This window comes from Triturus cristatus, chromosome 7 (genome assembly GCF_964204655.1).
Source record: "Triturus cristatus chromosome 7, aTriCri1.1, whole genome shotgun sequence".
Classification (NCBI taxonomy): domain Eukaryota; kingdom Metazoa; phylum Chordata; class Amphibia; order Caudata; family Salamandridae; genus Triturus; species Triturus cristatus.
In genome coordinates, this window is record NC_140590.1 from 610,782,538 (window position 1) to 610,854,626 (window position 72,089).

Genomic DNA, 72,089 nt, shown 5'->3' on the forward strand with positions numbered 1-72,089 from the left:
GTCTAAAGGTCCTACGGAAAAATGCATGGGGAAAACGTGTTTTGGGACCCCCCTTTTTTCTCAGCCCCCGCTTGACGAATCCCCCCGAGACTTTCAGGGTAGGGGCGGAGCGTAGCGCCCCATTAGTTTTGAAAGTTTCGCGAGGATTCGTCAACCGGCGCCAAAGTTATTCCAAATAGAATGTTGCGGATTTCCTATGGAAACACGGTCCTAACTATAACTATCTACTGGCGACCGCCAGTAGATAATATATATCTATTCATACACACATACATTGTTGCTGTAATGGCATGCGTTTTAATGGCTAGTGCTTGGTAAAAATGTGCATGCTAAAGACATGCGTAGTATAGGCATATTCACTGTAATGGATACATGGTAAAGGTATTGCGTGGTCATGACTGTTTTGCAAATGCTGTTTTCCTCTCTGGCCACATAGACAGCATGCCCATCAATACCAGTAAATAGATTGGTTTAGTTACCATGCTTATTGAAGCTACAATACTCAGAGCAATTGTCTCTTAAGGCACAGACAGAATTTCTCTACAAACCATGAGAGGCGCTCTTTTCTTCCTTATTTTATCACTCTGTGAACACTTCACACAATTCTGAACAATCTGTTCAACCTGCACATTCATACCTGGCCACCAATAATCACTCCTTACATTTTCCTTGGTTTTGCTGATACCAAAATGACCCATATTTGCCATATCAATCAACAGTTATTTCAAACTTTTCAGGAAGCAGCAGTCTCATATTTCTCATCACCAATCCATTGCTTACCTATAGTTCATCACACACCTTCAAATATGCTTTCTCAGACTCACCAGACTCCTTCCACACATCCCCATTAAGAAGCTTGTCACAAACCTTCCTGAAAGTATCATCCTTTTTCAATTCTTCTACCCATTCAGATTTTCTAATGCAAGCTTCTGTGATTTTGCAAACTTTGATATCTTCATGCACCCACCAATCCTCCATAAAATTTGTTGCAATCTCCGTTGATCAATCTTGAGAGACAGTCAGCTGTTTTATTGGAGACTCCAGGCACATATTTCACATTGAATTGCCAATCCTGCAAGGATACAATCCACTTACAAGCCCTTCTAGACACTGAATACAATCCACTTTTCTCACAAATCTCATTCAAAAATTTTTATCAGAAAACTCATCAAACATTTGGTCTAACAAAAAAGTCATACATTTTCTTACAGCCCAACAAACAGCAAGAGCTTCTTTTTCAACGGTAGAGTATTTCAACTCTGCCCTTCTCAGTGCTCTTAATGCAAAGGTTATAGTTACTTCCCCTTTGGGGGCATGGGCAAGATTGTAGACTTGTTTTAACAAGCCCCATCCTGGGTTCGCAAAACTATCCTGTGACATCTCACTTTTCTCAGGCCTAAAGATGCCTGGCCGGGGACCTGTGCCTATACCCATGGTGGGGCCTATGGCAATCCCAGACTGGCAAAATCCTGTCTCGCTTTGGAACCATGGCACCTGGTGGCTGGGAATGTGGAGATTGCCGGGGGTCTGAGCTGCCTGACACAATGGCTCTTGGTGCCGCTGCCCGTTGCCTGTTCACTCCCGGCTTAGTGAGGCAACTTGCAATAGCTAGAGCCTGGACCTCTGAGAATTGCAGGGAGGCTGGGCTGCATTCCACTGTCGACCTGTACCACCCTAGGTGAGTGGGTGTCTCCCTTCTGGTCCCCACTGCGGCCAGCAGAGCTTGATGTGGGAGCCCGACTTGAACATGGAGCGGCCACACTGTACTGAGGGGACTCCCCTGCTGCTCTTGAACACTGCTCACCTCCTCCCAGACATGTACTTCGGCCTATAGTGGGCCATTTTCTATAGAGTCTCTGCCTTTGTGAACTGCACTCAACGATCCGTCAGGCAGTGGGAAACTTGGCGGGTGTCACGCTTCCCTGGCGCCTGCTTGTGAGAGGTTCCACCAGCCGTTGTTCCGCGCCGGCTGCCAATTCACTGTGTGCCCCGCTCCTGCCACTTATCTTGCTCTTCACACTTGTTTCGTCCCACCGCAGCCCACTCAACACAGGGTTACCGATTGTGAGGAGACTGTGGGACTGCATTCAGGTTGATAATGGTGGAACGGGGGCCAGTTCTTCTAGGCCTCGCCTATCTGACACCTGGCACTGCAGAGAGCTCTGCCGTGTGCTGCTGGCAGACACTGTGGATCTGAGGGCCTCACTATTGGAACCCACTGTCAGTATAGATGTACTTAATAGATGGGCAATGCTGGACTGATGTAACCTTTGATGGGCCGCAGACTGGGATGGTCTACCTGGCCCCATAGGACTACAGTGGCCCAGTCTTTGCTGCACTGCTGCACTGTTGCAGTCCCTCACGGGCCCCACCCTTTCAGAGGAAGTTGTTGGACATTTCTTCCTGGTATGCTCCTCACTGACACTTGACTGTGTTCCGATGGTCTTGAAGGTGTGACCTTGGGAGCTCTGAGGGATCCTCTTCGGACATATTGCTACTCCACCCAGTGGCATACTTTGCCAATATAGCCTCACCTCCCCCTACTGCCATTATACATTAGGCCCTGTGCTGAACAAAATGTGGCTATCCTGCCAACGCTACCCCATGTCTGCTGTGGGGAGTGAAATTTCACCACCTGGAGCTTATGCAACCAGCTGTGCAGGCTGGGTGTAGAGGTGGCTGGAGGGCCCAAGATAACTGTACAGACTCTTTGAAGCACATGTCACAGGTACAACCCAACCGAGTCATTATGGTGAAGGCTAAGGCTGCCAGAAACCCAACCCAGGGCCCTAGCCAGAACGCAACTCTTCCTGCTCCACCTGTAGCACCTTGAGCCACTTGGAGGCCACTCAACACTGTCACTCTGCACAATTCTTTAAAGTGCTACACACAATATTGGACACGAAAACCACACTGTAAGCCAAGAATGAGGTTGTATCCTTGGATGTGAATCTCGTTAGACCACTGAAAGCAAACAGACTGGGTGGATGATGCTGAGTCCATCCTGACTGCTATGCAACCCATGATACAGGATCTCCAGGTCAAACTGAAAGACATGAAGGAGGAATCGCAGGGCAGAAAATGCGGAAGCTTGAGGTGCAGCAACATCAGCTTCTTGGAATTCACAGAACAGTTGGAGGGCCTGGGCATTGAAGTCTTTCTTGGGAACTGACTGATGTTGACAGTATTAGAAAATAACAACAAAGCAACCAACAGCCGACCTAGGTCAAGCACTTAAATTCCATTAATCATATGCGTCAAAGTGAGTGCATCATCTCCCAGTATCTGCTGTTGAGAGATACTAATTTAACATAAAAGTCCACAAGAGAAAAGGAAGGTGCACTCTGTCAAAAGTCGTAAATGACCAACACTTGTGCTTCAGAAAAGATTTTTTCTTCTTTTTATTTCAAGATGCTTGATAAAATACAGGCACACAGCCAACGTGTTTTGTTCCCTAGTGCCTTGGGAACTTCGTCAGGGCTGTAATGATTATAAAAACACACATCAATACACATATATAATACAATTATATGTCACAAGACAAAATACGAAATAAAATATAAATGAAAAATAAACAAATACATAGAACCAAAAGATCACAAACAGTTAAACAAAGTCATCAATTAGAACGGTTAGCCCAAAATCAATACAAACAACATAATATAGACTGAACATTTAACAGCAAGGACAAAATCTTATTACGGTCAGAATATATATACCATATTTCACATATAAAAACAAACACAAGTCCATTCCTTTATCTAAAAGAGTGTAACATAGGGTCACAATTCAAGAAATCTCAAAGTGGGAAAAGTATATAAGAAAAGGTAGAAGGAAAAAATAAAAAAGAAATGAAGAGAAAAATATAAATAAATAATTGTTTCAAATTCAATAACGACAACGCAAGGATGCCAACACACCAAAGTTGTCTACAAAACTGAATGAGAAGAACACCAAAGTGAATAAAGACCGAAAAAGATGAGATAGTCCACAGTATATAAAGAAAAAGAGAGTTGAGAATAAGGTCAGTCATTTCATCTTGTTAAGAGTCTTCTCAGACCAACAAAAAGTAAGATTTTATTAGTCTGAATCATAGAAGTAATTATAAGAACACCGCTAAATGTAATAATAAATGTGCATAACCTCTCAAACCCAGAGATTAAAGTCAAAAAGGGGGAGCTCACCTATACAGTTGCAAATAGTAACCGCAGAAAAAACAACAGGATATATAGTAAAAATCCTTACTTCAGAAAAAATCTTGGGGTACAAAACGGACCCACAATCAAGACCTGTAGGCAGAAGACAAAGAGAATATGTTTCTCCTGAGTATACCATCCCGAAGTCAATCCTATCGAGAGAATGTATTAACATTCAATAGTTCGCGTTATCTAAGAACAAAAACGAATTCTAGCACTCGATCTCACCTTAATAGGTATAGAAAACACATCCAGTGTATAAACACCTTGATGATTTAATAGTCACGGGCGTATGGGAACAATCCCCGATAGATATATGTCAATGAAGAAAAGAGGCAACATTTTGAGCACCCTAAACGCACATATACATAGATGCGCATAAGAAACGTGCAATTTAATGCCTCTAAAAGCAATATATTCAATACCCCGCATAGTAGCAATAGAAACCAACTAGGTATTTGGATTGATCTCGGTCATGTAAACATGAACAAGCAGAAAAAACTCCAGCGAAAGGGACAGATGCCGTCCGCTCGCAGAAAGAAAGATAACTACCATCCTCTAACAATCTATATCATAAAGCATATCACTAAACATGGTCATTGTTGTCTATGCGTCGATGAAAATAAACAAAGGCATCAATAACTGCCAACATTTCAAAAGCGCGTTAGGCAATTGCATGTACCCAGTGATCCCGTATACGTTAGCATTATCAACTAAACAACAGGCAGTCACCATTAAATTGTATCCAAGATAGCCGAACATATTAAGGTACCCACCGGCAATGTTGGAAAAGAAAGCTCTATTGACTTCGCAATAATAAATACAGGCTAGATGTTCATTGACCCACATGATTAAGGGAAAGAGATTATATATATGCATACTCTTTCATCACGCGGCAACAGACAACATAAAAGTAAATTCCTGCTGTTAAGAACTTATACTAGCCATTGGTAGCGCCCTCAAAAATCTACCCGACATCACTTACCAATATTAGATTTTGTCCTTGCTGTTAAATGTTCAGTCTATATTGTGTTGTTTGTATTGATTTTGGGCTAACCGTTCTAATTGATGACTTTGTTTAACTGTTTGTGATCTTTTGGTTCTATGTATTTGTTTATTTTTCATTTATATTTTATTTCGTATTTTGTCTTGTGACATATAATTGTATTATATATGTGTATTGATGTGTGTTTCTATAATCATTACAGCCCTGACGAAGTTCCCAAGGCATTAGGGAACGAAACGCGTTGGCTGTGTGCCTGTGTTTTATCAAGCATCTTCAAATAAAAAGAAGAAAAAATCTTTTCTGAAGCACAAGTGTTGGTCATTTACGACTTATGACAGAGTGCACCTTCCTTTTCTCTTGTGGAGTATTAGAAAATAGAGTTCCTAAATTTTTTTCTGTGGAACGATCACAGCACATACCTGGCAGACCACCACCTCCAGGAGCTCAACCGCAAACAGTCCACGCCAGCCACCTTAACTGGCAAGACTGCGACCGGGATTTACATCTATTCCAGATGAAGGGCCCTTGGTGTTTTGAGAATGGTGTGATCACAGCCTACCCTGATTTTATGTCAGTAGTAAAATGTATTTGTAATCCCTACGTGCGGGTCAAACAACACCTCCAGGAGCGGCAATTCAAATATGCACTTTTGTTCCCAGTGAAGCTTAAACTGACTGACAGTGAGACCTTCCACTTCTTCTCACCTCCTAAGGATGCATGGACTTTGCTCCATGCTAAAGGACTGGCAAACAACCCAGCGGATAACCAGACAGCTGGTGAATGGCTGGTTTCCTGACCAAGGTACAGAAGGTGCTGGGGTGTAAGGAATCGCCCTACCCACGATTAAGTGGCCAATGAGCAGGCATGAGCACAAACTCCTTTGAAGTTCTTAGGTCAGACTGTACATTGGATTCTAGCTCAGACACTGGAGACTATGGCTCCTCAACAGTTGACACAACAAGCAGCCTAGACCTTACAACACAGCTGGAGGATAATCTACTTGAAACAGCTGATGTCACTCATACTCATATTCCTAATGCTGTGTCATGTTGGATGGTGCACAATGAGAGCTGCCAGACACTCCTGGGGACAAGGACCACATGCACTGACATCCGTGAGGACTGGACCATCGGAGACCACGAGCTGCTAGTGTACCATGCCCCACAACGGTTCCAAACCGTATATGATTCACACTATGTTGGGCCTTTCTTTTGTTCTTGGTTATTTGTTGAGCGTTTTTGGCTCAGGACAAGAGTTCAACCTAGCCTGGGAGGGCAGGGGTTACCACTGTTCTTCTATTTTAGTATAGTTTTCCTGAAGTCTAACAGGTGTATTGGGGGTTATAGCCCATTTTTGTATGGGACAATGGTTGTACTTGGGATGCAAGGGCTAATTCAGAACATACCTTATCTATAAAGTCAATGGGCACACCTATGAACAACCTCACCCCACGATACAACTTGATGACATGGAGCGTGAGGGGCAAAGCCACCCCTGAAATATTCAAAGGAGGATATGCCTTCCTTAAACACCGCATTATGCATATTCCTCTGCTGCAGGAGACACACAACACTAATGAAGGTACACAAGGTGCAAGCGAAATGGGTGGGGGAGTATATGGCACCTCCTCATCAGCCTATATGCACAGAGTCCCAATATGGATTGCCCCAGGGGTCCCATATGTGGCAGATACACACAGTGTTGATACAGATGGATGCGATGTAATAGTAGAGGGTCACCTCGATGGAACACCGATCACACTTGTGGGCATCTATGTGCCCAACACTAACCAAATCTCCTATCTTGACAATCTCACACCTGTACTCTTTCAGGACCTGCATACCCATGGGGCGGTGACCTTAATTGCGTTCCTGATGTTACCCACGACTGCTCTGTTCCCCCGCTGCACAATGTCCCATGCCTTCGGGCGACTCAATACTTCCGTGACTGGATGACACATAGATCACTCTATGATGTGTGGTGCTTAGGTCACCCAAAGGACAGCAAGTTGTCGTTCTACTCCTCTGTACATGACATACATACTGGGTTAAATCTCTTTCTATGTGCGGATTGCTTGTGCATGCAGATCTTCTGAACAGAGTATATAGATTGCACTGTCAGATGGCTGTCTGCTGCAACTGGCCCTGAACCGGGGGAGACCCTGGCGATTGCAGGCTGAAACACTTCCAGACTCCCATTTCAGAGAAGCCTTATTAATGAGTATCACCCAGTACTTTGATCTTAACAAGACACCACGCCCTCCAGGGTACTGGAGTGGGATGCACACAAGGTGGTTACTGTAAGGCCACTACTTAGGGGGTCCAACGATTCCTGAACAGTAAATTGGTGACCATTGAGGAGGAAATACGCTTCCTTGAGATGGCAGTGGCTGACCATACAGCAGAAGATGAGTGGCTCCAACAGCTGCAAAAGCAGCATAGAGAGTCAGAGATGAGCTTAGGATGACAAGACAATAAAAGGAGGCTAGCCAGGATGTCAGGTTAGCTGCCAGACTCGCTCCACGAGGTTCTGATTGTGGTAATTGCCAAGCTGAGCCATGACCCTTTAGATGTTCATTCTTACCACACATTATCCCTCATAAATCTGGAATATAAGATACTGTGGAAAGTGCTGGCTATACAATTGCTCACTATAATTAGTACTTTGGTTCATGAGGATCAGTCAGGGTTTATACCTGGATGCAATACCTCAATGTTCATCAGCTGCTGCACATTATGCAAGCTACTTCAACTGGGTCCCATTGGGAGACCATGGTGTCACTTGATCTAAAGAAGGCATTCAACATCTTGGGATGGGACTCTCTATTAGCGTATTAGCGACACTTGAGACATGGCCTTTGGACCGAAAACCTCAGCTAGATTTGTACCCTGTATAAGCATCTGACGGCCTGAGTCTGGACAGGCCAGCTGATCTCAAAAAGGTTTGTGATACAGAAAGGGACCAAAAATGCCCCTTGCCCAACTGATTTTTGCCATGCCCATGGAACCCTTAGCTTGAAAATTTAGCCTTCATGAACAACAATAGGGGATTCTGGCGCTTCCACCAACCGTCCCTGAGATCGAGCATACCGTATGGAGAATTCTTACGGTTAAGAAGAATATGCAGTGAAAAAACTGAATGGAAAAAACACAGTGCCGGGACAATCAAAAGATTCAAAGCAAGGAAATACAATGAAAAAATTGTTAATCGATGTTGGATCAAAGCTAATGGAAGCCCGAGAAATGAGTGTCTGAAACCTAAAGAGACAGAACAAAAATTAGAAATGGAACCAATCAGGTTAATCATGGATTTCTCTTTGGAATCAAAGGTAGTATCAAACATCATAAAAAAGAATTGGAAAATCTTACAGCTGGATGGCACAGTGGGCGAAAGAATGGGACCAAATCCAACAATAACATATCGAAGAGCGACCAATTTGAAAGATCGGCTAGTACATAGTCATCTAAATACAAAACAACTTAAGGAAACTTGGCTTAAAACCAAAGGTTTCATCAAATGCCACAACTGTAAGGTGTGTCAAATTGCGCAACCAACCACGGAAACCACAATGGCTAATGAGAAAGTATGGCAAATAAGGGATTTGATATCTTGCAAAAGCCAGTACACCATATACATTATTGAGTGCCCATGCAAATTAAAATACGTGGGCAGCACCATATGCGAACTGAAAAAAAGAATCTTAGAGCATGTTCGTGCAACTGGAAATCCTTGAAATTTTATGGAATAGAAACTATCCCGATACTCACACGCGGTGGCAACAGAGAGAAAATGCTACGCCAACGGGAATCTCGTCACATTTTGAACTTCAGAAGCTTGACACCACACGGTTTAAACCAGTCGGAAGAATTATATATACACATTTGATTTAAAATAACTAAATAAATAACCTGTATAGGCAGCGATCAACAATATGGAAGGCTGAAATCCCATTTAAATATGGGGAGAGACACTCCACTGGAGGAGTTCAAATGTTAACAATGACATTAAATAATTCCCACTGAAGGGCTTTTTTAACCCGATACTTTCGCCTAGAAACAATGTGATGTGTTTAAGAATGTTGATTACTACGCTGCTTATGCATCAATCTCCAACTCGAGAAAAATAACTTGTAGATATAATTCACTAGGTTTGAAATTTTGGTTTAAATTATAACTCGATGTACGGCCTGATCGGTTAATTTGATTGTGTTTGATGAATCATCATTGCCTACCTATGACTGTCTCGTAACTGCTTGAGCATGATAAAATGTCTTAAATTTAATGGACTACATCTCCCATCAGTCAGTGGAGTAAGTCTTGTTATGAACAGGAAATGAGGTACTACCATTTCCCTTTGTTGAAAGTTTTTTTTCAGTAAAGTTTTGTTGAGAGAAGTTTAAATATCAGTCACCAGGAGTTAAACTAATGACCGTGAGCAAGGTATCGTGAGGATACCGAAACGCGTTGGTTGGGACCTGTGTGCTTTTCTTTATTGCTGACTTTGGAAATGATTTGTGAATAAATCTTGCAACATTCACGAACTGGAGTGCGACCCTAATTTTCTTTCGAGGAAGAAATGGTTGGCATATATTAGCGGTTTGTGACTCGAACCGCGAGGATCACGCACCTTTTTGCAGCGCCACATTAACCGGATCCAAAGAGCCGTTTTGGAGAAGCATGTATATATATATATATATATATATATATATATATATATATATATTATCTACTGGCGGTCGCCAGTAGATAGTTATAGTTAGGACCATGTTTCCATAGGAAATCCGCAACATTCTATTTGGAATAACTTTGGCGCCGGTCGACGAATCCTCGCGAAATGTTCAAAACGAATGGGGTGCTACGCTCCGCTCCTACCCTGAAAGTCTCGGGGGGATTCGTCAAGCGGGGGCTGAGAAAAAAGGGGGGTCCCAAAACGCATTTTCCCCATGCATTTTTCCATAGGACCTTTAGACACAGCTACAGCCCGAACGGCTGAACAGAGTTACTAGAAATTTGGCAGAGAGGTAGTCTACAGGTCAAGGAAGTGCCTTTTGTAGGTCTGGTGTAAATCTGTTCAGTAGTTCCTGAGAAAATATCATTTAAATCAATATATATATCTGTGGCAGCGCTCCGTGCGCTTACCGTGCGCTTACGGTAAGCTTACCGTACGCGTACAGTGCCGTGCGCGAGCGCAATTCTGATTGGCTGTTAGATCTTAGTAAACATTCGAATCGGTCGAAACCAGGAAGTGTCGGCCGCGATTTTCTATCTCGCACTCTGAGGGGGGGAGGAAAAACAAAGTTGGATAACATGAAAAGGGGCAGGCTAGACAGCTCCTAACCACCTAGCCTTGGTTAGGGTGTCCCAAAAGAACCCCCAAGGCCAAAAATTCAATTTTTATTTTTTTCGAAAAAACGCCGAATGCGCTTACCGTACGCGTACGGTCAAAAAAAAAAAAAAAAAAAAATATCCACTTTTTCCCTCCCCCGTGTGCAAAAGGTGCCCGTAAGGCACCCTTAGTGCATGGCTGATGTAGTAGTTAATTGAACATTTAATAGATAACCTTTCACAACGAAGCGCATAATATGTCCTCCGTGTGCGGACGGTGCGCGAAGCACATCGTGCATACATGGCCCATCCAGCACGGCAATCCGCAATCCTCTGCTGATGACATATGTGTCTTTATGAAAAAAAAATATTTTTAATATATGTATAGCTAAAATTTAATGGAAGAAGACATGGGCAAATAAGTGTCTAAATACAGTATTAGCATCAGCAGAGGATTGCGGTCGCGTGAGTTATAGTTGCCTGCACTAACTATAACGGGGGAATTTCAATGGTTTTTCACGAGTGAAATGTCCAGCTAACTATAACATGTGTGAAACCTATGGTTTTTTCAGTGAATTTGCAAGGTTTTTTAAATGCTAATTCCTAACTATAACGTGTGTGAAACCTATGGTTTTTTCAGTGAATATATATATATATAGAAGAGCGTCTTCTATCTAGAAACTTTCTCCTCCAAAATGGAAGTCGCTTCGTTACGGGAGGACCCCACAGAAGCGGGTCCTATTAAATTCTGGCAATTCCTTCTAGGTCCTTAGAAGGAAAAACAAAGCCATGTGCGGTTCTTTAAATCCTTTTATTCAGCCACTTTGCCAAATGCGTTTCGAGTGCAACGCACTCTTGTTCACTGATATATATATATATATATTATCTACTGGCGGTCGCCAGTAGATAGTTATAGTTAGGACCGTGTTTCCATAGGAAATCTGAAAATTCTATTTTGAATAACTTTGGCACCGGTTGACGAATCCTCGCGGAATTTTCAAAACTAATGGGGCGCTCCGCTCAGCTCCTACCCTGAAAGTCTCGGGGTGATTCGTCAAGCGGGGGCCGAGGAAAAAGGGGGGTCCCAAAACGCGTTTTCCCAATGCATTTTCCCATAGGACCTTTAGTTGAAGGTACAGCCTGAAGGGCTGAACAGAATTACTTGAAATTTGGCAGAGAGGTAGTCCTCAGGTCAGGCATGTGCCTTTTGCATGTATGGAGTCAATCTGTTCAGTATTTCCTGAGAAAATTGCAGTTAAAATACATAAATATCTATAGCCGCGCACTGTGCATGTCAGTCAACGTTCGAATCGGTCGAAATCAGGAAGTGCCGGCCGCCATTTTGTTTGTTTTGTGTGCGAGAGTGAAAAAGAAAGGTGGCGAACGTGAAAAGGGGGCAGGGTAGAGAGTTCCTGACCCCCTAGCCTTTGTCAGAGGGTCCCTAAAGGACCCAGAAGGGTGAAAAAACATTTTTATTTTTTTTAAATCGCGGGGTGCCTTAAAAAAAAACCAAAAAAACCCATAAATAACTTAGCATTTAAAAAACCGTACAAATTCACTTAAAAAACCGTAGGTTTCACACACGTTATAGTTAGGAATTAGCATTTCAAAAACCTTGCAAATTCACTTAAAAAACCATAGGTTTTACACATGTTATGGTTAGCTGGACATTTCACTCGTAAAAAAAAAATGAAATTCCCCCGTTATAGTTAGTTCAGATAACTATAACTCGCGCGACCGCCACTCTATCACAAGGATGATGTCATCAGTGATGTCATGAGTGATGCCACTGACCATGTCATGAGTGATGTAATATGTGACATCATGAGTAGTGGATTGCGGGCGCGCGAGTTATAGTTATCTGAACTAACTATAACGGGGGAATTTCATTGGTTTTTTACGAGTGAAATGTCCAGCTAACTATAACATGTGTGAAACCTATGGTTTTTAAGTGAATATATATATATATATATATATATATATATATATATATATATATATATATATATATATATATATATATATATATATATTACCTACTGCCAGTCGCCAGTAGGTAGTTACAGCTAGGACCTATTTTCCATAGAAAATCCGCAACATTCTATTTGGAATAACGTTGGCGCCGATTGACGAATCTTCACGAAATTTTCCAAACTTTTGGCCAGCTCTGGTCCGCTCCTATGCTGAAAATGTCATGATGATTCGTCAAGCGGGGGCCGAGAAAAAGGGTGGTCTCAAAACACGTTATCCCCATGCATTTTCCCATAGGACCTGTTGAAGCAGCTACAGCCTGAACTGCTGAACGGAATTACACCAAATTTGGCAAAGAGGTAGTCCTCAGTTCAGACTCGTGCCTTTTGCTTAAATGGTGTAAATCCGTTCAGTGGTTCCTGAGAAAATTAGAGTTAAAAAGATAGATATATCTGGGCGGAGCCTAACCACACATCTCATCGTGAGATCTGATTGGCTGTCAGTACTTCATCCAAGAAGTGTTGGCAGCCATCTTGGGACCAATATACATGATAGCACCTCATTAAAAAGCATTGCAGTTAATAGAAGGTTTTAAGGCTTTAGTGACATTATAAATCATTTGTTGATGGTACCATACTCATTTTAGGAATTGTGGTGTGTTCTAAGGTGATTTTACCATGTGAAAAAGCCTTCTGCTGTGATATCATGAATCATGTTTGAGAGAAAACTATTTTTTCATGCTTTTACCACAGAGGTTTGGAAGGTGATCTGTAAGCTAAACTGAGAGCATATTTTCTGTAAATTCACATTATCTTTCTCAGTCATGTGAGAATGAAGTCTGACATTCTCAGTAAAACATGTACATCCAACAAGGGCAGAGACTGTCAGTTGATTCCTTTGTGTTCTACTGCAGCTTCCCAGAGTGTTCTAAAGAACAACTAGAGCGCTAACAGTCCTACTTATGACAAACGTATTGCACACCAGAAGCCATCTTGATTGGAATAAAGTGGTAACTCTTAAAACATTTAATTTAAAAAGGAACAACATGAGGGGGTTCATTTTGCCATAGAAAGTATGATTAGTGCTGCAGAAAGAAAAATTAGGGCACATTTTGATTGACTTCTCAAATCCTCTTCTATTTCATTAAAAAATTCTGACATACAGACTGAAACATGCACTTTCAATACCAGCAGCAGACTTCCCTGGTGAGCAGTAGATTTACTACAGTGATCTAATGAGCAACTAGAGTGCTAACATTCTGAATTTATGGCAAATGTGTGACACATCTGAATGCCTTCTTAATGGAATCAAAGTAAAAAACTGAAAGTATTTCCTACTGAGGAGACTGTAGTAAATGAGGAAATTAGGATACTTCATAACAAATAAGTCTCCCAAAATGGCCACCAGAGACAAAAGAGCCCAAATGTAGCACAAATATCATCCAGATGTAGCCCAAGTATAGCCCAATGACAGAATGTCCCAGAGTGTTCTAACGAACAACTAGAGCGCTAACAGTCTTACTTATGACAAAAGTATGGCACGCCTGAAGCCATCTTAATTGGAATAAAGTGGTAACACTTAAAACATTTAATTTACAAAGGAACACAATGAGGGTGTTCGTTTTGCCATAGAAATTATTGTTAGTGCTGCAGAAAGAAAAATTAGGGCACATTTTGACTTCTCAGTTCCTCTTCTATTTCATGAACAATTCTGACATGCAGACTGAAACATGCACTTTGAAAAGCAGCAGCAGACTTCCCTGGTGAGCAGTAGCTTTACTACAGTGATCTAATGAGCAACTAGAGTGCTAACATTCAGAGTTTATGGCAAATGTGTGACATATCTGAATACCTTCTTGATGGAACCAAAGTAAAAAACTGAAAGTATTTCCTACTGAGGAGACTGCAGTAAATGAGGAAATTAGGAAACTTCATAACAAATAAATCTCCCAAGATGGCCACCAGAGACAAAAAAGCCCAAATGTAGCCCAAATATCACCCAGATGTAGCCCAAGTATAGCCCAATGACAGAATGTCCTAGAGTGTTCTTAAGAACAACTAGAGCGCTTACTGTCTTACTTATGACAAATGTATGGCACACCTGAAGCCATCTTGATTGGAATAAACTGGTAACACTTAAAACATTTAATTTAAAAAGGAACACAATGAGGGGGTTCATTTTGCCATGGAAATTATGATTAGTGCTGAAGAAAGAAAAATTAGGGCACATTTTGAGTGACTTATCAAATCCTCTTTTATTTCATTAAAAAATTCTGATATGCAGACTGAAACATGCACTTTTAATACCAGCAGCAGACTTCCGTGGTGAGCAGTAGCTTTACTACAGTGATCTAATGAGCAACTAGAGTGCTAACATTCAGAATTTATGGCAATGTGTGACATATCTGAATACCTTCTTGATGGAATCAAAGTAAAAAACTGAAAGCATTTCCTATTGAGGAGACTGCAGTAAATGAGGAAATTAGGAAACTTCATAACAAATAAATCTCCCAAGATGGCCACCAGAGACAAAAGAGCCCAAATGCAGCACAAATATCATCCAGATGTAGCCCACATGTAGCCCAATGACAGAAGTGTGCAAAACACTTATTTTGTTGTGTATTTGCAGTTTTATATAGTGCAGACTTGCCAGGTATTGGAGTGCTTTACATGAGCATTGGTTACATCACACAAGATCAAATTCATTTTGGTTGTAGACATGGGGAGATTAAGTGATTTGACCAGAATCACAGAATGTTGAGCTGAAGCAGAAACTCCAACCTGGTTCCCCAGTTGCAAAGTCTGCAGCTCTGGAAGTAACACCACATCCTCTCCCCTAAGTGCAACATTTAATCAAGTGGTCAACTGGATAAAAAAACATAACGATTACAAATAATTTAAAAGTTCTTTGTCGCTATTTGAAAACTCAGAAAATATGTCCTCATTTTAGTTTTTTAGAGCACTAACCATAATTTTGATACAAATAAGACCCTCTCATATATGTAATTTCTAAAGGAAATGCTCTAGGTATTACAGTTGTGATTACATCAAAATGACGTCAGGCGTTCCACACTTTTGTAATAAATATAGAATGTTAGCAATCTAGTTGTTCATTGGGATACTGTTGAGAGGCAGAGGCCAGGGGCACGGACTCTGAAAATTGAAGGCAGGTAGGAGAGTGCAGAGGCAACAATTTGACCACACTGGGCAGGCAGGAAGGGCAGTGGCAGCACAACAGACTATGGAGGGCAGTGGAAAGGGGGGCAGGGGCAACAAATCAACAATACAGGACTGGCAAGAGAGGCTGTGGCAATATAATAGACCATTGTGGGCAGAAGGAAGAGGCAGTGGTAGTACAACCATACATGCCAACAGGCCCGTTTCAGCCAGGAAACGTCCAATGTTTTTAAGCTCAAATGGGCTTTATCTGATCCGTCTCCTGTCTACAATCTCCTCTTTTTCAATGTAAGTCAAAGGGGAAAATCAAAACCCCAGCTTTTTTTCAAAATCTCCCTCTTACCAAGTTCAAAATGTTCGCAAGTATTGTACATTGGATCATGGTAGGCAGGAGGAATTGGGGTAGGGACATGGACTCGGATAACAGAGGACAGGAGGGACATGGAGAGGTGCACCAAACTGACCCTACAGGGCAGGCATCAGGGTTTGCAGCAGCACAATACACCACACAGGGCATGCGGGACGGGAGTTCAGCACATTAATCCATAGAAAGCAATAGGGAGGAGACAGGACCATGCACTTGAACAACAGAGAACAGAGGGGAAAGAGGCAATGGTAGCTAGCTGACCATAATGGAGAGACAGGAGAGAAAGCTGCAGCATAACAGACCATAAATGGCAGGAGGGATAGATCAGGGGCATTACAATGGAACAGACAAGCCAAGAGGGAGGGAATAGGGGTCTGCATATGGAAACAGAGGGCTGGGGGGAAGGGGGCAGGGCAGGAGCAGCAAGATGACCATGGAGGTCAGGCAGGATGGGCACTAGAAACAAGACACACCATGGAGAGCAACAGTGAGACTATGATGGCATACACACAGACCATGGAGGGAAGGTGGGAGGGGGTCAGGAGCAGCTAGCTGACCACACAGGGAAGGTGGGAGGGGCCATGGCAGCACAGAAGACCATGCATGGCAAGCAGGAGGGTTAGTGGCAACACAATGGCTATAATGGGCAAGAAGGAGGGTGTAGGGGCATGCACAAAGGACCATGGAGGATAGAGGGGAGGGTAAGGACCTGGGCACAGACAAGAGTGTTCAGGGGAAGGGGCCTCACAACAGACCGCGCGGGACAGCCAGGAGGAGCAGTTGCAGCACAACAGACCAGGGAGGGCAGAAGGGTGTGGCAGTAAAATGGACCATGGAGGACAGGAGGAAGGGGGAAGGGGCATGGCATGTGGACAGGCAGGGTGGAGGTGGCGGGGACAGGTTACAGGCATCTGACAATGCTAGGCAGGTGGGAAGGGAGTGGCAGCTCAACAGAACACTCAGAGTAGAAACAGGTCCATGGAACATGGCGGGCAAAAAGGATGGAGCAGGGGCATGCACAAAGTCATCGGAGGGCAGGGGGAGGGAGAATAGTGGCAGCAAGCTAAGCACAGAGGCTAAGCAGGAGGTCAATGATGGGCCATAGAATTGGGCAATGGAGGGCAGGAGGAGTGGACTGGTACATCATGCTAAATGGAGGGCAGTGGCAGCACATCAGACCATGCATGGCAGGAGGGAGGAGGCTAGTCCATGGATTCAGACAACAGAGGATAGGGAGGAGGTGGATGGGGCAGCAAGCTAACTGTTCAGAGAAGGTGGGTATTAGAAACTTTATTTTTTTTTAAATGTGTGTCTGTGTGAACTACTTAAAATATGAACAAGCATGCAGCATAATCTCACTTTTATTCAGGAAGAAGAGGACGTTTGTGACTGTGACTCCGGGCTCACTTGGCAGAAACACCCCCTGATCCTCCACCCCCATCGCAAAATGTAATGCCCGTGAAAAGGGTAGGTGGACGCAGTGTTATATAGAACATAGTCCTGAGAGCACGATTGAAAATGAAAACTAGATATAGTTTATGGTATAAACTATGCACCAAAAAGTGTGATATAAGATGAACCGGGCATGAAATATAATATGCAATACATTGTTTGGAATGACAGATTCATTGGAGAGCGCGAGATAGCACAGGCACTAGCACATGCTATGCGATATGCGCCTTGGAGTGTAATATGCACAGGGCAGTGTTGTGTAACCTAACTAGTCTCTAAAGTTGTAATATAAAACATGTGCTGGGAAGTGTAACGTTGCATATGCACTGTGACAAAGATATGGATCCCAAATTGTAATATGTATGGCATAGCGCTGTGCGTTATAACATAGGCATCGAGGAAGGCACGTTAGATGGGGCAATATAACCCATGCGAAGGCAAGTGTGGTATGACATATTCACGGGGTGCTATTACAGTGTACATGGGCTAGAGAGTGTCATAGCATATGCACTAGCTGGTGGAATACAACACAGAGGTGTGTGGCACTCGGCGGGCACTGGTAGGTGAAACACAGCATTGGGCTCAGCCAGGAGCATGCTGTGACTCTCAAGTGAGGTTCGTCTCCTTTCCAGAGAGTAAAATAAAAAGTATTACACATCCGGCGGTGGATGTGTGTTTTATTAACCGTGAGGAGGGTTTCTTGCATAGTTTGGTAACATTTTTGTTGAATCCCCTTTGAATGGCTTGGTGTGCGTGTGTATTAAATGTGCCCGTCAATAGCTACCCATGTTTGTATAAATAAACAACAAGGGTGTCTACTTGGAGAGTACCCACCGGCGGGGGCGACGGGATTAGGCATGGTAGGGCTTCAGACACTTCAGAGCTTCACTAGCGGTGTAAATACATTCCACGTGGATTCATTGTAAGCATAGTCACCTTTTAATGAATATCACGCAAATCGTCATGGTGATAGGTACATACGGTTTGTCCAGCATGTCCTAGGTGTTTCTATAAATATATATTTTTTAAAAATAATAAAAAACAAAGGCTGGCCCCGGGGGATGGGGACCCCGGGGCCATAAGTGGCCTGAGGAGGGGTTAACGCAGCCCCCCTCCTAAAGAATAAAAAAAAAAAAGCCATGACCCGGGGGTTGGGGTCACCGGGGCCGATTAAGGCCTTGGGAGGGGGGCCACGCGGCTCCCTTCCAAATTTATTTTTTTCAACAAAACAAATTAGGGTGCAGGCCCTGGGGGATGGGGTCCCCAGGGCCAATAAATTAGAAAAAGAAGGAGGCCACACAGCCCTCCTTCTTAAAAAAATAAAATAAAAAAAAGACCGGCATCGCACCGGAGGTCACGCCCCCTCCTTGCAGCACTCTGCAAACGCGCCCCCTGGCCAGTTGTGAGTTGGGGAATTAATTCCCCTTCAATACTGAGGGTCCCTGAGGGCCAACTAGCCCAACCGGTAACTCCAGTATGCGCCAGGGAGCTGCGTTGCAGACAGGTGTTCTGAGGCCACGCCCCTTATTACACCTCTATGCAACGCAGCTCTGTGGCGCTTACTGGAGGTACCTAGTGGGCTAGTTTGACCCTAGGGACCCTTAGGATTCAAGGTGACTTAATCTCTCAACTTAGAACGGCCACAGGGCGCGTTTACACAGTGGTGAAGGGAGTGGACGGGGCTGAGGTGACGTGTGCAAACACGCCCTGTGGCGCGTTTTAAGTTGGGGAAATAATTCCCTTTCAATCCTGAGGGACCCTGGGGGCCAACTAGCCCACCAGGTGCTTCCAGTAAGCGCCACTGCCCTGCGTTGCAGAGAGGTGGTACAGGCCGTGCCCCTTTTTACATCTCTCTGCAACGCAGCTCTGTGGCGCTTACTGGAGGTACCTAGTGGTCTAGTTGGACCCTAGGAACCCTCAGGATTCAAGGGGACTTAATCTCCCAACTTAAAACAGCCACAGGGCGTGTTTACACAGTGGGGAAGGGAGGGGACGGGCCTGAGGTGACATGTGCAAACACGCCCTGTGGCGCCTTTTAAGAGGTAGTTTTAATCCCCTGCCCTATTATAGACTAGGGGCTTACAGAGGAGGTCATGCTAATCACAGGGGGACCCCAACACATAGTGTTGCCTAGTGTTTGTCGGTGTTTTTACTGTATTCTGAGTGTCTTTTAACATAGCGCTGGCTCTAGGACTGGTTAGTCAGACTCAGTTACCACCAGTATCCGTCTGAAAAAGTTGAGGGTACAGGATGATTTTGCAACAAGGCTTCTTTCTGCTGTTAAGTTTGTTCTTTCTGCACGTTATCCTTCTTCCTGCACTTTTCTTCGTCCTTGAGGACTTCTGTTGCTTCTTTCTGCATTTCTTTTTTTTCTTTCTGTGCGTTTTTTCTTCTTTCTTCACATGTCCTATCTCTGTAGGCATAGTTAGAAATTAGCATTTAAAAAACCTTTGAAATTCACTGAAAAAAACATAGGTTTCAGGCACGGTTTAAAAATCAGTGATGTCATTTGAGATGTCATCAATGATGTCATGAGTGATGTCACTGACCATGTCATGAGTGATGTAATATGTGACGTCATCAGCAGTGCATTGTGGGTGCCCGAGTTATAGTTAGCTGAACTAACTATAACGGGGTAATTTCAATGGTTTTGTATGAGTGAAAAGTCCAGCTAACTATAACGCCCCTGAAACCTATGGTTTCTTCAGTGAATTTCTAAGGTTTTTTAAATGCTAATTTCTAACTATAACGTGCCTGAAACCTATGGTTTTTTCAGTGAATATATATATATATATATCACCTCCGTCTTTTGGCTCCTTTAGTTTGGTCGAATGGCGCTCTATGATGGTGCGGGATCCAGCGGCTGAACCCAACCGCTTTCTATTAACCACAAATCCTATTTTTCAAAAGGCACTCTCGAAAGTTTTACAATGTTCATTTTCTTGTAGTTTCTGCTTAGGGTAAAAGGCCACAGATCAATGCATTTCGGACTTCCAAACAGATATATATATCTCCTCTCAATTTGTTTTCTAAAAACATTTTTACAGGATTCTGTATAATAATGAGTTTTTTTTTTTCTTACGATTTTTCTCTTTCAATCCAATTTCTAGATAATTAAGTTCATAATTATCTTATTAATCAATTAATCTTAATACCAAATACCGGTCCTACTTTCCACGAATGACGCGGTGCTGTTATTCCAGTTCTGCTTGGCCTTCAGAGGTTTTTGAATACATTTTGTTTATTGATTTAGGATCTACATCACACAATTAATCAATCCAAGAGACACGTAATGAATGGTTCTAGTCCCCACTAAACTCGAAACTCAACACGTTTTCTGATTCGATGCAAAATTACTTCTGTTCCAACCTTCCCTTATTTAGGGGTTTTATTTGATGATAAGGGTCATTGTAATATGATAGTTAGAAACAGGGCAGCTGCGTTTGCAAAGTCCGTAGAGGCCCTGTTTACTTTTCCATCAAAATTGTGTAGCAAACCCAACAAGGAACTTGTTGCAGTATAGAAGTCGCAATGTCTTGGAGTCGCGCGAGCGCGCGAAACAAGATGGCCGCCGTTTAGAGAGCTCCGGCGCTTTTTCGCCCGTTTTTTGATTAAAAACGACGAATCCTGTCAGTTTTGCGGCGCAAATGAGGTCGCTTGGCTTTTGAAAGTCTTACCTGCCGATTGCTGTGATTTCTTCTGGATTTGGACGGTGTTGGAGGCGTTTTTCGGTGTCCAGCCTCTGCTTCCAGTTCTACCTTCAGGTATTCCCAGCCTTGTCTGTCAGGAAAGGGCCTGGCTTGGGCCTAGCCACTCTCATAGCCAGTTATAGCTGCTGCACCAGCTTTAATAAGGATTTTCTCACTGCTGCAATATTTTTTCCTTCATCTTCTTGCTTTGTGGATATTATTTTCACAATTTTGTTATTTTATTTTATAGTTATTATTACTATACTACATCAACATGGATAATAAAAATATTCATCCTAAAAGGAAGCAACAGGTTTCGCCTCCGCCAATTAAATCAAAGGCGGTAGAGTCTACAGAACCCTCATTAGCCTTAATTTTAGAGGAAATTCAAGCGCTTCGTGTCAACACAGATTCCATTGCCTCAGAGATTAAAAATGTTCGAAGGGAAATGGCGAGTCTGTCAATGAAAATCTCTGATAACACAATTAAAATACACGATAATAAGGCTAAGCTTGAGACTTTCGCTCCACTGATAGCTAAAATATCTCCTTTGTCTACCCGACTTCTAGAAATGGAAAATCGTAACAGACAATACAATTTACGCATTTTTAATTTACCAGAGGATGTGGAGGGTGGTAACTGTAGATTGTATCTGGAAAAATTGATTCCTGGGCTTCTACAAATTAAATTTCCAGAAAAATTTGAGATTGACAAGGCCCACAGAATTCCTTCACACCGCAATCCTAAACATACAAAACCTCGTCAAATGATTTTCAAAGTCCTCAGGCATCATCATTTGGTTTTGATTCGCAAAGCAGCACGAGAGATTCCTTCTTTGATGGTTAATGGGAATAACATTTTTATTCACCAAGACTTTGCCAAGGAAACAGTCTCAATCCGCAAGGAATTTTCTGCTCTTCGGCCTCAGCTAAGAAGTCTTGGGTTCAAATATGGTCTTTTTGACCCTTCAACAATGCGTATCTGGAAAGACAATCTGTCAAAATCTTTTCAACATCCTGATGACTTACGTCAGTTTTTGGATCAGCGTTCACAGCAGTCCATGGATACTCATGACTCTAATACTTGATTATAGCTAATTTACGTATTTTCTGACAGGTTAATGGGTCAATGCTACATTGGGCTCCAACGGTTCGGCCATGCTTGTTGAGCGTATGTGCGTCTCATCTTTGATATGTTTGTACCCTGTTTGTTGTTCTCTCTTTTTTTTAATTTTTCCACCTCTTTTTATTTGTTCTGGAGCTACTATCTTCTCTTATTATTGTTCTCCTTTTTCTCTTTTTCTCCTCTTCTTGATCCTTTTTATTCCTTCTTTCGTCATTATGGCTGATAATCACAATATTAAAGTTGTTTCACTAAATGTTAAAGGTTTACGTCATCCAGTTAAGCGTACAAAAATCTTAGACTATTTAGGTAGTTGTAAGGCAGATATTTGTTTTCTTCAAGAGACTCATATAGATGACAAAACCTTAACTTATATGAAGAAAAAATGGGTAGATACTATTGTTTCATCACCTGCTATTGGTAAAAAAAATGGGGTGGCTATTTTTGTTGCAAAAAAGTTACATTGCCAAGTCTTAAACAAAATTTCGGACACAGATGGAAGATATATTATAGCCAAAATTAAAATTCATGATTCAGTCATATTTTAACTCAATGTTTATGGTCCTACTGGGGATGACCCTCTTTTTTGGTCTAATATTACCACTGAGGTTCTAAAACTGGGAAAAGTTCCTTTAATTGTTGGAGGTGACTTTAATGTTATTACTGACCCATTATTGGATAGAATGTCCAGTACTAAATTTCGCCCTCCTAAGGTTTTTCATGCTTTTAAATCATTTATTCATACCACCAAGTTAGTTGACATTTGGCGTTTGCACTTCCCTACGGAAAAATGTTTTACATTTTTCTCTAATCCACATAATTCACATTCTAGAATTGATTATTTTTTAATTTCCACACAACTAGTTCAATCTGTTAAGACTCCTAAGATTGGTAATATTGACATCTCAGATCATGCCTTGATTTCGTTTGTTCTGAACTTAACTTCAACTTTTGCAAACCAAACTAGGTGGCGTATGAATACTGGAATTATTCTTAATGAACATAATAAGCCTAAAATCTTAAATGCTATTCAAGATTATTTTTTACTCAATCCTGAAGGATCCACTTCTATGGTCAATCAATGGGACGCCTTTAAAGCTTATATTAGGGGTGTAACTATCTCAATTATGGCCTATGAAAATAAAACATTCAACGCTCGTATTAGATGTTTGGAAAAACAAAGTCAAGCTACAAAAACTTCGATATGAATTTAACTCAATCCTTAGTACAAGAGCTGGCATCCAAATTTCTAACTCTAAGGCTAAATTCCGTTTTAATGCCAACAGGTCTGGGAAGCTTTTAGCTAATTACTTACGCATAAAAAAAGATAAAACGCAAATTACCTCAATTCACGGCCCTAATGGTAATATTGCAATATCTCATAATGATATTGTTAAGGAATTTTGGGATTTTTATTCTACTTTATATAATAAGCCTGATCCTCATGATCCCTCCATACTGGACTCTTTTTTAAATACATGTAATTTGCCCAAAATTTCACACTCGGACAGGCTTGGGCTAGATTTACCCATTACTACAGATGAAATTTTAGCTGCTATTAAATCTATTAAAAAAAATAAATCCCCTGGCCCAGATGGTATTCCAGCTGAGTTTTATAAAGAGTTCCAATCCCAACTTTTGCCTTATTTATTTCAACTTTTTACTTTTTTTGGTTCTTCGGGAACGGTCTCCGGTTCTTTTACTGATGCTTTAATTATTGTACTTCCTAAGCCAGATAAAGACCCCACTCTTGTTTCAAATTACCGCCCTATTTCTTTAATTAATCAAGATTGGAAATTGTATGCTAAAATACTTGCTTCCAGACTGGCTCCTGTATTGGATTCTATTATACATCTTGATCAATCCGGTTTTTATGAAGAATAGATATTCTACAAATAACACAAGAACCTTATTACATGTTATTGAACAGAGTTCCACTTTAAGTTCCCCTGCAGGAATTTTGGCTTTGGATGCAGAGAAAGCTTTCGACAAAATTCACTGGCAATTTTTATTTCAAACCTTACTATCATTTAATTTTGGTACTTCGTTTATACGCATGATTTCTGCTCTGTATTATGCCCCTACTGCTCGTTTATTTATCAATGGCCAAGTATCTAGTCAGTTTTCTCTTTTTAGAGGCACGAGACAAGGCTGTCCCCTCTCTACACTTGTATTTCTCATTGGAATTGAACCTTTCCTTACTCATATACGACAATGTGTTAATATTAAAGGTATTAAGATTAAGGAGATTAATATCAAAACTTTAGCATATGCTGATGATGTGCTGTTATTTATTAGTGAACCTATATCCTCAATGCCTGCCTTATTAGACATTATTGCAAAATATTCCATGGTTTCTGGCTATAAACTTAATATTAATAAAACTGAATTCTTCCCTTTAAACATTTTTTGTACTCCTGATATGTTACCCATGGCTGATATTGTGTGGCAAAAAGATAAATTAAAATATCTTGGGATTCTATTTGCGTCCTCCATAAAAGCAACATTAACATTAAATAGTAACTTTATTCTGAATTATATCAAAGATAAAACATCTAAATGGTCTTCACTGCACCTCTCTTGGTGGGGTAGAATGGACTCCATTAAAATGACTATTGCTCCTAAAATTTTCTATACACTTGCTATGATTCCTATTCAATTTCCATTACAATTCTATAAAGACATTGATAGACTTCTTTCCAAATTTCTCTGGAACAATAAACCAGCTTGTATTGGTTATAAGAAATTAAAAATACCTAAATGCAATGCTGGATTTGGCGTGCCTGACTTTTTTCTATATCACAAGGCCTTTATACTGAAACAAAGTTCCATATGGTTTCCTCCTTCCTCTTTAAATAACCAACCTACATGGCTTTATATAGAGCAGTCTCTTGTGGCTCCTTTTCCATTGACCGCCTTACTAACAATGTCCAATAGGTCAACATATGTGCATAAGTCGGTTATTATTAAATCCGCTAAACTCATTTTTAATGACCTGGATTCAATTTTTTGACCCCTATGAACCATACTGAAGATCTGTCATTGTGGCATAGTAATGTAATTAAATTGAATAGAAATGTTAATTTTTGGAATGCTTGGATTAAAGCTGGTGTCTTGTATCTTAAAGATATCTATTTTGACAATGTTTTTATTTCTTTTGAAGCTTTACAAATGAAATTTAGTTTACCTCATTCTGATTTGATTAAATATGAATCTTTATGTAATTCAATTTTAGACTCTTTTCCTCATGGTATTCCGTTTAATGTTAAAGCAGATTTAGCACTATATATTCGAACTATATCTATGTCATCGCATACTGTCTCTATTTTATATAAGAAATTATCTAATTCTATAGGAAACAATTTAAATATTATGTCAACATTCTGGAATGCTGAGCTTTCACTTTCTTTATCCAACGATACTTGGACGGCTGTTTGGCTTAACAGTATTTCAGGATGGCTGCCTGTTTCACTTTACCAAACCAATTCTTATATTTTATTTAATTGTTTATGGACCCCAGTGCGTTTATTTCGTGCTAAATTGATGCAAGACGACCTATGTTGGCATTGTAAATTACTTCCTGGATCATTACGACATATGCTTTTTGAATGTCCATTAATTTTTAAATTTTGGTCTGATGTTTGGGATATTATTCAACAAATATTTCATATTCATGATGTTATTTCTTACGAAATATTAATATGTAAATCTGTTGGTCTTTTGCATAACTTATCGAATTAGAAGGTAAACTGTTTAATTTCCTACTGTCAGCTGCTTTAAAGTCCATTACTTTTTGCTGGAAGGATATTTCGTCTTTATCGGTTCATGCTTGGTGGTCATGGGTCATTTTTACAAGAAGAGATGCTCAATTATCCCTGCAAGGGATCAATCATAATTCTCAGTTGTTTCACTCTTTCTGGTTACCTATAGATATAGACTTATCTTTATAATTGTTTATTTATACTTGATCCACAGTTTTACAGTCATTCTACTTCAAGATTTCTATGATGATTATAGCTCTTTTTTCTAAATAAGTTGACATCGCAATTTTTCATGGCTCCTTCCCTTCTTTTTAGTTTGTCATCCCTCCTTTACTTGATTATTTATACTTCTTTACCTATTGTATTTAGAATTGTTTTTTGAAATTTCTTATTTTACATACGTATTTTCGCTTATGATCAATTTTTTTTTCTGTATTGTCTGTATTTGTTTAATATTATGGAAAAATTTAATAAAATATTTTGAACTTAAGAAGTCGCAATGTCTATCAATTTCTCATATGGCACAGAGGTTGGGATCCTCAAGGCAGCAGGTGGAAGTAAGATGGATTTGCAAATAGACTGTTATCGGTGCCTCAGAGCACTGCAACCCATATCTGTCATTATAAGCCCTTGTTTTGCATGATTGCCTGCAATCAGATAATGCCTGGATGACTACCCTGGTTAGCACCCATAAAAAAACTGCCTTACGCTGAAAATGGCAAAGCGATACAGTGACCCTGAGTATCTCTCCTCTGTGTGCAAACACACAGTTAAATAAAAATGTATTTCTATGAGTCGGGAGGAGAGGGAGCGCATAGAGACCTTGAAAAGTACTGTAGCAACTTGCATGTCAATTAGCACGTTCTGAGCTATCGAGCCTTACCTCACATGGGTTCATAATAGTCAACATAGATTATTGCTGATGCTCCTAAGACTGAATACAGTGCACCATCTACTTGTGTTTCCCACACTCTTGTCTTTCATTAGGCATATGCCTTTGTGTCCCTGTGATTCTTGTTCCTCACAATCAATTTTTGGTAGGTTTTATGTGCCCATCAGGAGATGATATCTGGTTCCCATCATAAGGAGTGCTAATTTTCGGCAATGCAGACAGACTGTTTTATTAAATCGCTGCCATCAGTTCATGTGTGTTGGGTTGTTGGAATGTTAATTCAAATTGCAAACAGGAGGAAGGATTTGTGATTTGTAATTAATTTGTTCTGATGAATTTTCTCAATGTTTTGTTTACCACTGATTCAGTTTAGGTTGTTCCTTTTATTGACAGTTACAGATAAATGTGCTTTTTAAAATGTGTGTTACGTTTTTCTGTGGATGCTGGTCATTTGCACTGTGTTTAATCACTACGTATTTGTCTCTTTTATGGCTAATAACCTTAACCGAATAAGGAATTTATACAAAACTAATCTAAAAAGAATACCTATTTAGAAATTATTGTTTATAATATTGAAAGTGATTTAATAAATTATGAATGCATTTAGATCTATTTTGACTTTTTTATACTGGTAAATGTATTATGAATTACATATGTTGTTTTTGTGTTTTTTTTAATTAGTAAAGTTTGATGTAGATGTAATTTAAAAAAATAATTGGTGTGATTTGTTTTTAATATTAACACACTTGTGCAAACTATTTTTAAGCTAATCCATTTTTCAGCGGTATTTTATATTTGTATAGTAATATTTAAAATATTTTGAGATTTAAAAAAAAAAAATCCCATATTTTTGTAAACTGTATTCTTGAAGGAGATATTTTTGTTAAGTTTTATCTTATTTGTTAAGCACAATACTTTTGTAGTCCATATTTTTGCATTAGTTATTGCTCAAATATGTATTTTACACTAAGGGACCGATTCCGATCCGGGTCGGAAAGTACTCCGACCGAGTCGGTTCCGGAGTGTTTTCCGACCGAGCCGGACCCCTACAGTCCGACTGAGCGAGTACGATGCGCACGTATGCTGTCGGACTCAGTTCGGTCGGACCCCCATAGAAGTCAATGGGAGCCGGTCGTACGACGCGTACATGGGCTCCCATTGACTGAATGGGTACGTCTCGAACAAGTGCGGCCCCTACAGTGGGTACGCGTCGGTGCCACCCGCACCATACATGCCTGTGTTGGGGAGACCCATAGGTCTCCCCCTGTGTCTGAGTCGTAGGGCTGCGGGTGTCAGGGGGTCCGACGCGGACCCCCAAAGTCCGACTCCAGGAGCTTTTGCGAGCCGGACACTCCAGCTCGCACAGGCTGTCCGACACGTGCATCGTACTGGCTCCGTCGTGAATCGCATCTATTGCACGCCACGGTTAGCTTACGACGAGATGTACGGAGCAGTTCGGACCCGGAAACGCCTCGGTCGGTGAATTTCATGTAGCTCGCATCGTACTTGCTTGCTCGTACAGCTGTACGAGTCGGCGGGAAAACACGCGTACGGCTCGTAGTTTCGGTGCCCTTCCGACCGAGATCGGAATCGGCCCCTAAATATTTTTGTACTTGCTATTTTGGTATTTTACATTATATGTATTTAAGGTCCATATTGTTGTTGATATTTTGGCAACAGTATTTTTAGAGCACATTATTTTTGCTTTTGACATGGTTTCTGTTATTCATTTCTGTTTTAGTATTGTATTGTAATTGCATTTATATAGTGCTTACTACCCCTGATGAGGCGTCCAATCGCTTTTTCTGCGTGTAGCACGCTACTCTGGGACCCATAATGGATTAGTGTTGAATTAGTATAGTAAAATATGAAATTAATTAAAGTGGTGGATAGGTTAGTCGGTTATTTGGATTCGGAAGGATAGCGGAAGGATAGAAGAGGAAAAAAGGTTTGTATTTATATAGCGCTTGTTCCCCCTGAAGGGGTGTTGAAGTGCTTTTCTGGCGAGTAGTGCGCTGCTCTGGAACCCATAAAGAATCAGTGTTGAAAATTAGTATAGTGAAATATGAAGTAATTTTGGTGGTGGATATGTTAGTCAGTTATTTGGATTGAGAAGAGTTGGGGAGGGGTAAAAAAAGGTTTGCATTTATATAGCGCTTGTAGCCCTGATGGGGTGTTGAAGCGGTTTATTGGCGAGTAACACGCTACTCCGGAACCCATAAAGGATTAGTGTTGAAAATTAGTATTGTGAAATCTGAAAGTAGTTTGAGTGGTGGATGTTTTATTCAGTTGGATAGAGAAAGGTAGCAGAGGGATAGAAGAGAGAAAAAGGTTTGCATTTATATAATGCTTGCTTACCTCTGATGAGGTGTTAAAGTGCTGTTTTGGAGAGTCGCATGCTACTCTGGTACCCATTAAGGATTAGTGGTGAATTAGTATAGTGGAATATGAAATTTGAGAAGTGAACATGTTAATCTGTTATTTCTATTGAAAAGGATAGTGGAGGGATAGGAGAATGAAGGATTTTGATTTTTTGGGGGTGTCAGAGCAGAAGGAGGAGGCTTTTGGATGAGTAAAAAGGGGTTGTGGAGGGGAAGAGGCAGAGGAAAGAGTTTAGAAAGGTTTGTTTTGTGGATCAGTATAGAAAAAGAGGTGTCCAATGATGCAAGGAGGGGTAGAGTACGGGAGAGTCTAGAAAGGGTTATATTGGGATCATAGTAGTGGTATGGGGTTTGGGATAAATGAGAGAGTGGGTGTAGAGGATATATTGATAGATGTATAGGGTGAGAAATAGGGTAGTGCATTGGAAAGTGTAGTAGAATGAAGTCTGAGATGAGCCAGAAAGTTGGGTTAGAAGATATATTAAGAGAAGTATAGGGTGAGAAATAGGTTAGTGCATTGGATATGCTGAATTAGAAGAAAGTGATAAATATATAAGTACATTTAAAGTACATAGATGTCTAAAGAAGGTAGGTATATGTAGATTAAAGATGTTGATAGAGGTACAGGATGAGAAATAGGGTAGTGCATGGGATATGCTTTTCAGGAGGAAAGTAACAAACACACTGTTCCAAGTACATGGAAGGTACATAGATTCACAATGGAAGAAGTACATGTAGACTAAAGATGCACCAGATAAACTCCGGTTTTCAAGTGTTATTGTACTTTAACAATTTTTTTTTTTACAATTATTCTTTATGTTTATACAAATCAATACACAAAGATAGGTACATATGTACAGTAGAAATAAATGATTATACACAGAGAGATATACTGTAAATTTCTGTTTGCGTATGGTGCTTTTGTGGGGAAGAGCCAATTCTTGAGCTGTTTTCTGAAGATAAGGTGGCTGTCCGTGGATCTTATGTTGGGGGGTAAAGAGTTCCATAGTTTGGTTGCCACCCATGATTTTTTTTGTATCTTGGATTTTAAGGTGAGGTGCCATTTTTGAGCGAAGGTTCCTTTGTTGAACGTGTTTGGTGACTTTTTTCCTGATAAAGAGCGATCCAATTCCATGTATTGCTTTGTGGGTGATACAAAGCAGCTTGAACGTGTATCGTCTGGCAACCGGCAACCAATCTGGGAATGTCGTATAATTCAGAAGTACTGGTCTCAGATTAATGCTAGCTAGCAGACGGTGATTGCAGTTCCCTTCATGTGGAATCTTAGAAAACCTTTATTGGGAATATCACGGGAGTGGGATTGCATCAAAAACTGTAGTTATAAGAAACAAAACTGAGTAGCATTCATGGAGACTCCATTCCACATGACGTGTGGTAAAAATCTGAGAGTAACTGCCTTTGCTAGGAGTGTTCTAGAGGGTGCCAGCAGTGGACTGGCATGATTCAGAGTTTGGTCCTTTTTTAATAAGGACATAGATAGGCTATTAAAACCGTGACCTAGAGTCAACGGGGAATAATTCAAGCATGTTAATCTATGAAAGATAAACCCAATACTGGATAAGGGCAATTGTCATTGCTGCAAGTGGTAAATGGGTCTACCTATGGTGTGCAATAAAGGGGGAATGTATTCTGAATCTGAACCACCTCTGGGTGAAGTCATCACTCACAGTTGACAAGGTGAAGTCGGCTCAGTCTCCAACAGCCTGACCACTGATCAGATGATTGGCATCCAACCTGATCTGGTGTTCTGCACTCAGGACCAGTCACACTGCCTCTTGACCAAGATGATGCAAACCCACTGCTCCCTGCTTATTGACATAACACATTGCAGTTGGGTCTCAGTCAAGATTAGAACTAACCATGAATGAATGGAAAGAAGGCCTTGAGAGAGCTCAAGGTGAGACGTGGGCCTGTTAATGGAAAAGCCCAGGTCATACAGCAATGATGCTGTCAACTGGAAGGGGCGCAACACCATCTCTGGAGACCAACTGGACGAGCCAATCGCCAAACACAAACCGCATCTTCAACTTTCCATTGCACAGTAATCAGTTCAAGTTCCTGATGTCTAGAATCAGACAGACCAGTATTGTTCTTTGGTACCAGGAATTTATGGGTTGTAGCACTCTTGACCATGCTCCTGCTCTCGCACCGATTCCACTGCCCCTTTCTGGAATAAGATTTATATTGTCTCCTGAAGGATATGTACGTGGTCTGCAAGAGGGGAGGGATGCGTAGGAGGAATGGGTGGAGGGGCCGGTTGGAAAGCAAAAGTGCATTGTCTTTCCATGATCTGCAACTCCCACTTGTCTGAAGCTATGACCTTTTAGGCTTGTTGAAAAAGAACATCTGTCCTTCAACAGGCACGGTGTGCTCCAGCAAGAGGAAACTAGACTTGCTTTTCTGCCATGGCCAGGGAGGAACAGGAAGGGAGGAGGATGGGGGACATTGAGCGCCTCAGTGATGGTCACTTGTCCATCAAAGCCCCTACAGGGTTAAAGCCTGACCTCTTTGTGGTTAACATCGCTGCACAACTCTAAAAACATGTGATGAAAATCGGTGACCGAAGTCTGAGAAGAGCAAGTTCCAGAATTACACCGATGGCAAGAAGGTTTTTTTTTAAATGGTAATCAGGGCACCTGTATGCAAGCTTTGGCACCAGCGAGGTCACAGTGGCATTGATTCGGAGCGCCAAGATGAGCCAATTTCCCATACCGGCGCGGAGAGCTATTAAAAACTATTCAGATCCAGTCTGAAGCCTGGGCTACACAAAAGGTGAGGACTCTGTAGGTAGAAGTATCCATCAGAAATATGTTTATGCATTCCGTGGCCAAATGGCTTCATTCCAGTTTTTTTAATCTGGTTTGGTGACTCTGAACAAACATGCTGAAGCTTTATCCATTCATCCCGTGCTGCATCTGACTGAAGAGGCTCAAGGAGTTAGAACCTGCTTTGGGTTGCTTGTGTTTCAGGACAGGAAAACATTCACCCATAAACTGATGACCCCACGTCAAACAAGCATTTGTAACTAGGATCTTAAGGAGGGGCTAAGGGGTATCTCCCAGCCGGCAACCAAAAAAGTGTAGGACACTTTCTCAAAACTCTCAAAATGTCTGGCCCACAGTGCGGGACATGGAGGCCACACTGAGTCTACTAGAGTTCAGCTAAATCAGCAGCCAATGAGCAGGCAGCAACAGTTGTGCCCTCAGGTGAACTAGAAGAGGAGCTAACAACTTCTGTTTTATCCTTTCCCAGAAGGGGGTCCACCATGGCACCTCAGCACTCAAAATATCGCTCAGAGTTATTGTCCGAGCAAACTTTCCAGAGTCAGTACTCTTGAGCCACTGCCCACTCCAATTAATTGGTCCGCGGGCTGGTCCAGTGAATAACTATTTGCCTTTTGGTCAATTCCAATTATACTCTGGCTACAGCCAGGAGAGGATACCCCTGGCGGAGCCGGAATCCAACATCACATGCAGGAAGAGTGACTGACTAGGCTCTTCTGGGAAATGTGTCCAGCACTCCAGGACCGTACATGACACTTGCGTACTGCAGAAATTGCCCCAGACCTATTCCAAAATGAGTCCCAACGTCCTCCAGGGACATGAAAGTGCTGTTCATAAACAGATCCTCTGCCCTTTGAAAACCTCCCTCCAGCCACCTCAAAACATTAGAGCCACATATGCGCATGAATGGGCGCAGCCACCAGATTAGGAGTGGCTTAGCATAGGGCGCTAGTTGTAGAACCTGCGTGACAGCCCTCTACCGTGCCTGGACAACCTGAGAGAGGATGAAGAGGAAGCCGGCCGATAGTATATTACCATGCGTAAGTATCTTAGGAAGCTCGTCCTTTGCAGCGGAGCCGTCCAATAGCCTTTTGTCCCAGTTGGACCATCCTCGCACCACAGAGCAGCATATTGGAGCAGGTCCGAAAGTCCCATACCGCCCTCAGCAAATGTCAGTTTTAAACCAGAAAGGCAGAACCTGCTACTCTTTCCCACCCACACCAGGGACACCAACAACCCATCAAGTTGCCGAAACAATGATAGCAGCAGCACACACAACAAATTCTGCTTTCCGTAAAGGCAGCGGGACAACAGGACCATCTTGCTCAGAGCCACTTTGCCCATAACAGACAGCCGCAGCGTAGTCCAGAACTGCATGGAAGCCATCCATCACTCTACCTACATTCAACTCCTATTGTTGGTCGTGCATTATCTGCATTAACAAATAGCGAAATGGCAGAGTCTCTCACGACAGGTCCATCGTAGAGAGGTTGGATGCTTTGATCCCTGCCAAGGATGCCAGGGCGAAGAGCAGTGTATTATGACGACTGAGGTGGAGGACCGACACTCCCAAAATCAGCCATATGCCCCAGTAGGAGAGGCACAGAGTGCTCCAGGTTAATCACATACACCAGGGTGTCATCAGCATACATTGACACAATATGAGTCACGGCACCCACCTGCACACCCCAGTTCCATAAATCGGTCCTCAGATATATCGCCAATGGCTCCATGGCAAGTGTGAACAAAGTGGTAACAGCGGGCAGCCCTGCCTTGTACCAAATTCAATACGGATCGAGTCAGCAACCACCTATCCAGTGTGCATCCTCACACTTGGTGCGGTATATAGAAGGAGCACCCATGACAGGAATCCTGGTCCCAGGCCCATCTGCTGCAACACCTAACAAAGGTACTCCAGAGTATCCCCTTCCCTCCTCACAAGCTCTGTGCATGCCAGGGACGCATTTACCTATGCCAAGAAGTCTTGTAGTAGTAAATTAATTGCAGCTTGTCCTACAGCCATCCCGTCTGTGAAGGGAGAGAATCGGATGCAGGGGTCTCTTGTGTTTGAGTAACCAGGCCAACATTCGCACTGACCAGTCCCCCTTTGATGGAGCTGCTGTCTGTAATCCTTTCGAACATAATTCAATCTATCCCAGGTGGCTGCAACCAGTCTGTGCACTTACATCAGCTCTGCTTCTCCTGCTGCTTGTCCCACCACCCCTGCTGCAGTCTGCCAAGGAGTTCCTGTAGGAAAGTCCCCTTTTTGCATGGTTATCCCCCACATTTTGCCTGACTTCTGATGCAACCCGACTTGATGTGCCCCAGGTCCCAGCAAATCAAGTTCCCAGGGCCTGTGTTGTTTCCTAAGACTGTACCTATGCACCCACAGTTGGCACATCTTTGGCCACAGGTAAGCCCATTGTAAAAGGTACCATGGGTACCAAGGGCACTGTGACCAGGGAAGGCCTATAAGATCTCCAGCACCTATTGTGCCACCCTTATAGTCCCTGTACCATAACACCCACACACTGCCATTCAAGTCTGCGTGTTTTGGTACAGAGAAAAGTGAAGAGTCGACATGGCAAACATCTGTGTGTGCCATGCCTGAAACCCACTGCCTAAAGGCCTAGGTATGTCACCCCTCTAGCAGGGTGCACTAGCCCCCAGATGAGGGTGCACTAACCCTCCAGATAAGGGTACAGTGGTACAAGCCCTGTACCCTCTACAGTGTCTAAGCCCATTCTTAGACATTGTAAGTGTAGTAAAGTCATAAAGAGTGTATGGTCTGGGAGTTGGACATTACAAACTCCACAGCTCCATAATGGCTTTTCTAAAAACTGGGAAGTTTGGTAGCAAGCTTCTCAGCAAATTAAACCCATACTGATGCCAGTGTTGGATTTAATGTAAGACTCAGTCAGAAGGCATCTTAGAGATGCCCCCTGTTGGAAGTGGGGGTCATTTTCCCTCACCCCCGCCACCAAATGCTGTTGCCAGGTGCAAGATCCGGACCCCTCGTTTCAACGTTAGGCTAAGTAAGGACACCATCTGAGATAGCCCTGCTCACCCCCTTAGTAGCTTGGCACGAGCAGCCAGGCTTATCTCCAAGGCACGAGTGTACAGTATGTGCAACCAAACTCAAAGCAACCCAATGAGGTCACCACAAATAGACTTCACACAAGTTTTTATAAAACAAGTACAATCTTTATATAAGAAGATATACCACATGACCACACAATATAAAACCAACATATAATAATGGGTAGTTTACTTCTAACCGTTCCCAAAAGCTTAGGCAGGTCGTATTGCTAGAATCACACACGTTGCAAAAGAAAATAAATAATGCAATGCGTAACAATATACCCCCATACTGTGCAATAGAGAAACAATGCCATACATAGAACCACAGTCATATACTTTGCAATAGAAGGAATAATGCAATGCGTATCACTACCAGCATGCCCTGTGCAAGGAAGAAACAAAGCAATGTGTCACGCTACAATCATGTACAGTTAAAATGGAAAAACAATGCAATGTGCCACGTAATAAGCCTGTACTGTGCGATGAAGAAATAATGCAATGGGCCACGTTACAATCATGTACTCTGCAAGGGAAAAATAATGCAGTGCGTAGTGCACCCAGCATGTAGTTCGTCAGGCACAAATAAGGTCAGGTATCATACGACTGTTCGATAGTTCGTTAGCAGCAGTAATGCAAAGTGTAATACGACAGTTTAGGTGCTCTGTTAACAGTTGCCTCCAATCATGGATCAATGATGACACAAAAGTACCGCTTCTCACTCTGGCCCCAGTACTGCCCCTCCTTGCGCCAGCACAGGCCTAAATCGAAACCGAAGCAACAGGCTCGTGTAGCTGACAGAAGCAAGAGACAGCGAGAGTTTCCCTCCGAGCCAGCACCCCACCCCAGGTGTTGATCCACGTTACCTGGGGGAGCACGACCCCACTCTCCTCTCCTCCCTCAGCGACTTGGGCCTTGATCCTGAACTCTGTCAAATGGGCACGGCGAGCTCGGGCCGGAGGCTCAGCTCCTCCGGGGCTGCTGGTCCAGGCCGCTACTGTTTCACTCCGAGGGCCCGATGTCCTGGCCCTACTTCCGGCGGTCTCAGTAGACACCGAGACCCGCCCTTAGCACTGTGGAGACTTACTTCGATTTTGGTGCACACACCACCCAGGCACTCCTCACTAGTGCCTCTGGTTGCACCGTGACACGCACTCTGCGCATCCCAGACTCGCCTCCTCTCTGGTCACACGATGACTGGGCGCTCTTCCCCAACACCTCAGCTTGCACCTCGACCGGCACCCTGTGTGTCCGAGTCTCACTTCTTCTCCCGGTGCACACCATGACCAGGCGCTCCTCACCAATGCCTTGGTTGCACCACGACACACACCATGTGAGTCTATCTTCTTCTGGTGCACACTATGACCAGGTGCTCCTCGCCAAAGCCCTGGCTGCACCACGACATGTACCATGCACGTCCGTGCTTAACTTCCTCTCTCGGTGCACACAACGACCAGGCGCTCCTCACCCACACCCTGGCTGCAGCACGACACACACCATGTGAGTCCGAGTTTCCCTTCCTTACTCGGTGCACACAACAACCAGGTGCTCTTCACCAATGCCCTGGCTGCACCCCGACACGCTCCGTGTGTGTCCGCGACTCAGTTTACTACTGTGTGCCCACGATCACAAGGAACTGCTTCTAAGGGTCTCAACCTGCAAAAGCAAGCGCACACCGCGTTGCTTGGGACTTCTCCGGAAACTTTTATGTTCCTGTGTTTCCAAACAGGGAGCCAGCTCACTTCGGGCCCTTGGGGTTTAGGACACAGCACAGTCCTGTTCAAGAAGGGGGGGACACCACCCACTGCAATGTCCCTTCAGTCTCTTCCTTAGTAAAAGCTACAAACTGCAGGCCAGCCCCAGATCACGAAGCAAGGGTCAGTCCTATCCAGCAGTCTCTTCAGCAACTTCTTCCTTGGCAGAGGTTCTTCTTGACCACGAAAGACGTCAAAGCCTTTACAGACTCGACCTGTCCGTTTTGCCATTCAAAACTGCACCAAATTCTAGGAGTTTCAGTTTTCTTAGTTATACCCCTTCATGTCTTTGAAGTTCTTTGTGATCAGGGGTCCCTGAACCCTTCCTAAATCAGTTCTAGATGTCTCCTTCCAAGTGACACATTTCTCCCTTTGATACTGGGGGTCTGGATCTTTAATCACTCAGCAGGAGATGGGTCAATTGGTTTATTGCACCAGCCCATTCCTTTTCACCTCCTGGGCTTCTCCTCCCCCTACTTTCCAGATGCAGGGCAGCCTGGTGCCATCTTAACCCCTCCCTGGGTCAAGACACACAGAAATGCTTAAAGCACAAAACTCAGCCACTTTCTAAAAGAGTATTGTCTGAACTCACAGTGACAAAACCACTTTCACAGAAAGATGTCTTATGACATTGTGAGCTCATACATACTAAACTTCACCTCTCCATTATAAACTTACAGGAAACTAGGCTACCAAAACACAAGTGAAAAATTAAATGGAGTGGCTTTCACTGTCAGGACATAACACAAATATCGGTGTATGTCCTCAATTTTACCTACTCTGCACCCAGCCCAGGGGTTACTTGGGACCTACCACAGGGGTGCCCCATTTGTATGCAAAAGGCAAAGTAAGGCCTGACAAGTGGTTGCACTTGTCAGGCCAACATGTTAACTTAGCACTCTGCGCGCAGGCCCTACACTGAAGGCCTGAGTTCCCTTCTCTGCGCACCTTTGCATTACTTGCCCTTGCACACACAGTGCACATCACTAGGGACTTTACTAGTAAGGCCAACACACTAATCATGGTCAACTAATTACCATTACACTGTACATAGGGAACCCTTGTACTTTGACACTGATCAGCAGTGGCAAAGTACCCAAAGCATCTAAATTGGCAACTCGTATGTCAGGAAAATGGTCTAGGGGGAAAGCAAAAAGTTTAGGGAACTTTAGCCAAAAAGGCCAAGTCCTACACCCCCAGTCCTGGTGTGGTTGCTGAATGCCTACGCACCATTTGCCACCACCAGACAGGTTTCTGGACCCCTGGGTAGAGAGCCTCTGCTCTCTGGGTCCAGATACAAAGGCCATCCTGGGTAGAGATGTCATGCCTCCTCTCCCAGGATGGGTAGGGTCCACAAAAGGGAAATCTTCAGAAGTCTTCCGCCTTTGGAAGACGTATCTGCCTTTTGTTGCCCCCAGCAACTGGCTCCCACCAGTTCTGGCCCCCACTTTGGGCAGGAGAATTAGTGGGAAAACTAAGCAAGGAAGAGAGGTTTGCCCACCTTTGCCAACCGCACCCCTCAGGTCGGGGAAGTGAGGTGTAGCACACATCAGTCCATTCCATCTTGAGATGAGAGGACTTAGCCAATTAGAGTAGAGGCTCATGCCCACTCCCACTGAAGGATGGTACAAAATGTGTGTACCCACCCAAAGGAAGGGACCAATGGTCCCGACCTGCACATCCTAAATTTAGTATTTAGGGGCAACCCTGAGCTTTGCCTCCTCAGATTTGAGAAAGAAAGAAGGAGGAACTAAGACCTGTGCTGACCCAGGAAGAAGAGGACAGTAACTGGCTTGGCCTCAGCCCTACCGGCCTGTCCCATCTGCAACCTGCCTACAGCAAGAACACCAGCGCGTTCAGCAGCCAGAAACCCCAGAGCCTGGAGGTCCTGCCCTGCAACCATCTTACAGACTGTCTCCCGTGAGCACCAGATTTGCTCAAGCAAAGACTTACCACAGAATCCGGATTTCGGTGACTCTGCGATACCGCACTAGAAACCCACGACCAGAGTTTGAGTGGCCCAACACTACAGGAGGTCTCCCCTGCGATCCTGAGCTGGGATCTGATAAACCCCGATCTCCCTCAAGCTGACGACTGCAGCCTCAACCTGAAGGGTCCCCAGCCCGACCAGAAGTGGTAAGAAAACCAGAAGACACCCCTGCACCCGATGCCTCACAGCCTTTGGTGGCCCAACCGATGGCGTCCAGGCATTTCTCAAGATCCCAACTTACCTCTCCAGCTGGTGGTGCCTTCAGGAAGTCTCCCTGCCCGAGCCTGCAGCAACTTTACAAAAATGAAGGTCTCCATTGAAAAGCACAGGGTCTCAGACACCCGTTTTCCATGCTGCACCCAGCCGCCCCACTGCAGCTGGTGGTGCAGCTCCTGTGCTGGTCGTTGATCCCTGAAGTGCTGACCTTAACCCTTGGAGCTTTTCTCTGGCAACAGTGTGGCCTGCTCGACAGCAGTCCCTGACCAAAAACCCCCTTGGCCCTTTTGGCTTACATTGGGCCCCTGCACTCTGCACCCTGCTGCCCCAGTGCCGCTGGTGGTGCAACTTGAGTGCCCATCTAGACATTGGGGAACCTTGGTCCTAACCCCCAAAACTCTCACTTCTAAGTCGCGTACTTACCTGGAATACCGCAAACACTTTTCTCCCATGGGAACTCATGTTAAGAGATTTTGGGCATAAAAATGTTAAAGTATGGAACTGTTTTATGGAGAAAAGAGAACTCAATTGCAAAGTATAAAAAGTGATACATACCTTGTATTGAGATCCTAAGGTGTGGTATCTAGGCATACCACCCCTAGTACTCAAAGTAATCCAAAAGTAACTAAAAAATAATCTGTTAGTATTTACTGTATAATTCAAACTGCATTTTAAAGTGATACAAACCTGTAACAATTGCAAATGTAACCACAACTGCATTTCCTCTAACAGTATTGCATTTGAGAGTATATTTTACTTACTGGTGCCAAGTCCTACTGGGTTCTAAAATAAAACATATGTATACCTTTTTTTATACTTACCTAATTGGTCTGGATTCTGTCCGAGTGTGTGTGTAATCAGTCCTTGATTGAGTGAATACAATAAATGCTTACACATCCTCTGGATAGGCCTAACTGCTCGCTCACAGTACCACAAAGAGTTGTTGCTACTGACCCAATTGAACCTCTACTATACCTTTGAGGACTCCCTGGACTATACCTTACTTTGGTATAGTATATACAGAGCCAGATTCCTACAGTTTCTATCCCTCTTTCAGTTCTTGCTCCAATCTCTTTTAGGCGCCATAGGACTTACTGAGCACCCCCCTCTCTCCACCCGACTGAGCAGTGTTCCAGTTGGTGTCAAAATAGCCCTGCAGCGCCCTTAGCACGTCTACTTTATATTCAGGGTCTCCAAAAGACTCATGTCATAAACACCACAGGGGAATGGCCGGCCTATGTCCGCGTACCTCATACTCCCAGTAACAGTGGGGCATGATTAGACAAAAAGCGCAGCTGATAGCTCACCCTCTGGACGTTTAATGCACCATTGTTTGTCAGTAGGAAGAGGTTTAATCGACTATGAGCCCTGTGTGTTTGGGTATAAACCTGGACATGAGGAGGAGGTCTTTCCATATTTTGACAAACTGCAGTCGGGCCATGGTCTCCCACAATCTTGCCAACAATGCAGGGTTTTGTACCCAGCATGGCTGTGCCTGTCCAGACGGCCATCCAGGTCGCATTGAATTCCCCTGTCCAAATAATGTGTATTCCGACTTAAGCCAGGAGCTCGGCCTCCAAGTCTCGGAAGAGCCTATCATCTTTAGTATTCGGTGCATATATCTTAAGAGTGTATATCTCCCACCTATCCAGTACGCCATGAAGATGCACATAACACCCGCCACATCTGCAATCTGACCTGTCAGCTGAAACGGGACCCCAGGGGCCACCCATACAGACATCCCTCTGGCATAAGAGAAATATGTGGATGAATAAAGTTGCCCTCTCCATTTTTTCTGCAGTTTCTGGGCTTTGGTATCCAATAAATGTGTCTCCTAAAGGAGAGCGAGGTGCACCGCCACCCTTAGAAGTGAAGTGTGAGTTCTGTAATGTTTAACAAATGAATTTAATCGTCTCACATTCCATGGGAGCAAACATACTGGTTCACTTATCATAGGTAATCATCACATAGGCCCTGAGCCCCCCACCCCCTTCCCAGCCCCCGCAAGAATAGGACACACCACCTGCTGTACAAACAATTCTAACCTGTAATTGGCCCCTCAACCACCCTCCCCGGGTAAGGACTTTTGAACTCAACTAGTGTCTCCCCAGCCATTTTTCTGGGTCACCCAAATAAACTAGTAGAACGTCAGTGTGTGTTAGAACCTACCCATGTTCATTCCTAATAGGAAGTTTATTCAAGGGGCAAAGTGCGGCAGGGCAAAAAAACCCTGAAGAGCTGCCCCTTCCACAATTCTACCCCCGTGAAGCCCTACTGGTCCACACATCCACTCAGGCAAGCACAACTGCAATACAGGAGAAAATAAAGAGGGAGGAAAGAAAAGAGAGAGGCAGGGGGGAAGAGGGAAGAGGGAAGAAAAAGAAGGGTGACTAATCAACCAAGGCTAGAGCCAGTCTGCAATGCGGCCCTGGAGCCCTGCAGTGTTCAAAGTAGGAAAAATTGTCATTAGCCTAGTTTCAATAGTAGTGAACCAGAATGCAGATCCACTGCCACAGTGAGGGGAAAAGCACAGATAGCAGCGCACAGTACCTTATCTGCTGCCTACGCCCTGCAAGTAGTCATCTCGACCCAGACCGGACCCAACACCTGCAGCATCGCAGGTCGAGGATAGTGTAGTGCCACCCACTAGGCCAAGACAGTATTGGTGCATGAGTACTGAGTGCCAGTCACCAGATCTGAAGAGGTGCAAGAGGATGCCACAGAGGTGACAACTTCAATCAGTGGCCTGGCCTCCTCCCACTTTTGTCCCTCTTCTCCAAGTCGCGGTTGAGGGGAACTGGGGGGCCTAAGTGCAGAGGCCTGGAGGGCTGAAACAATGGGCTGCTGACCCTTGGGATCACTACACCCCCATATATGACCACTTCCTGTGAAAGTGGGATAACCCAGTCCCAGAATTCCTAAATATGCCATCACAAAGATGGCTACTTCTGAAAATTGTGTCCACCTCATAGTAACCCACTTTAGGGTTGGTACTAGCCTGAAGGTGGCACATCTACCTGACTAATGGAACACATTTAATGTCCAGAGAACTTAGGCACTTTTCATCTTCATTGTTGTGTTGAGCAACATAAACTCTTTCTTGGGCCTGATGTAAGCCTATCTTTTCCTAGATTTTGTTTCATGCTTTGCCTCTCTCCCTTAACTCCTTACTTGAGGGAAATCCTGCTTCTCTTTTGGCAACCAGGCGATAGCGCAAAGCCAATAGTTCAAAAAAGTGAAGTCAGACACTTAAAGCTGTGTGATTGCATGTGGCTGTGTAACTGAGTCTTGAGCTGTTCTGCACCTGTTGCCTCTGGTCACTTTCATAATTAATATGCATTGTTGCACCTACATCTCCTTTGCAATCAATACATATAGTTTTCTTTCCTTTCAAAGCAAGGGCATATTCAGATATATACACAAATCCATTTGGGCAAGAGAAACACAAATATGGTGAACCTTTAACAGTGGTAATCTGTGTCGGAGATGCTTAGTGTGATGTGCCAAAAACAAAATATTCAAAACATTCATTAGAACCACAATGCCCTGTTCAATGTGCCTGTATGAGCTGTGTCTCCTTCACAACAGTCTTGAAAGTCCTTTTAGTTCATTTTATGTATTTATCTTCTAGTACAAACATACCACCACTCATGATGGTCACAGTGTGCGTTACTTCAGCGTAGTGGGTGTTATTGCTGAGGCCAATGGAAACAAGCTATCAGAGCAGCTATTCTCAGCATCTGTGGTACGGTCTGTCAGCAAGGACATTAATAACGAGCTTGTGTGCAGAATGTGCTGAATGCCTTTTAGGTACAACCTAAACTCGGGATTATGGCAGCAGGAAGGGACATTGTCTGCCAACCATGTCTCCAAGAAACAAAAGTTAAGAAGCTTTTTTACAAAGCTTGCCCTATTGGGCTTATTATTTTATTTATATTTGTATTTATTCTTGAGGCGTTTTTTTAAGGAGTCTATGGCTCCGGCCCATATCTCGGGTGAAGGGCCGATAACAACCGATAGAACCCTTTACAGGAGGTGATAATACTATGTTACACAGAGGAAGGCTATGGCAAGGAGGGAAGGCCAGCAATTAGGCAATCAGTATGACAGTATAATCTGCTCAGCAGAAAAGACCCTTACCGTAAAACTCTTCCCCATATTCTATTCATTGCAAAATCTCATGGGCCATAGGAAAACAAATTAAAAACAACATCGAATGACCACATTACATTGGGCAGAGGCAAACTAACTCAAAGCTAGCAGAGCAAAGCAATTTGCCTCGCTATTACATCAATAGTACAGACAGCAGAACCATTAGGAAAAGGAGGAGAATGTGATTTAATTTACCAACATCGCAGTGTGCTTACAGAGTCTAGTAGCTGTTAATAAGAGTCTGCATGCCAAGGTGAATTCCCTCTGCTCTCACCAGCCAGTAACCCCAAGACTGTGGAAAGTATATCACATCAGAAATTATAGATTAAAGTAATGTTTTTTCAATATAGTGAAATGAGCGAGCAAATGGTCTGAGAGAGGTGTTCTGACCTGAAGATAGCAGCATCTCTGAGAGGCGAGCAATCTGTCCACTGACTCAGGCTGCCATTCCAAAACATCCCAGGGAGCCAACTACTGGGCCTAGGAAGTGAAGGAGAACACAACTGTGCTAAGCTTGAGTTTTCTTCTATAAATGGCTCTACCCTGTATTAAAATCTGGCCATTTTAATGAGTCCTGGTATATATGATGATTTGAATAAATAATTAAACAGAATAATCTTTCAATTACCTTTTTTATTCCAAAGAACTTATATGGGCGAATTATCAATCGAATATGCCACAGATGATGTTGTAAGAAGGACCTTACTGCTCTTGGTCTGTAGAAGGAGATCTTCAATGCTAATAAGAAATGTGATGCCTTTTTTAAATCAACTGTTTTCTTTTAGTATATCTCCATGAATAAAAGATATTTTTTTAATATATTTAAGATTATTTCCTTCAACTTAACGAGAACATTCCTTTTTGTGATTTCTTTTTGTTCACCTGGTCTTAATGACTCTTGGTTATTATGTAAGCCAGAAGGGTTAATGGATTTACAGGGTTGGAGCTGAGCGCAGGGCTGCGTGAATGATTCAGCCCAGATCTAAGGCAGGCCATGATGGAGATCCCAGAAATCCAGTGGAAATCCTCATCTGCAAGACCCCACTTTAACAGCCCTGCCAGGAGCTTTGGCTTTGGTTTTTTCTTTGTTCGCCATAAGTTGGCAGGGTATGCTCAGACGTGAGTCCCTTGCTCACTTTGCCCCTGGATTCAAGCAAGCCTGGCTGAAGACGGCTGAAATGCCAGAAACCGGTCCTAGGAAGCTTGTTTCCGGTCCAGGGAAGACATGGCTTGGCAGTTCGGGCTGGACTGTTCCCATGAGGCACAGGGTCAGACTGATTTGCATATGGCCATGTCAGAACTGGGGTGGCAGAGTGGGCTAAAGAATGGTGATGGATTTAACCCAGATCAGTTGACTGGGGGTGAGTGCTTGCAATGTTCAACACTCCGTCCATCATTTCCTTTGGTTTTTGCTTTGTTTGCCATAAGTTGGCAGGGTATGCTCAGACGTGAGTCCCTTGCTCACTTTGCCACTGGATTCAAGCAAGCCTGGCTGAAGACGGCTGAAATGCCAGAAACCGGTCCTAGGAAGCTTGTTTCCGGTCCAGGGAAGACATGGCTTGGCAGTTCGGGCTGGACTGTTCCCATGAGGCACAGGGTCAGACTGATTTGCATATGGCCATGTCAGAACTGGGGTGGCAGAGTGGGCTAAAGAATGGTGATGGATTTAACCCAGATCAGTTGACTGGGGGTGAGTGCTTGCAATGTTCAACACTCCGTCCATCATTTCCTTTGGTTTTTGCTTTGTTTGTCATAAGTTGGCAGGGTATGCTCAGACGTGAGTCCCTTGCTCACTTTGCCACTGGATTCAAGCAAGCCTGGCTGAAGACGGCTGAAATGCCAGAAACCGGTCCTAGGAAGCTTGTTTCCGGTCCAGGGAAGACATGGCTTGGCAGTTCGGGCTGGACTGTTCCCATGAGGCACAGGGTCAGACTGATTTGCATATGGCCATGTCAGAACTGGGGTGGCAGAGTGGGCTAAAGAATGGTGATGGATTTAACCCAGATCAGTTGACTGGGGGTGAGTGCTTGCAATGTTCAACACTCCGTCCATCATTTCCTTTGGTTTTTGCTTTGTTTGCCATAAGTTGGCAGGGTATGCTCAGACGTGAGTCCCTTGCTCACTTTGCCACTGGATTCAAGCAAGCCTGGCTGAAGACGGCTGAAATGCCAGAAACCGGTCCTAGGAAGCTTGTTTCCGGTCCAGGGAAGACATGGCTTGGCAGTTCGGGCTGGACTGTTCCCATGAGGCACAGGGTCAGACTGATTTGCATATGGCCATGTCAGAACTGGGGTGGCAGAGTGGGCTAAAGAATGGTGATGGATTTAACCCAGATCAGTTGACTGGGGGTGAGTGCTTGCAATGTTCAACACTCCGTCCATCATTTCCTTTGGTTTTTGCTTTGTTTGCCATAAGTTGGCAGGGTATGCTCAGACGTGAGTCCCTTGCTCACTTTGCCACTGGATTCAAGCAAGCCTGGCTGAAGACAGCTGAAATGCAGAAACCGGTCCAAATAAGCTTGTTTCCGGACCAGGGAAGACATAGCTTGGCAGTTCGAGCTGGACTGTTCCCATGAGGCACAGGGTCAGACTGATTTGCATATGGCCATGTCTGAACTGGGGTGGCAGAGTGGGCTAAAGAATGGTGATGGATTAAACCCAGATCAGTTGACTGGGGGTGAGTGCTTGCAATGTTCAACACTCCGTCCATCATTTCCTTTGGTTATTGCTTTGTTTGCCATAAGTTGGCAGGGTATGCTCAGACATGAGTTCCTTGCTCTCTTTGTCACTGGATTCAAGCAAGCCTGGCTGAAGACGGCTGAAATGACAGAAACCGGTCCTAGGAAGCTTGTTTCCGGTCCAGGGAAGACATGGCTTGGCAGTTCGGGCTGGACTGTTCCCATGAGGCACAGGGTCAGACTGATTTGCACATGGCCATGTCTGAACTGGGGTGGCTGAGTGGGCTAAAGAACGGTGATGGATTAAACCCAGATCAGTTGACTGGGGGTGAGTGCTTGCAATGTTCAACACTCTGCCCATCATTTCCTTTGGTTTTTGCTTTGTTCGCCATAAGTTGGCAGGGTATGCTCAGACCTGAGTCCCTTGCTCACTTTGCCACTGGATTCAAGCAAGCCTGGCTGAAGACGGCTGAAATGCCAGAAACCGGTCCTAGGAAGCTTGTTTCCAGTTCAGGGAAGACATGGCTTGGCAGTTTGGGCTGGACTGTTCCCATGAGGCACAGGGTCAGACTGATTTGCATATGGCTATGTCTGAACTAGGGTGGCAGAGTGGGCTAAAGAACGGTGATGGATTAAACCCAGATCAGTTGACTGGGGGTGAGTGCTTGCAATGTTCAACACTCCATCCATCATTTCCTTTGGGTTTTGCTTTGTTTGCCATAAGTTGGCAGGGTATGCTCAGACGTGAGTCCCCTGCTCACTTTGCCACTGGATTCAAGCAAGCCTGGCTGAAGACGGCTGAAATGCCAGAAACCGGTCCTAGGAAGCTTGTTTCCGGTCCAGGGAAGACATGGCTTGGCAGTTTGGGCTGGACTGTTCCCATGAGGCACAGGGTCAGACTGATTTGCATATGGCCATGTCTGAACTGGGGTGGCAGAGTGGGCTAAGGAACGGTGATGGATTAAACCCAGATCAGTTGACTGGGGGTGAGTGCTTGCAATGTTCAACACTCCGTCCATCATTTCCTTTGGTTTTTGCTTTGTTCGCCATAAGTTGCTATCTATGATGAATACCCTCCAGGCATCCATCCATTCAAAGTAAACGTCTATCACTCTTCTTAATCTCTCAACAAACCTTAGTTTGTTTCACCAACAGCAAACATTTATTCTTTTTTTTAAACCACCACCCATGCATCCTTCCTTGCTTGCCTTGGCTTTGAGTTTGACCCAAACACCACTGACGATTCTTGCTATCCACCCATACAATTTCACCCACCCAGGCAGGCATCTTTTCTTTCACCTTCCACCCATCATTCAATCTCCCATGCATCTGATTCCTATCAGCCACCTATGCATGCTTCCCACATATCCTTCTCTGCCAGTCATATTACATCTCACCCGTCCTTCCTCCTTCCACCCTTCTTTTCCTTTTTGTTCAACACATCCATCAAGGTCATCTGATCTGACTTTTAGTCTTCTCCATAAAACTTTCACAGCTGAGTTGAAGTCAGATAAAAGAGGCCATTGGTTACTCAACAACAATCCCGCCACTAATGCTATTGCTAATGCTAAGTAAAGGGCGTCTTCTTCAACCGTTGTTCACTACAACTTCATACTTACTATGTCTCAACAGTACAGTGAGTGTACACCCTTGTAGCGAGTGTAATGTCAATAAGTAAGGAATATAACTTACCACCGCCCGCCACTGCTGCTGGCTCACCTCCTGTAGCTCATGCAAGTGTCGCATCTCCTGCTCCCTCCAAAATGGCCGTGTTGCCATCGCCGCTGGTCCCGGCACTGGTGGCCGGTAGTATGTCTAGAAAAAACATTACACATTTTTTAGATGCCATATACACCTCCCCCTATTTATTCTTTTCCACTAGCAAGATTGAAAAAAAGTTAATACATACATATACAACATACATCACTAGTACAAATCGGGTACTAGAGTAGAGTAGATACTAGTAGTGTAATATGGTCCCTAGGGTCATTCTAGTCTACTCTTTGCTAAGTTAGCCAGAGCCATGCAACCATTTTAGCTTCATGTCTTTTGCGCACGTTACCTCACTGCTTGTTGTGTAAGATGCCTTGGAGCCCACATGAGCTCATACTGCTACTGTCTGAGCGCTGCGTACAAGAGGTAGAAAAACAAGCCACTTTGTTATGGAGTTCTGGTCAGTCCGTATTGCTTAGCCATAACATGCTACACTTTTTGGCATGACTGAGAAACGCTTGCATTATACTGTCTAACGCACACCATTTTCTCATAACAGGCGGAAGATTCCCTTCTACGAACCAGAGCTTTGCAGAGCTTATGATGTAACCAGTACTTCTAAGTTCTAAGGTGAGGGGTCCCCCAGAATTCGCTCAGAGATCTTTTGTCTTCTAAGGACTTGCAGTTGTAACAATGTTTATTGTTTTAATCCTATGCATTTTGCTGTTGGTGCTGGCTCGTATATAGGGGTGGGCGGAATTTGCGGAATTAACTTCCGCAAATTATCGCGAGAATGCAGAAAATCTCCACAAACACGCCGGAAATATCGCGAAGACGCGGAAGTTTTTTTGCCGCCTGTTCGCGGTATTTTTTGCGCGATCGCGGGTCGCCAACTTACCCATGCGGTTACTCACGGGCGCGGCCATCTTGTTTTCACTTGTCCCGCCCTCTGGCGATGTTTACTTCCTGTTCCAGGTCGCGCAATGCATGTTCGCGGTCGATATTTCCTGTTCGCGACCGCTTTTACTTGATCGCGTTGCTTTTTGCTTGCTCAGGGAGAAAATATCGCGCAAACTTGCGCACGTGGTCGCAATGGGCGCGGCCATCTTGTTTTCCACTCTATTGCATGGTTCTGGGGCCTGATTTTCAATCCTCCCTAAATCTTTTCAATCCTTTGTTTATAGCCACTTTTTTTGGATCTTTATTACTTATTATTTCTCTAACTATTTTCCTGCCTCTATATTTTTTGTTTTTGTCTACTTTTTTTTTGTTTTTTAGCTACTTTTTCTCTTTGTATTGCCCGCTATTTATTTCCTTTACTCCTTTATTTATTTTACCTTTTCTTTCCCGCCCCGTCCCCAGAACCATGTCCAAGGGCAGGGCTGTTCGCCGGCGCAGCCAGAGCCGCGACCGCCTTCCTTGCGGAAGGCGGCGCCCACAAGGGGTGCATGCACTGGCCTTATTTGGGGAGGCGGAGTTGGCTGCACTAATTTTCTTTGTGCAGCGCCACCTCCCCTCAACCCTGGCAGCAGGTGGCAGGCCTGGGTCCGGGTACGGCCTCCGGGAGCATCGGCAGTGGTGGGGGAAGGTGCGCCCGGCAGTGTCGCGCATCTCTGGGGTCCGGCGCACCCAGGCACAGCTGGCGCACCGGTGGTCCGACATCCTGGACCGTGAGCAGGACCTGCTGGACCTGCTAGGAGTGGAGGTCCCGGGGCTTGGTGAGTACCTATTTAATTATTACAACTTTGTGTCTGTTCTTCTGCTCTATGTTATATATTGCGAATATCTTTTTTTCCTTCCAACCAGCTAGAATGTTGCTGCTTACAATACATTCCAGGTTAATAACGTTTAAAAGTCTTCTGTGATTATGACACAGGTGCTCTTCTGCGCTACTACTAATCTTATTTGTTTGCAGCTTTGCGTTTGCGCTTGCTTAGCGTGATTCTTTACGAGTTTATTTTAGAGAAATTAAGTTACGTAATGCTACAGTGACTCACGTCCACTCCTTACTTTGTCCTGTCACTAATAGATAGGGGCGGATTGATACATAGGTTTAGGTACTTTGTATGAGCTTCTAATTGGTTAGTGGTATGCGTGATGCCCCCCCTCACTCAGTTACGTGACGTGCTGCTAGTACGGCAGTCTTTAGAACCTTTTCTAGTTTGTTCAATGAGTGGAGGTAGGCTTTGCAGTTACTTAGCAGTAGCAGGTCAGCATCAATCAAACCAAAATTTGGTGTATACAAAAAATGTAGTCATGTTCATGTGTCCTCCATGATTGGATCATACACATTGTTGAGGAATACAGTGGAAATGCATACTTAATGTACAATTGGCATGCCTGGAATAGGTGGGCTAGGTTGGGTGGTACGTTGTACTAATACTTAGGCTTACTTGTAACTTAGTTTTCTGGAATCAGAATGGAAGAATGAATTACTGTTGATAAATAGTAACTACGAACTGCGAATCCCACGATATTACATGTTGACCAGATGAGATCAGTCAATGTAGTAATTGCAATTGTTGTTTACATAAGTGTTTTTTGACCGTTGTTGAAAAACATTGTATTTGTTTGACACCATCCATCAATGTTTGTCTCTTTCTTAATTCTTATATCTCTCCTGTCCATCAGCACCCAGGGGCAGACCGACAGGGACTGGACAGTCGGCGGGACAGGAACACCACCAGGAGGACACCGCTGAGGGCTCCTCTGCTGGCCCCAGTAAGTCTTCTTGTTTTTAATAATATTTCTTATTCCATAACTTTTACTGCCCCATTTCTCCCGAACTATAGTGTGTTTCCAAATGCTATTTTTTTACCACCAATTATCCTTCGATCTGTACAGTTTCAAAAAGCTTATCCCTGCCTCCGCTATGATGACTGAGTACTACTACATACTATCAGTCTGTCTGTCTGTACTGTAGTAGCTAGTCTTGCCCAGTTGGCCAGTGCCACTCTTTGTGAAAGGTTGTAATATAAAACTCATATTCACCAGTAGCTCGTACAATCCGTTGGGTCGTTGTCTTGTACTACTTTTTACTCTTATTGATGTTGAGGCTTTGAAAATTCACAGCAACAACAGCCCTACCAGATTTCTTAATATTTTGATATGATACCCTATAGGACATACCACTGTTGTAGGGATCTTGCACATACATTTGCACCAGAAAATAGGATGTTGGTGATGGTAGGTTGGACCTTCCTTGCACACCTCAATCAGAAATTCCGCACCCACCACAATTCCACTGCTTGACTATAGTACTGTCTTGTCATACCTATTAGGTCTCGGAACCCTCCCCCCAAGATAACCAACAAGTAGACAACCCAGAACATAACACACCCAACCTCTGTCGTTGAAGCAATTCACATGCACACCCTTACTTTAATTTGCTCACTCGTGTAAGTTAGTCCACTCCACACCAAATACCACGAAGTCTATGTAAGTTTAAAATGTTTATTTCAATTTGAGAAGGTCTGTACACTGTTTTCTTAGCAGCACCAACCGGCAAATCAATAACATTAAAACAATATACATTGTTACACTTATACAGTTGGGAATTAAATCATGATAACTGAACAGTGGTGGAAGGCAGCACCACCATCCCATAGCAATTTAGTTTATATACATTTATAAATGAAGATGTGAGTGAAGGGACCCCTCACCTCAGAAGAACCTAGTACTGGTAGTTGGTGCATCGTTCAGAAGCTCTGGTTCGTAGAAGGGAATCTTGCGTCTGTAATGCGAAAAAAGAAATGGTGTGCGTTAGTATATTGCAACTTGCAAGTATTTCTCAGCCGTGCCAAAAAGTGTAGCATCTATGGATAAGCAATATGGACTAACAGTAACAGTAGTACACCAGTTCTTCCTAAAAAAGTGGCTTGTTAATGTTTGTTGACCGCTTGTACGCAGCGCGTAGACTAGACAGTAGCAGTGTGAGGCAGGTCATGTGGGCTCAAAGGTGTCTTAAGAAGCTGCAAGGTAAAGGTAACGTCACATGTGCATGGCTAGGGCTAATCAAGCAAATGCTACAATGATCATATAACTTAGTGTCTACTCTACTACTACCTGATTTGTACTAGTGATGTATGTTGGTATTAACTCATTTTTCAACCTTGCTACTGATCAATAGGGGGGAGGTGTATATGTCGCCTAATAAATGTGTAATGTTTTCTAGGCGCACTACCGACCACCATTGCTGGGGCCAGCGAAGGCGACGCCGAGGGCGAGGATGCGGCAGTTGCAGATAGCAACGGAGGGGGAGTGGCAGCACCAGTGGCAGGCGGTGGTAAGTTAGATTCATAATCTTTAACTATTGTTGAACTTGACAGCACACTCACTGCAAAGGTGTACTGTATGTATATGTATACTGTACAGTTGTGAATTAGGGCCCCATTAGGATGGTGGGCGTATTGCCCCCGCCGGGCCGGCTGGAATTCACTGCCGTCACCGCAGAGGCAAACCTCCCGCCATCCCTGTAGAAAATATTCAGACATGTTCAGGCGGAAAAGGGTTCAATATTGCGGTGGTGTCTCTCTCACCACACCGGCAGCCATATAATCTGCATTTTGGAATGCCTTTGCGTGGCGGCATTGCCGTCCGCCACGGAAAGGCATGCACACATTGCAGAGTATGCTTTGGGGCCCCCATGGAGGGTACCTACCGATGCTATGGTACCCCCCGACTTTCAAAGCAAAACGTGACAGGCTCCGTGCGAGGCCCGTCATGTTGTGCTTGGAAAAGCAGCACAACATTTTAGCATTGCTTTCAGCAAAGCCAACCAGAATTTAAATTTAAAAAAACAGGGTGCGCCCGCCACTGTGCCGGGCGCATCATCCTAATTAATTGTCCCCACGGGACCCCCACCCTTTTTAGCAGTCGGATGGCGGGCGGACAAAGTCCGCCCGCTATCCGATGTCGTAAGTAAGTATGAGTTCTTGGGGACGTTTGAAGAGTGAACTAGAAGACTAGAATTCCCTTTAATTGGTATAGGACTAGGAGCCGGAGTATTGAGTAACCAATGTCCTCATCTATCTGATTTCAACTCCGCTTTGAAAGTTTTATGGAGAAGAGCACCTGGTGCACTGTTCAACTAAAAAGTGTAAGACAGGTGGAAGGAAGAAGGACGGGCGACATTTAAAATGTTATGTACTACTGTGCTTTATTTTATAGTGCTACTCTACCATGCCACTATGTGTATAAATAATTACCTTGTCCTACTGTTTTATTAAGACTATATTTTACAATTGTCTTGTTTTTTTCTTTTTGATACACAGCAACTCCGAAACTCAACCGTAAGGAGTTGGCCGCCAAGGCACGGCGCCGGAAGCTGGAGGCAATCCAGCAGGAATACCGGCGGCTGGTGGTCCTAGCCGAGGAGGAGGAGGAGGCTGCTGCAGCTATTGAAGCCTCCTCCAGTGCCCCGGGCCCCAGCCACCGCCCTCCAGCGGTACGGCGCCACCGCCGCCACCGTGTCATCTCCGGTGCCCCCCCCAACTGTGGCTGCAACTGCCGCGGCCTTAGACGCCGCGTCGCCCATTTAGAGGACCAGATGCGTGTCCTCCTCCAGTCCCGCCCCACCAGTTAGTCCCTGTCACTGCCCCTTTTTTAATTCCTGTTCGTTCTTCACTCGTTTGGGCGTTCTCTACTTCTCTGGACAGTCGTTGGGGTTAGGGAGGTGGGTGGGTCAGCTTTTGTGGGTTTAGTTTATTTGTTAGGGTCAATTAAATATATTTTTCTATGTTACATGCAATGTTGTTAATGTTTTGTAGGTGGGGTAACTGTTTTACATCACACTGTTTCCTTGCTGGTGCATGGCCGCCCATAGCGTGTGTTTGATTTCAATAATTTGCTGACTGTATAAGACACAAACAGATAGATGCGACACACCTCACTCATTGACTGGTCGTACTATGCATTCTTTGGAGTGGTGTTTGAAACTGAAATCATTGACAACATGTCCATTATTAATTCTGCCTCCCCCAAACTTCTCTCTTACCGGTGCTTGATGTTTATGTCCAACTGTGGCACAGCACTGGCTGCATGGTGAAGATGGTTTCCTTTTTCATACATGCCATGATTGGGGTGGTGGTGGTAGTATAGTAGTAGTAGTATACACTGGCAGGGTGGCAGCATTTCCAAAAAAAGAAAAGGAGATAGTCAATCGCCTTTGAGAGACTGTTAGAGGAGTAGTTGAATGAAGTACATCACAGAATTTACCGAGCAACAATTATATGCTCAAATATTTGACAAAAAAACTGAATGCTGGTTATTATGAGGATAGCCTACTAGACAGAGTTACAAGCTATAGTTTTGTTGACTTGACTATGCCTACAGTCTAACATTTAGTGCTGTATATGAGGAATGACAACAAACAAATCCAATCAATGCCGGCAATTCATGCTGAGGTATATGTTCCTTTGGTAAATAAAATAACCTCTGAAATATCCTACTCATGGGTGGGCAAGCAGAAGAAGATCATCGCTCTGCATTGAAATTGAAGTAGTGTTGCTTTCACCACATCCGCCCCAGCAATTGTGTGATTAAGTATTGGTGTACATTTAATTTAGTTACACCTCGACAATAAGTCACACAGCCCGGGGGAAGAGGGTTAGGGTCCGTTGATTGGATGGGAAGGGGGATTTTGGGAAAGGTTTGACATAGAAAAACAGTATGCATACATAGACAAACAAACGACAATCATTGAAGACTACCATACCATATCCATTCCATATGTTAAGGGAGAAAAAGGCAATGCATGCATGATGATGAGACCCGGATTACATACACTTCTATTTCTTGTTCTGTTCCGGCCTTAATACTTTAACAGATAGCAAATAGAAATTTTAAATATTGGTAGTGAAGAATCGTAAACACAGAGCAAACGTAATGATGATTGATAATAACAACTCCAAGAACACACTGTTGTAAAGAATGTATACAAGATATTAATCAAATTATTTAAAAGAAGTGAAAAGTGGATACTGTTACTGTCTTATCCTGGTCAAAAATGTGGACTGGTTTTTTGCATCTCGGGATTCCTCTTGCTCCTCTCGTCCATCAATCTTGGGTGTGTCGCCTCGCCACTCGCCACTGCCCGGCTGGAATAAAAAGGTGATTTATTGGTAAGGTAATTAATATGCATTGTAATGTTTTACAAAGTTTTGGACAAGGCCAGGCCTGTAATTTTAGATTGAAAACCAAAGGGGATATTCAGAAAGAAAGTGAAAACAAATGCACAAGTGATGGTGTAGTGCAACAAGAACACTTTCCGAGGTGGCATGTATGCATATGCATCATATCTACTGTAGTCTGTTTCCAGCATAGACCTTCAACAGTAACAGGAGAGATCAGGCCCACAGTGCTTACCATTAGCACATCCTACGTTAACACTTTAGAGTCCTTTTTTTTCTCTCAAAGAGTTGGACAAACACAAAGCACATTATCCATTCCAAACATAGCATTTTACAGTTAAAGTTAGTAAAATCAATGCACTGCAGTCATCCCACCGCTACACTCTATTCAACTTCTACACAGACATTTGGGTGTGCTGTGGTTGTTGTTGACGTGTTTACCTTTAGGCTTTTCCGTTTTATGCCACTCATGAAACATCCTCCTGACTTCATCATCAGCTCTGATACTTCTACTGACTGACTGGAGATCGGCCTGCAGTACAAGTGTAATTTTTATAACACAACAAGAGTAGAAATATAAATATTACTGACTTGAGTCATTCTTTATTGTGTACAGAAAGATAGATTACCACTAGTACACTTTGACATCACTTTGTGCACAACAAACAACGCAAACACAAAGACCAATAGCTCAGAGTCAGGTGTCCAATGCATGCCATTAATTGTCATCATTCATTACCTGTTCCTTCTCATCTTAAGCTAACGGGCCGTCTCTTTCGCCATCATCATGATGGACGGTGCTGTTAAGTCACAGTCATTTGCATTGCGCAGATTGAGTGAGTCCCCTTCCTGTATTGAATTAAAAGCAATGTATCACCAAGATGCAGGAGAAGTACACATTTCTTGTTTGCCAGAAGGGGAAAATTAGTAATTACTAGTGTGTTCTGTAGAAAGTTGATTAGTGGCAGTGCACAATTACATCAATTCATGCGCAACACACACCACAAAATCTACATCATTCAGTCTGCCATTCTGCGGCCAATGCATGGCATCAATCATTACCTGTTGCATCTCATCTCGTTAACGCTGCAGGCCGTCTCTTTCGCCATCATCATGATGGACGGTGCTGTTAAGTCACAGTCATTTGCATTGCGCAGATTGAGTGAGTCCCCTTCCTGTATTGAATTAAAAGCAATGTATCACCAAGATGCAGGAGAAGTACACATTTCTTGTTTGCCAGAAGGGGAAAATTAGTAATTACTAGTGTGTTCTGTAGAAAGTTGATTAGTGGCAGTGCACAATTACATCAATTCATGCGCAACACACACCACAAAATCTACATCATTCAGTCTGCCATTCTGCAGCCAATGCATGGCATCAATCATTACCTGTTGCATCTCATCTCGTTAACGCTGCAGGCCGTCTCTTTCGCCATCATCATGATGGACGGTGCTGTTAAGTCACAGTCATTTGCATTGCGCAGATTGAGTGAGTCCCCTTCCTGTATTGAATTAAAAGCAATGTATCACCAAGATGCAGGAGAAGTACACATTTCTTGTTTGCCAGAAGGGGAAAATTAGTAATTACTAGTGTGTTCTGTAGAAAGTTGATTAGTGGCAGTGCACAATTACATCAATTCATGCGCAACACACACCACAAAATCTACATCATTCAGTCTGCCATTCTGCGGCCAATGCATGGCATCAATCATTACCTGTTGCATCTCATCTCGTTAACGCTGCAGGCCGTCTCTTTCGCCATCATCATGATGGACGGTGCTGTTAAGTCACAGTCATTTGCATTGCGCAGATTGAGTGAGTCCCCTTCCTGTATTGAATTAAAAGCAATGTATCACCAAGATGCAGGAGAAGTACACATTTCTTGTTTGCCAGAAGGGGAAAATTAGTAATTACTAGTGTGTTCTGTAGAAAGTTGATTAGTGGCAGTGCACAATTACATCAATTCATGCGCAACACACACCACAAAATCTACATCATTCGGTCTGCCATTCTGCGGCCAATGCATGGCATCAATCATTACCTGTTGCATCTCATCTCGTTAACGCTGCAGGCCGTCTCTTTCGCCATCATCACGATGGACGGTGCTGTTAAGTCACAGTCATTTGCATTGCGCAGATTGAGTGAGTCCCCTTCCTGTATTGAATTAAAAGCAATGTATCACCAAGATGCAGGAGAAGTACACATTTCTTGTTTGCCAGAAGGGGAAAATTAGTGTGTTCTGTAGAATGTTGATTAGTGGCAGTGCACAATTACATCAATTCATTCATGCGCAACACACACAACAAAATCTACATCATTCAGTCTGCTATTCTGCGGCCAATGCATGGCATCAATCATTACCTGTTGCATCTTATTTTCAGTTAATGGCCAGTCTCTCTCGGCTGTGAAGGAGGATAGCTATAGAAGTCATCAGATACATGGTCCACTTGTTTTGGAAGGACGAGGAAAGTTTGAATTTGTTGTTACCATCATCCAATCATCATTCATGAGGGAAATGGAATTGACCAGGAGATGCAGTATGATCGAGCGGAGGAGCTGGATTCTGAGGACTGTAGTGTCAAATGGCAGACACCTGAAACTTGTATCTTAAAGTAGAAGAGTAGAAGACGGTGACAATGCATTGGTTGCGATTCACAAGTTTATAACCGGAACAACAGACACAAACAAAGGGGGAAAAAAGGGAGGAAGACAGTAAGTGCGAGCCTAATTGTCAGGGAAGTATAGCTCGTCCTCAAACTCTGGGGGATCTTCCAGTAGTAGGTAATCATCTGACACAATACTTCCGTCACCTGAGCCGCTGTCCTCATCTTCCTCTGTTGATTCATGCATTGTGTAATTCGGTGGTATGAAGTGCTGATTCATTTTGATCATTGTTAACATCTCCACGTTTTTGGGAGATAGACTGGTCCTTCTCAAGGTTACAATGGAACCAGCAGCACTGAAAACACGTTCGGAAGAGACACTTGCGACAGGGCAAGCCAGATAGCTTATCGCCAGCCTGCTGAGCTGTGGCCATTCAGACCTTTTCCTATACCAATACTGCACTGGGTTTTGATCAACGTACACCTCTGTTGGGTCGTCCAGATAGGCCTGGACCATCCGCTCAATGTTCAGGGTTGCTGCTGGTAAGCTTTTGTGCTGTTTTTTCTGTGCATCAGCACTGTGCTTACGGCCCATCTTTACATACCAATCTGATAATGATTGTACTCGGCCGAATGATCCAGTTATTGTTTTTGTAGTCGATGGTGATGGTGAGTGTTGCGATTGTGAGCCAACCGCACTGCCCTCAGCCGACGAAGTTGCACTTGATTCTGCATGGCCTGCTTCAGTATCAGTACTTGTTGTGGGTTGATGTGGCGGGCTTTTAATTAGCAGCCCTTCGTTTTCAAACTTGATGGCTGCTTCAGCTATACAACTTTTGTAGCGGGCAACATCATTGTCGGAAAAAGAAAGGAATAGTCCTAAATTTGCACGTGGATCCAGAATTGTGGCACAAATGTAATGTTCTTGTGACAAAATTTTATTTTGTATCCTTACATTTTCTGATAAGCGCCTGGATAAGCTCTCCACCAAGTCATGGGCTTGCCTTCTGTCCTCTACACCTTTGTAGGATTCAGACACATTATTCAGCTCATGCTCTAGCATTTGCAACAATGGGATAGCTTGGCCCATTGTACAGTCCTCCTTGCTGACTTCACGTGTGAAGACCTCAAAAGGAGACAGCATCTCAGTCAGGCATTGAATTAGGGTCCATTGCTCCCTCTGAAGGGTCATGCCTTTAACACTAGCATCACTGCTTCTGTACCAGACATATTCATTGAGTGACCTCTGCTGTTCGTACAGACGATCAAGCATGTAATACGTTGAGTTCCAACGTGTTGCCACCTCCTGGATGAGTGCCTTGACTGGCATCCTACGCTCATGTTGGAGGATCCTCAGCTGCTTCCGAGCTTTAAAAGAATGGCTGAAATGAGTGCATATTCTTCGGCAGATGGCCAGTAAATTGTTTACTATGGGTTCTTTTTTCAGAAAGTCTTGCACTATAATGTTTATGCAGTGTGCCAAACACGGAACCCTGAAATAGGAACCAAGTTCCATGGCCTTAAGTACATTACTGCCATTGTCTGTGGCAACAAAACCAATCCCAAGCCCTCTGGGCCGCAGCCATTCCAAAACCTTGGTGCGAAACTCTTCTAAAATGTTTTCAGCCGTATGAGATTTCTCCATGGCGAACATGGCTACAGTTGCATGTTTCCGAGTATCTTCAAAAATCGCAGCTGTGGGAGGAGCCAAGATGGCGACCGGGACGGCAGCGTAGATTCCCGGCTCCGTGAACCTCCGCATCCCGCACGGATATCCTGCATGAGATCCTTATCCTGCGCTACGAGATCGTGTTCGTAAACGAAAGTGGCAACCGATCGTGTGACTCTGAGGTTTCTGACTGCCGTACCGCCGGAGAAATCAGCGGTTGAACTTTGCGGCCCGTGCGGTCCCGAAGCCGGGACCTCGAGTGGACGCCTTGGCCGGGCGGCAGTTTAACAACAGCGGCCTGTGGTGACTGGGTGGAGTCGGTCCGCCGGAGTGGTGCTCCCCTCGGCCTGCATTTTGCTGTGGTCGCTCCCCCCTGCTGAGCGCTGCGGACCGAGGACATGCCCGGGTGTGCAATTCTCGGATTCTGTGGTGTTTGCCCCTGCCTTTGACGGTGAGCTGCCCGGACGCCGTCCCTGGCTCGCTCTGATCCTTGCGGGCTGCTCCCGGCTTTTCGCGGGAGCTGGTCCGTGGCGGAGACGACTGTTGCCCGTGACCGCGCAACGGCTGAATCTGTGCCTGCCCCGGGATCCCTGTCTTCAGCGACGTGGACCTTGAGGCGTTGGTCCCGGGGTCCTGGCCCCAATACGAGTCGGGCCTTCCCAGCGGCCATTTTGTCACTATGCAGCCTACCATCCTGTCCGCTGGGACGCAGCGGGACTGGGGGTGTGTGACGGTCGGGAGTGTGGCAGAGCGATCGGAGAGAGCTGCTCTGGGGTACGGCGACCTCCTGGAGGCCCTTGGTGCCCTTCATTACTCCTTGACTCATGGCGCCGGGGTCCTGGGGAGGAAGCTAGATGGTGTGGTATCAGCGTTGGGACAGTGGCGGCATGCTGGTCCACAAGTACACAGTGGCTTTCCACACTGCACACAGGAGGAAGATGTTGCGGCCCCCCCCGCGATTAGTGTACAGCCGGACACTCCGGACAGTATGCTACCGTGTGGTCGGCTAACTGTGGGCTTGATCTGCTCCGGAGGTATTGGACCTGAGCGGAAGATGGTGGCCTTGTCCCGTGCGCGGTCTCCGGCGGCCCAGGGACGACTCCAGCAACGTGTGTCTCATTTGACTGCTTCAGCCTGTCTGGACCTTGTGTGCAGTGCAGATCCTGGGGCAGCACTGGAAAAGCGCCCCTCCATGGAGCGGTCCGTGCTGATGCTCAGAGACTTCCACCCCACCTGTGTGCGTCGCTTCCCGACTGTTTTTGGACACTCCTGTACCTTGGGACATCGGACATGGTGCTGGGTCGAGGGGCAGGCATGGGCAGAATCGCAAAGAGCGGTCAAGGCTGAGGCTGATCCTTCGGGAGTGGTCACCTAGTAGACAGGCGGACTCATGGTTGCGTGCTCTCATGGTTATTCGCATAGTTGGTGCATAATGCTCCCCACTCCCCCCCCCTTTTTTTGATATGATCAACTTGGTGCTGCTAATTGTTTGCTGCGGGGAGACTTCACCGTGCGGGAGGGAGAAGCCGGGGGTATGTTTTGAAGGCCCTCCTCCAGTTTATTACATTCTCTCCGCCCCCCCGTCTGGGGGGGCTCTTTCTTACTCCTTTTTTCCCTGTCTCTTCTATATTTCGGGCCTAGTTCCAGGGCGACAGGCACACTGCTGGGGGGTGGGGCCATACTCATTCGCAGAGGTGCAGGGTGGGGGGATGGGGGAGGGGACTCTTTAGTCTTTATCTCTTTTTCCATGGCCTCCTTTTTCTTCTCTGTTTCTTTCTGCTTGTTTTTCTGGGATCAGCGCGGTACACCTCTCTTACTGTGAATCGTTTGCTCTTAATGTGTGCCACAGTTTCCGGGGGGTTCGCTGGGCTTTAGGTACGGGGACCTGTAGGCGCAACTATCTTTGATATTTCTCCCCATCCGTACTTTCCCGTGTCTGCGCCATTGATTCAATGTATTGCTGCTTACTGCTTACGTCTCTTATCCTTGCCCCTTATCGCTGTTGGGAAATTGTTTGGCACCTGATCCTACTGTTTTGTTTTATTATAAAATGAAAAACCCTTTCTCTCCTGGTGTCCTACCTGTGCGGCTCATTGGCCGGACTATATTGTATTGTAGACTTTGCTCTCCGAGGTGCCGCCTGTGTTTACATTTGCCTTTATTGTTCTGATTGCTTGGCGGCCGGCCCCGGGGGGTTGTAGGCCCATACGTGTAAATGATTGAAACGTCAATAAAGGTTTTTCAAAAAAAAAATAAAAAAAAATCGCAGCTGTGTCAACAACACCTCGTGCAGGTAGTTGATCTCTAACCCCCACAAAAGAGATCCAGTGTGCAGTGATGCACATGTAATCTGTGGCTTGGCAACTGGTCCACATGTCTGTTGTCAGGTGGATAGTGTGCACAGCACTCTGCTGCAAACCGTGACCAACCAATTCCAGCACATCATGATGTAGTGCCGGAACAGCAATTCTTGCGAAATAGGACCGGCTGGGAACTTTCCATTTCGGGCAGATGGCAGACACAAATTCAAGGAAACCCACCCCTTCCACAAATGAAAAAGGAAGAAGGTCCAGCGCTAACATTTTAGCCAGCTTCGCATTGTACAATCATGCCGTTGGGTGGTTGCGTTGGAACTGCCCCTCCAACCTAAACATGCTGTCAATGGTAGGCTGGCTTACTTTCCTTAGTGGTGCTGTTTTCATTAACCCACTAAGGCTCAACGACACAGATTGTCTCATTGAGGTACTCGCCGTTCGCCTTGGTGACTCACCCACACTCTGAGTATGGCTCTTACTGCGGTGCCACTCTGATGTTACTGAGGAGGATGTGGGTGTTACCACTGCAGTGACTGCACTACTGGAGACAGGGCTAGAAATGCCTCCCTGTTCTTCACCTGCCACCACAATAATATCGCTCCCTGATTCCTGACCAACTTCAAAGGGTTTAGTTTTCCTACTTTCTTTTAACTTACGTAGGTGATCCTCCCACACGATATTGTGGTGTATTTTTAGATGACTTGCTTGTCCTCCGGTACCATAGTTTGTACCAAGCTTACCACGCCGAACACCTTGCCGACAAATTGCGCATATAGCAACGTTCTCCTCCTTGGCGCTAACAGAAAAGAAGTCCCAAACTGGGGAGGAGAACTTTCTGGCACTGCTGGATGTGCCACTTTCAACACCAGATGAACTTGAGGGGGTGCTTGAAAATATGTGACCCTGTCCACCTACACTGTGACTTGTACTACCACTTCCTACTGAGATGGTTGAGCTGGATGTAGGTCCCTGCCGGGCCTTGGAAAATATGGCAGCTGGAGGTAGTGGTGGTGTAACCTGTGTTGGTGAGATCCGTGCTACATCCCGCTCAGTAGCAGCCTTTCTGGATAGGGTGAGAATGTCGGTCTCCAATCCCTTTGGGGCGGGAGTAATGTGCGTGATGACTGGCTCGTCTTCATCAACATCATCACCCCCCTCTTCTACATCTACCTCCATAACTCTAAGTTTTTCTGGGACCTTCCTTTTCAGAAGCAATGTCTTGTGGCGTACTTCACTCTCAGACCGAGCTGGTGGGACCCAAGTGTCATCACGATCATCAGAAGCGGGGCTTGAAGAAGAGGATGATGGACTAAGCCTCCTTTTCCTTGCTGGTGGTCTGGAAGACAATTGATCTTCTGAAACAGTGGTTTGACTTCGCTCCGCTTTGTCTGCAGGAAGCTCGATTTCCTGAAATGCCCATACGTCAGGAGCAACAACTACTATGGTGGGCTGTTGCGGCGGCTGCTGCTGTTCTGGTTGCGGCGGCTGCTGCTGTTCTGGTTGCGGCGGCTGCTGCTGTTCTGGTTGCGGCGGCTGCTGTTGTTCTGGTTGCGGCGGCTGCTGCTGTTCTGGTTGGGGCGGCTGCTGCTGTTCTGGTTGCGGCGGCTGCTGCTGTTCTGGTTGCGGCTGCTGCTGCTGTTCTGGTTGCGGCGGCTGCTGCTGTTCTGGTTGCGGCGGCTGCTGCTGTTCTGGTTGCGGCGGCTGCTGCTGTTCTGGTTGCGGCGGCTGCTGCTGTTCTGGTTGCGGCGGCTTGACACTGATATGCTGAGTTTGCGCCTGCGTTGAACTTGATTGTGTACTACTTTGCGGTAATGACATTTCTTCAAAATCGCTGCCCGTTAGTAGACTGGCTACCTCTGCGACAGTAAAGCCCTTGGGCCTAGGTTGGTGGGGTTGCTGGACCGCTGTGCTGGTCCCAGCTTGGTTCCCGGACAACGCTTTGGTGCCAAAAAAAACCTTGGCCGGCACACCACCAGTCGTGGTTAATGGCACTTCCTTTTTCTGTTCCTTCTTCTCACCAGCAACTTTCTTGGTACTGGACCTGGTATCTTTCTTTGGGGCCATCTTATTCCGATGTCAGGCAGGAGGCAGATGCACAACAAGTTCTGGTCACACGTGGGCGTGATGCGCAGCAGGACTTCTGTCTGGCTGGCAGTACAATGGGTAGCCAGGTGATGCCGATGACACCTCCTACTCTGTCTTTTGTGCACCTAAAAGCAAAGAAGACAGGAGAAGAACATCAGTGAAATGTTGCATTTGTTTTTGTGGTTCAGTTACTTAGTACTGTACTAGTGCAAACAAAAGATAGTCTAGCCATTTATGACTTTTTTTTAACTAGAGCTATGTTATACTACTAGTACTGTGTACAGCCACACACTACACTCTCAGGAAGGTGATGTCTAAAAATTCAACAGATCACATAGAAAACACTTGATCAATAAAGCTGTGGCTACCTGCTCTGATCCTAGTGGATGAAAAAGCAGGCCTGTTGGCAGACAAGGCCAGGCAAGCTTGCAGGCCTAGGCCTCAAAATGGCCACCAGCCACATGGCCAGGCCCAACAACATCAGCAAGGCCACCCCAAAAAACACACTTCCCCAACTCAATCCAATGCCATCCATGCCCTAAATGATGTCTAAATTCACCAGAGCAAACAGAAAACAGTAGATTACTAAAGCTGTGGCTACCTGCTCTGGTAGCAGTGGATGAAAGCAGGCCTGTTGGCAGACAAGGCCAGGCAAGCTTGCAGGCCTAGGCCTCAAAATGGCCACCAGCCACATGGCCAGGCCCAACAACATCAGCAAGGCCACCCCAAAAAACACACTTCCCCAACTCAATCCAATGCCATCCATGCCCTAAATGATGTCTAAATTCACCAGAGCAAACAGAAAACAGTAGATTACTAAAGCTGTGGCTACCTGCTCTGGTAGCAGTGGATGAAAGCAGGCCTGTTGCCAGACAAGGCCAGGCAAGCTTGCAGGCCTAGGCCTCAAAATGGCCACCAGCCACATGGCCAGGCCCAACAACATCAGCAAGGCCACCCCAAAAAACACACTTCCCCAACTCAATCCAATGCCATCCATGCCCTAAATGATGTCTAAATTCACCAGAGCAAACAGAAAACAGTAGATTACTAAAGCTGTGGCTACCTGCTCTGGTAGCAGTGGATGAAAGCAGGCCTGTTGGCAGACAAGGCCAGGCAAGCTTGCAGGCCTAGGCCTCAAAATGGCCACCAGCCACATGGCCAGGCCCAACAACATCAGCAAGGCCACCCCAAAAAACGCACTTCCCCAACTCAATCCAATGCCATCCATGTCCTAAATGATGTCTAAATTCACCAGAGCAAACAGAAAACAGTAGATTACTAAAGCCGTGGCTACCTGCTCTGGTAGCAGTGGATGAAAGCAGGCCTGTTGGCAGACAAGGCCAGGCAAGCTTGCAGGCCTAGGCCTCAAAATGGCCACCAGCCACATGGCCAGGCCCAACAACATCAGCAAGGCCACCCCAAAAAACACACTTCCCCAACTCAATCCAATGCCATCCATGCCCTAAATGATGTCTAAATTCACCAGAGCAAACAGAAAACAGTAGATTACTAAAGCTGTGGCTACCTGCTCTGGTAGCAGTGGATGAAAGCAGGCCTGTTGGCAGACAAGGCCAGGCAAGCTTGCAGGCCTAGGCCTCAAAATGGCCACCAGCCACATGGCCAGGCCCAACAACATCAGCAAGGCCACCCCAAAAAACACACTTCCCCAACTCAATCCAATGCCATCCATGCCCTAAATGATGTCTAAATTCACCAGAGCAAACAGAAAACAGTAGATTACTAAAGCTGTGGCTACCTGCTCTGGTAGCAGTGGATGAAAGCAGACCTGTTGGCAGACAAGGCCAGGCAAGCTTGCAGGCCTAGGCCTCAAAATGGCCACCAGCCACATGGCCAGGCCCAACAACATCAGCAAGGCCACCCCAAAAAACACACTTCCCCAACTCAATCCAATGCCATCCATGCCCTAAATGATGTCTAAATTCACCAGAGCACACAGAAAACAGTAGATTATTAAAGCTGTGGCTACCTGCTCTGGTAGCAGTGGATGAAAGCAGGCCTGTTGGCAGACAAGGCCAGGCAAGCTTGCAGGCCTAGGCCTCAAAATGGCCACCAGCCACATGGCCAGGCCCAACAACATCAGCAAGGCCACCCCAAAAAACACACTTCCCCAACTCAATCCAATGCCATCCATGCCCTAAATGATGTCTAAATTCAACAGAGCACACAGAAAACAGTAGATTACTAAAGCTGTGGCTACCTGCTCTGGTAGGAGTGGATGAAAGCAGGCCTGTTGGCAGACAAGGCCAGGCAAGCTTGCAGGCCTAGGCCTCAAAAGGGCCACCAGCCACATGGCCAGGCCCAACAACATCAGCAAGGCCATCCCAAAAAACACACTTCCCCAACTCAATCCAATGCCATCCATGCCCTAAATGATGTCTAAATTCACCAGAGCACACAGAAAACAGTAGATTACTAAAGCTGTGGCTACCTGCTCTGGTAGCAGTGGATGAAAGCAGGCCTGTTGGCAGACAAGGCCAGGCAAGCTTGCAGGCCTAGGCCTCAAAATGGCCACCAGCCACATGGCCAGGCCTAACAACATCAGCAAGGCCACCCCAAAAAACACACTTCCCCAAATCAATCCAATGCCATCCATGCCCTAAATGATGTCTAAATTCACCAGAGCACACAGAAAACAGTAGATTACTAAAGCTGTGGCTACCTGCTCTGGTAGCAGTGGATGAAAGCAGGCCTGTTGGCAGACAAGGCCAGGCAAGCTTGCAGGCCTAGGCCTCAAAATGGCCACCAGCCACATGGCCAGGCCCAACAACATCAGCAAGGCCACCCCAAAAAACACACTTCCCCAACTCAATCCAATGCCATCCATGCCCTAAATGTGCTTGAAAATGAAATATATTCAAAAACCAAAAGGAACAGTTGCTTCATCATGCACACACACACCCATGAGGCCATGCCCATGGCTAGCTCGGGCCTACTACTACAACCCACAAAATTAAAAAAAATGTTAAAAAAAAAGGAATGATGATAATTAATTATCAAAAATAAATTGTAGTTACACAACAACTGCAATGCCCACAATCAAACACAACAACCACTTACTTGTCAAATATCCTATGCAGCAAACAAAAAGAGTGATCTTTCCAGCTCCAAATCCAAAGGCAGAATGAGCAGGAGATGGACAAAGCACTGGGAGGAGCCTGCTGGACAGGAACAGGAAGTTGGAGATTCTGTGTCACTTCCTCCCTCTCTCCACCTTGTAAAACAATGACTCCTTGCACAAAAAAGGAAAGCCAAATGTGAAAGTAAGGAGTTCTTTTCATCCAAAATCAGTATTTGCAGATGGTTTCATGCTGCTAGAGCCGATATTCCTCTCCAAATTGTAAATTTTACGTTGTTGAGTTCTCGAGCTTCACATTACTTCCGCCGGCGTGTCGAAAACGATATGATCGCGTTCTCTTCTTTGTCCCTGTCGCGTTGGATATGACGTGTTCGCGGTCTCTTTCTCCTGTTCGCGTTCGATTTCACGTGCCCGCGTCCTCATCCTCTGGCTCGTGATGTAGAATGACATGTTCGAGATCTCAATCTTCTCATACTCGCGCGGTGCATGATCGCGAGAAGAAAGACGTGATCGCGCGACAAATGACGTGATCGCGTGAAAAATGACTTTAATGCGGCCACGAACTCTCGCAAGACAGCGCAAAATGGCTACCAAAATCCAACATCTCGTGGAGAACGCGGCCGGGTCAAGAAAACTTGTCGGAGAACGCAGGGATTCAGGTAAGGCAATCGCGCGCGCGCGAGAATGTATTGTTTTACAGCGCGAGCAAGAAAAAAATTATCGCTAAGCTGCGGAATGCGGAAATTTTGACATTTTCGCGCTTTCCGCGGAACGCGAAAATGCCAAAATATCGCAATTTCCGCGAACGGAACGGAATTTTGGCCCAGGCCTACTCGTATACTGACTTATAGAACAACGTGCAGAGCTTGTTAGCTCAAAATAAACCTTTTGAACTTACTTAGACTCTGTGGTATTTTGTGTAGACTTACACGAGTGAGTGCGCGAAAGGGTGTGCATTGCTTTCACGACTCTTAGAGGTCGGGAGTGTTTTGTTCTGGGTTGTGTAATCATTGGGTATCTTCGGGGGGTTTGGGCAGCTAATGAGACACTAGTCTCTAGCTAGTCGGTCAGGGGATTGTGGGTTCTGACTGAAGTGTGAGGAAGGTCCAACCTCCCATCACCAACATTCTATTTTCTTGTGCATAGTTCTGTATGTGCAGAATCCCTGCAACAGTAGTAGTATGTACTATCATATTAAAAATAGTAAAATATTTGGTTGGGCATTTTGTTGGTGGGAATTGTCAAAAAGTCTCAAGATTAAGAAGACTAGAAGAGGACAACACAAAGGACTAGACTCAGTGGCTAGAGCTATTGGTGAATCTGAGTTTTACTTAAAACCTTTTAAATAAAGAATGGCCAACTAGGCAAGCTTAGCTACAGACAGACTAATAGTAGTAGTACAGAGAGTCATAGAAGAGGCAGTTAGAGGCAGGGATAACAAGAATTTAGAAACAGATAGTCTAGATCGAAGAAGATTTTGTAAAAGATAGAATTAGGAAACCAAAATAATAGTTTGGAAAAAGTAAGGTGCAGTAAAAGTTAGGGAAATATAATTAATAATATTAACCACTGGAGGACTTACTGGGGCCAGCAGCAGAGCCCTCGGTAGAGGAGCGGTCCTGGCCCTGGGAGGCATCTTGATCTTGTCCTACCAACTCTGAGCCCATCTTCTTGCCCCTGGGTGCTGATCATGTAAGATATAATAAAGAAAGAGACAAATATTAATGCTTGGTGTGAAACAAATAAAATATTTTTAAAAACGATCAAAAAACATTTTAGGAAACAATAATTGCAATAAAATTGACCCATCTAATCTGATTGATTAGTAGTATTGCGGGATTCACGGACGTCTACTTATTATTTATGAACACTAATCCAGTGTTCCATTCTCATTTCAGAATACTAACTAAGCCTAAGTACCACCTTACCTAGCCCACCTATTCCAGACGGGCCAATTGTTCACTAAGTATGCATTTCCATTTATTTTATCCCTCAAAAATACATAGATGGAGGACACATGTATACATTTTTGCATACACCAAATTGTTGGTTGGTTGCTGCTGGTGTTCTGCTAGTGATAAGCCTATTACTACTCACTAAACAAACTACAAAAGATTCTACTAAGGACTGGGGTAAGCAGCACTCTGCAGCATGTGACGTGACAGAGGATGCGTCGCGCAGACCACTAAAAAATTACCAACTAATACTAATAAGTAACTAAACCTATCAGTCCACCCCATCTCTTCCTAGTGGCAGGAGGACAAAGGAAGGACTAGAGTCTCTCTAGCATTACCTAACTTAAGTTCTCTAAAGTAAACTCTCACATATTCAGGCCAAGCGGGATTAGTAGCGCCGAGCACCTGTGTCATAACAATCACAGAAGATTTTTAAACGTAATTTACCTGCAATGTAAGCAGCAGCATTCTTGCTATTCAGACAAAAAATATATTAGGAAAATATAACACAGAGCAGAAGAACACAAAGTAGTAATATTAAATAGCTACTCACCAAGCCCCAGGACGTCCACTCCTAGCAGGACCAGCAGGTTCTGTTCCCGGTCCAGGAAATCAGACCACTGGTGCGTCAGCTGGGTATCGGTGCGCCAGACACCAGAGCAGCGAAACACTGCCCGTCGCACCTTTCCCCACCGCTGACGATGCTCCCGGAGCCCGTACCCGGACCCAGGCCTGCTGCCTGCTGCTAGAGTTAAGGGGAGGTAGCGCTGCACAAAAAAAACAAGTGCAGCCACCTCTGCCTTACCAAATAAGGCCCGTGCCTGCACCCCTTGTGGGCGCCGCCTTCCGCATGGAAGGCGGTCGCGGCGGCGGCTACCGGCAGCCTTGCCCTTTCACTTGTTGCCCTTGCTCTCTCCCTTGGGCATGGTTCTCAGACTCGGGGCAGAAAAGAAAAGGGAGGAATTAGAAAAGTAAGTAAACGAAATGAAAAAAGCAAGTTATAGAAAAAGAGTGAAAAAATAGTAGAAAAAGTAACCAAAAAGTAAAGGACCTCAAAATATAGATTCAGGAAAATAGAGAGATAGATAATAAATAAGAAAGATTTAAAAAAAAGTGTACATAAACAAAGGATTGCAAAGATAGGGGGAGGATAGAAAAGCAGGCCCAGAACCATAGCAATAGAGTGAAAAACAAGATGGCCGCGCCCATTGGCCCATTGCGACCGAATGGGCAAGTTCTTGCGATATTTCCCCCCCGAGCACGCTAAAAGCGTTGTGAACACGTAATATGCGTTCCCGAACAGGAAATACTCATCGCGAATGGGCGGGAGCACACAATACGCGACCCGGAACAGGAAATAAGCATCGTGAGCGGGCGGGACAAGTGAAAAACAAGATGGCCGCACCCATTAGCAACCGCATGGGCACGTTAGCAATATATTTCCCCGCGAGCATGCAAAATAACATCGCGAACCGGCGGGACAAGCAATTCCGCTTGTTTGCGAAATTTCCACGTGCACGCGGAGATTTTTTACAATTTCGCGTGATTTTGCGTAATGCGACTACGCAAATTCCGCCCACCCTTATTCTAAATCTCGGATCACATTTAAATTTCTAAAACACTCCTTTGCTTCGATTTGCTCTCTAAATTTACTTACATCTCTCTAATCTCTCACAATTCTCACTCTACGCTTATTATATTATTTGACAAACTCACTCTTTTTCACTCAAACTGATTACATGAAGCCTTTTAGTCATACTAATATTTAAGTTAGGTTGTCCAATCTCAGTCAAATACTTAAAATAGGTCATACAATTATCAGAATCTGCAGAAATAGGAATCCCTTCCAGTGAAGTGTTGAACTCAAAAAGATACAGCAAAACTCTTGCTAATGAAATACACTAGCAAAAACATTGGATGAAAGACTATATACAAAAGCAACAAAGTGTGTTGCCCCTTCTTTGGCTGATGAAGTTAGATAAGTACAAATATAATCTTTAACACCCCTTAGTCTCGTGTATTACTCTAACAGATCTGCATAAAGATGGTCATTATTATTTTCTACTGTTCTATGCTTTTGTGTTAATGTCATCTTTTCTATTTTATTGATTATGGTAGTCAATTTACCTTGTGAAGTCCAGTCATAAAGAGCCAGAGAAAACAGGCACAATATTAAACCAATAAAAACTATTAATGTCATTATTAATGAGAGTATACCAAACATATTACAGCAGCTGCTGCATGGCATCATCGACTGAGGAAAATAAAAAGGGTACAAAAGAGGCAAAAACTACAAAAACTCAGAAGGTACAAAAAAATAGGAATCAAACCTCTTTTTTTCAGTTCATATAATTCAGGAAACCCTACTATCTTCGTCTGGATACCTAAGGTAATATATAAAGTCAATCAGTTCTTGCAAAGTTCAAAAGATCAACTCAAAACTCATTAGGATTACCAAAGTTCACGATGGTTCTTCTCCTTTAGGATTGCCTTAAAAAATCAATTGGTAACTATTTGTTTAAAAAATTATTTCTGCATCTTACGCTTCATCTGCAGAAACTGATGCAAGATAGGTGCACACAGGTGATGAATACTTTCTATTTTGCACACTTTTTCTGATTGATCTCTTGGCAATAGGTGATTCACTCTCATTATTTTCAAATCAATTTCAACTGTCTCTGATCTATTTTGGCCTCTGAATCTTTCAGTGCAATTTTTTGCTGCTTTTCACAGATGTAGTCCACTTTTCTCCCCAATGCACTTTTTTTACAACACCTATATCTTCACTTGTGATTACTGTAAAATCTTCTTCCTCACTCACAGTTGGACTTGTGTATTGATATGCAACTTGGCTCAACGTGAAAAAGTTTCCCTTGGGGGTTCTTGATACTCTGATTTTTAGCTTTCATTTTTCATGAGTTGGGCTACACGAAAACTTCAACCAGGATTTTTGACCTTCTATGGATCTTGGCAGCAACCTCAAGCTTGACTCTGTGAATCAGCAATTGTTGTCACCACTTCTTCATCTACAGTTTTCACTCTCTTTGTGTGAGCTGCATGGATCCACTGCAGGATTTCAGCGCACTTCACAGCAGTGTTCGTCACAAGCATGACCTAATGTGGCCCCTTCTACCATGTTGCCAAAGGTTTTTTTTTTTGTGGACTGCTTCTTGATCAAGACGCAATGCCATGGTTGGAGTGCATGGAACTGAACCTCTTTTGTTGATGGTGTTGCCAAGTTGACCTGATGAGAGATAGATTTCCCCAAATCAGCCAGACCTTTACAGTAATCGAATTCAGTATCATCAGTTATTGATAAAAGTACTCCTGATGGACATAGGGGATCCATATGGATTTGTGCATGGAGACTTAGGGGCAGATTACAATGGCGGAGGGACTGCCAGCTGTGTGGTGATGGTCCCTCCGCCATCTGAGTTCCATTTCCCCACGCCACATTAGGATGGTGGGGGAATCGGTGCGTGACCACGTCAGTCGCAAAGACTGCCCTCCACACT